At 38.5% G+C, this 60,948-nt stretch overlaps 1 non-coding gene across 1 annotated transcript; it reads right to left on the reverse strand.

The window, feature by feature from the left end:
- Positions 1-43,516: 43,516 nt before the first annotated feature.
- LOC123595567 lies at positions 43,517-43,619 on the reverse strand. Its single transcript, XR_006711255.1, has one exon. It is a non-coding gene; the product is annotated as a small nucleolar RNA U13 (small nucleolar RNA).
- Between the last annotated feature and the right edge of the window lie 17,329 nt (positions 43,620-60,948).

Raw genomic sequence — 60,948 nt, forward strand, 5'->3', positions numbered from 1 at the left:
GATGTTGCATTTTTCACAGTAGGAATGTAGCAAATATTATAAATACTTGCACATTGCTTTAGAGGACCCTGTTAAATGTATGTAAAATTGAATGTGAAATCCCCATTGTGTACTCAAATCTTGCTCATCCCAGTCATGAGCATAAATGAGAACCCAGATTAAGAAGGCAATGCTAGTGCCTGGGTTGCTATTCCGCTGGTGTGTCTTTGACATTGGGGAAATGTGGAGGGATGTGAACCACGTGGCTAACTCTGTCAAGTTTACTAGGATGCAGATAATGTAAGTATATAGCTGAAGGCTTAACCACAACTGTTTCCCATAACAGCTTCTGCAATTGAGGTTTATTCCCATGCACTGGGAAGGGGAAACAGTAATAGCAAGAGCACCTTATACCCATGAGGATGACTACTATTAATAATAATAATTATTACTATTATTATAACAAATGCTTGCAAAAATGTGGAGAAATTGGGACTCTTGTGCACCATTGGTGGGGATATAAATTGGCACAGCTGCTGTGAAGAACTCTATGGCGCTTCTTTGAAAAATTTAAACCATATGATCCACTAATCCCACTTCTGAGTATATACCCAAAAGAATTGAAAGACAGGTCTTGAAGAAATATTTGCACCTCCATGCTCATAGAGGGATTATTTATAATAGCCAAGAGGTGAAAACAACCCAAATGTTCAGCAACAGATAAATGGATAAATAAAATGCAGTATATACAAACAATGGAATATTGTTCAGCCTTAAAAAGGAAGAAAACTCTTTCACATGCTACAGCATGGATGAGCCTTGAGAATGTTATGCTAAGTTCAATAGTGCAGTCATGAAAAGACAAATATTGTTTGATTCCACTTATACGAGGTATAAAGAGTAGTCAAATCCATAGACACAGAAAGTAGAAGAATGATTACTAGTGCCTAGGGGGTGGGGGAAACAGAGAGTTGTTATTTAATGGGTATGGAGTTTCAGTTTGACAAGATGAAGAGAGTTCTGGAAATCTGTTGCACAACAATGGGAACATACTTAAACATACTGAGCTGTACACTTTAAAATGGCTAAGATAGTGAATTGTAGGTTATGTGTTTTTGCCACAATTTAGAATTTTAAAAATACATGGACATTTTCAAGATTTCATTTGCATCAGCTTATTGTTGAGGATCATATTCTTCTAGCTTAAGACACTTAACTTCAAATTCATTTTTTTCAAGATAATACAGAAGAATATATTTACAAATAGTATCACTATTTCTCGTGAGCTATTTACCTCAGTATAATTATTGTATTCTTACTATCACAATTAAGTGCATATACACGGGAGAGAAAGTAGTATGAAGCGTTGCCAGATATGGAGAGGTCTGGCAGTGATGAGGTTTACTTGGCAAAAATCTGACTGACAAATATCCAAGGACCAGAAAATTACTGAGACTAGTTTCCTACCCAGTGCATTCAAACCCGTCCTCCAAACATAGATGCAATCTTGCAAAAAAAAAAAAGGGGGGGGGGGAACAAAGTGACTAAAATTATATTTCTGCCCCTCTGCCAAAGTAGAAATAAGTTGAATTATTTATTTTAAAAAGTTATATTTCAGGAAGCCTGCGTGGTTCAGTCGGTTGAGCATCCGACCTTTGATCTCAGCTCAGGTTGTGATCCCAGGGATGGAGCCTCACATCAGGCTTGGAGCCTGCTTAAGATTCTCTCTCTCTTCCTCTGCCTCTCTTCCCTGCTCACTTTCGCTCTCTTTCTCTCTCTCTCTCTCTCAAATAGAATTAAATTCAAAAAAATAGTTATGGGGTGCCTTGGTAGCTCAGTCAGTTGAGTGTCTAACGTCAGCTCAGGTCACGATCTCATGGTTCATGGGTCCAAGGCCCACGTTGGGCTCTGTGCTGACAGCTCAGAGCCTGGAGCCTGCTTTGGATCCTCTGTCTCCTTCTCTCTCTGCCTCTCCTCTGCTCATGCTCTGTCTCTGTCTCTCTCTCTGTCTCTCTGTCTCTCTCTCAAAAATAAATAAACATTAAAAAATAGTTATATTTCTGACTTGGTATAGATTGAGATTCATACTGACATGGAAAATTGCCATACGGCACAATCATATCTTAGAAGTATGCTCATGGGAATCAATAGCACTGTTCATATCAGGTTCAGCCCTGATATGGGTCTTGAAGGTGGCAGGGAACAGATACTCCACAATAAATATTCCAGTTTATTTTCTCTGATTATTCAGATGGAATATAAATGTGTGAGAAATGAGTGAGCTCTACAAAAGGTGGTTATAGGAAGTTGGGGGCTATACATAAAGGTATGAGGAGTTGGAAGTGAAATGTGACAGGTTTTGTAACCTAACTTAGAATGAACCTAGGACTGGCCTTAGAATTTGCAACAGGGCCAGGTGCAGTGGATGTGACAGAAGAACCAGCTTGAATCTCTTACTTAATGGTTTCCACTGGTTAGCAGTGCTTGTAGATAGAAACCACAGAAAGAGCCTCAGTCCAACTCAAGGCCATCCTGTAGGTCATGTAGTCCCTCCTGATAAAGACCAGTGCTCGCTTATGGATACTGATGGACGCAAAATGCAAGCATGGGTCTCCTAATGACTTTCAAAGAGGATATCCTATGTGGACAAGTGCATAGAAATGTATATACTCTGCAAGTACTATATTTAATTTACATACTTTCTCTGGGCTTTGGTTTGACGGTTTGAGGCCATGAATATTTAGGTATAAATTTGTAGGACTTAATAGTCCTTCAAAGTCTTCAAACCAGGATAATTTCATGTGATTCAATCTAATGCAAACCCTGGTCCAGAAAGTAATGCCCATCTCATAGCAGGTCAGTGGGTCCACACACCCACACTGTTCCTCCTTCTCTGGTCTCTGAATGTATAATTGGAATGTACATTCTTAGATTCTGCAAGATCTCTCCCGTTGCTTCTCTGGCTTATGCATAAGGGACCATTTTAATAGGAAAGGCCACGTGAAAGTCCCTAAAACTTCCCCTTCCAGAAATTTAAATAAGAAGAAACATTACAGGGGCACCTGGGTGGCTCAGTCGGTTAAGCGTCCCACTCTTGGTTTCGGCTCAGGTCATGATCTCATAGATTTGAGTTTGAGCCCCGTGTAGGGCTTTGTGCTGACAACATGGAGCCTGCTTGGGATTCTCTCTCTACCTCTCCCTCTTCCTCTCTAGCCCTCCCCTCCTCAAATAATAAATAAATTAAAAAAGATGAAGAAACATTACATTGCCAAAGGTACTGCAGAAACCAGTATCACTATCAAAGATTTAAAAGATGGACTAGACAGATCCTATTACATTTCTCTCAGTTCTCCAGTTTGACCTTTGCAAAATCAAGTGGCTCATGCCTGGTGACAGTGGACTTAACAAAACAGGAGCCCTGATTGCAGTTGCTGGATGTGCTATCTTTATAAAAGCAGATCAACATCATCTCGGCACTTAGTACAAAGATATTGATTTGGCAGAATACTTTCTTCGTGACACACATCAGCAGGGAGGATTGAAAGCAATTTACTTTTGCATGTCAAAAATAGCCAAGTACATACATCCTCTTGCCTGAGTGCTATGTTAACTCTCTTGCTCTTTGACATAATATCGTCCACTGGGACCTTGAATATCTTGACACTCTTCAGATTATCATTCTGGTCCACTTCATTTTAATTGTACCTGTTGAGCTGGAAATGACAGCTACCCTCGATGGCTGGGTAAGACATTTATATACTAAGAGATGGGAAATAAGTTCTATAAGTTTTGTGAACCTATGATATTGTTGAAATGTTTACGGGTTCACTTGTATGCCAAAAGGTGGTAAATAAACCACATAGAGCTTCAGGGCCTGCCATATTGGTAAAGTTTTAGCAGAAGCAGGGCATGTCTTGGAAGACACTAGCCTTTTTCTAAAATAAAGAACAAGTTGTCACACCTTGTAACTCTTACCACCAAGAGAGGAACAGTATTTATTTGTCCCCAATAGGAGCATCATAAAATAGACACCTAGAACTGTAGAGAAATAACAAGCCCTCTGTGGCAGGGAAATACTCTCTGTTTGCAAAACATCTGCTGTGTTACTACACCCAGTCAACACTGGGTACCTGACCACAAGATACCAAAAGACTTTGCAAACAGAGATGCCCATAAAAACATCATGGTGTTAACAAGTCCACCATGTCATAAATTTGGTAGTTCTAACAGCTATCCACTTATCCCCCTGAATGCTGAAGCAATACATTTGGGACTATGTTCAAGCAGGTCCAGAAGGTACTAATGAACTACATGAATAGGTGGTCAAGATGCCCATGTCACCTAACTCTATTGCATTAACTCCTATTCTTCAATTCACACCAACGGCCTCATGAAATCTCTATAACCAACTGACAGAAGAGGAAATCACAAGGGCTTGATTTACAGATGGGTCAACATAGTATGCTGGCACTAGCCAGAAATGGACTGCTGCTGCCACATTACAACTCCATTCAAGTGGCCAAAACCAGAAGATTGAGTATAAGGAAAAGGTATATGGATGGATCTGTGAAAATGGACACAAACATACAGATATTTGTCTCAAGTTAATACCCACCAAATAGTATACATTGCAGAGAACTCTCTTAACAACCATGTGGACAAGAGACTCATTCAGTGGATCTCAGCCCATGTCCCTCCTCAGCTACCCCAATACTTGTACAATGTGCTCATGGAAAAAGGAATACCAGCTATGCATGAGTCCAACCACTGCAACTGCTGAATATCCCAAACCATCTATAGTAGAAATTGCCAATATTAGTTCTCAGTATGGCACCATTTCTCAGGTAGGTCAGCCAGACAGTTGACAGAAGATCAATTACATCAAACCCCTTCCAGTTTGGGGAAAAGCAGCAATTCATCTCTATCTGAATAGATACATACAGCAGATATGTATTTGCCTTCTCTATCTGTAGAACCTCCATCATCCCCACCATGCAAAGGCTGAGAAAAATCCGGATCCACTGACATTGAACTCTGCACAATAATACCCAATACCAAAGGGACCACTTCATGGCAAAGGAGGTGCAACAATGGGTCATGAACATGAGAATCCCTGGAGTTGTCACGTACCTCGTCACTCAGAATCAGCAAGCCTAAGACAATAGTAGATAGACCTGTTGAAGGACAAGCTAAGGCACCAGCTCACTCACAACATCTTGAGATGTAGTATAATCACTGAAACCATAGGCAATGTATTATTTTCTTGAATAGCTTAAAAACTTAGGTCCAGGAACTGAAAGGCAGTAGTAGGAGTGGCTCCACCGACTATCCCTCCAGTGACCCGCTTGTGGAACTTTTGCTTCCCCATTCCCACAAACCTAAGCTATGCTGGGCTTGATATACTGGCTCCAAGATTGGAAGCTACTTCTACCTGATGACACAGTAAATGTTCCAATGAACCAGAAACAGCAATTCCCATCTTGCAGTTTTGAGATTCTAATGCCAGTGGGACAACAAGCAAAGAAAGACATTTTTATACTTGCTGAGGTAATCACCCTAATTTCTACTAGGAGTTAGGGTGCACAGAAATAGCGAGGATTCTGTTTGAAACTCAACATCTCTTAATGCATCTATCCCCAGTGATAACTGTAAAAATCCAATTGTAGCAACCAGGACCGAAAGAAGGGAAAGGCAAATAAGTACTCAAACCCCTCCGGGATGAAGGTCTGGGTCACCCCACCAAGCAAGAAAACTAAATTGGCCAGTATACTAGTTAATTGTGAGGAACGTATAAACACATTGGTTGTACAAGGAGATGATTAGTATAAATTATGGTTCTTGGACCAAATACAGTAGCAGGAGCTGTGTCTTGATGTACTAACCTTCATTAGGAGAATAACCCTCCTTTTGAGGAGAATATAACTGGCCACCAATGTGAAAGACTGTTTCCTCATCCAGAAAAGAAATGAGAACGGGTTGTTCTCACCAAAATGGAGGCTCCAGATTATATTATCAAGGGGTAGATTGTAGCATCTTGTATTTATGCCTCCTTTCAGTTTACACAAGAGGAGTCCTTGGCCACTTGCTCAAAGGAGATCCCTGGCTGTCACCACTGTCACCCTGTCTGCTAATAGCACCAGCTCTCATGAAATCCCCTGGGCTGAGATCCAAGCTCCAGTAGATCCTCCTTTATAGCTGTTTCAATGAAAATGTCAATTACACAGCCATAAAAAAAAAAAAAAAAAAAAGAATGAAATCTTGCCATATGCAACAACATAGATGGACCTAGAGGGTATTATGCTGAGTGCAATACGTCAGATAGAAAGACAAATGCCTTACGATTTCACTCATATGTGGAACCTAAAATAAAACAAACAGGGGCGCCTGGTTGGCTAAGTCAGTTAACCGTCTGACTTCGGCTAGGTCATGATCTCATGGTTCATGAGTTCGAACCCCACGTGGGGCTCTGTGCTGACAGCTCAGAGCCTGGAGCCTGCTTCAGATTCTGTCTCCCTCTCTCTCTGCAACTCCCCTGCTCACACTCTGTCCCTCTCTCTCTTTCTAAAATAAATAAACATGAAAAAAATTAAAATAAATAAAATAAAATAAAATAAAAGAAACAAATGAATAAACAAACAAAACACAGAATCAGACCTATAAATACGGAGAACAAATTGATGGCTTCCAGAGGGGAAGGAGAGTGGGAGATACAGTCTTCCAGCTATGGGATGAATAAGACACAGAAATAAAAGGAACAGCATAAGAAATATAACCAATGATATTGTAACAGCATTATACGGTGACAGATGGTAGCTACACTTGAGCTGAGCACACCATAGCGTGTAAACATGGGGAATCACCATGTTGTACACCCGAAACGCGTGTAATATTGTGTAGCAACTACACTAAAATTTGAAAATTAAAAAAGAAAAACAAATGGCCACAGCTTCCTCAAAGGTCTGACCCCATCTCATGGAAACTCTGGCTTTCCTGCTTCTAGCCTCAAATGTAGTGCCATGACATGGGCTATGAGGTCCGACTTTCTGGTGATTACTTGAAGGGGTAACTGACACAACCTAGAAGTTCAAGGGCGTTGATCAGCTGAACCAAGGTGGTTTCACAGTGCTTACCCAGACACATCCAATGTGAACAAGCCACCAGCTCTGTTTCCTCGAGAAGCTGTAGAAATCTCTGTAATGTGCTACTTCATATTTGCTTTCTCTCCTTCCTCGCCTCATTTCCTTCCTCTGCTCATTCTAGCTGCTCTGTAATTGTAGCCTTCAAGAAACCCTTAGTACAACAGCTGTACTTCAGTCTCCGTTTTCTAGTGAACTCAGGCTAAGACACACCTCTTGTATCTCTTGGTCATCCGTACCAGAGCCCCAGTGTCAAAGGTCACAAACCTGAAGGTTCTTCCTAGACATTTTCCTCTTTTTCAGCCTCCATATCTCCTCCCCATCACCCACCTGGCAAAGTCTAAACACTAAAAAATGATGAACCAGGGCCTCCGTGGTGCAGCTCCAGCCATCTCTACAACTTCTCTTGTGGTTTTCCTTTTTGTGAGATCTCCTTGCAGGATGTATGCCTCCTGCTATACACCTTCTCATGAGTCTCCTAAGTTCATCATTCTCTGTTAGCAGCATCCCCATTATTCCCAATGTCCACCTGGTAAAAAAAAAAAAAAAAAAACAACTGCTCACCACTCAGGACGAAGTTCATGGGTCAGAGCCTCTACGAATCTCTCTACCTGACACTGCTGACAGAATAAGAACAAAACATAGCTAACATTTACATAGTCCTTACTCTATACCAGGTCCTGTCCTGGGTGTTTTGTATGTGATGCCCTCAGCTAGCTCTCACAACAACCCCATAAATTATCATGACTATCCCCTCTTTCACAGGTAAGGAAACTGAGGCACAGAGACCTGAGGTCACATAGGTAGTCCAGTATTTAAATGAGCATGCTTTTATCACATTCTTCTGCCTTGCCATGACACAAGTCTGCTCGGCCGGACATGCCATATACTATGCGTTCTGCCATCACAGCACTGACAATACATGACGGCCTTCTTGTTCGCAGGACTGTCTCCCGAATAGACCGTCAGTTGCTAGAATTTAAGATGCTGAAATCATTACTGTGTGCCCAGCACAGAGCACAGGATCTGGTGCAGCGTAGGTGTCCAATAAATATTTGCAGAATTTGTTGATTAATCTGGTATGATTCTTGAGAATGACAGATCTTAGAGCTAAGTTTGCCATTTTGCAAAGCATTTTTCCCAGGAACCACCTCATTTGGTATTTCCAATATTTCTGTAAAATATTTATCCTTAGCATGGTTACACATTTAGTAAATGGAATAGGCAAGGCTTGAACTCAAATGTTTTTCTACAAAACCCAATGCTTTACCACACTGTATATATTTATTGGCTCACCTGGTAATTTCTGGGTGACATATGTTGAAACATTAGGAACAATTTTGAGTTTTCTCATTCTTCTGTTCCAGGGGCTAGGTAAAACACCTACATCCATGAAACTCTGTAGGAAGGTGAGCAGCCATGAGCAGAATATTATAGACCCAAAGTTATACTTTACCAGAGTAGATGCATTCTAATAAAAAATAAGATTAAACAAGCCACCTGATTTAAAGAAAAGTTATGGGGTGTCTGGGTGGTTCAGTCAGTTCAGTGTACGACTCTAGATTTCGGCTCAGGTCATGATCTCACAGCTGTGGGATTGAGCCCCGCATCGAGATCTCTGTTGAGCATGGAGCCTCCTTAAATTTTTTTTTTAATATTTATTTGTTTTTGAGAGAGAGAGAGAGAGACAGAACGTGAGTTGGGGAGGAGCAGAGAGAGAGGGAGACACAGAATCCAGAGCAGGCTCCAGGCTCTGAGCTGTCAGCACAGAGCCCAACACGGGCTCAAACCCATGAACCGTGAGGTCATGACCTGAGCCAAAGTCAGACGCTTAACCGACTGAGCCACTCAGGCGCCCCGTGTGGAGCCTGCTTAAGATTCTCTCTCTCTTTCAACGATAGCCAAATTATGGAAAGAGACTAAATGGCCATCAACTGATGAATGGATAAAGAAATTGTGGTTTATATACACAATGGAATACTACGTGGCAATGAGAAAGAATGAAACATGGCCTTTTGTAGCAACGTGGATGGAACTGGAGAGTGTTATGCTAAGTGAAATAAGTCAGTCAGAGAAAGACAGATACCATATGTTTTTACTCTTATGTGGATCTGAGAAACTTAACAGAAGACCATGGGGGAGGGGAAGAAAAAAAAAAGAGGTTAGAGAGGGAGGGAGCCAAAACATAAGAGACTCTTAAAAAGTGAGAACAAACTGAGGGTTGACGGGGGTGGGATGGAGAGGAGGGTGGGTGATGGGTATTGAGGGCACCTGTTGGGATGAGCACTGGGTGTTGTATGGAAACCAATTTGACAATAAATTTCATATTAAAAAAAAAAGATTCTCTCTCTCTCTGCCCCTCCCCGCACTTGTGTGCACACTCTCTCTCTCAAAAAATATAAAAATAAAAACGGAAAAATAAAGAAAAGTTACAATCTGTACTGACCAACGTACTGGATTTCCAGTATGTTAAAGACGGTAGGATGAAGCATTGCAAAAGTCTTTACCTTTGATGTTAAGGATCCTTCACCTCTCTTAGTAACCCTATATTATAATCTTTTGAAATTGCCCATGGTAATCTTCTTAGTAGGATTCTCTAACATTTAAATTTATTAAATATATGTCCTTTAGTCGAATCTTTGAAGCTCACTGAAAGTGTTATTAATGTGTTTTGCTATTCAGACACTTGACTAGAATGGGCCACAATTAAAACCATTGCTTCATCTTAAATATAATTACAATCTTTCATATAAAGAACGCCTGTGGGGGCACCTGGGTGGCTCAATCGGTTAAGTGTTGGGTTTCAGCTCAGGTCACGGTATCACAGTTCATGAGTTCAAGCCCCGTATTTCACTCTCTGCTATTGGAGCAGAGCCTGCTTTGGATCCTCTGTCTCCCTCTCTCTCTGCCCCTCCCCACCTCACGTGCATATGTGCACACACGCATGCTGTCTCTCAAAAATAAACATTTTTTAAAAATTTAAAAAAAGAAATGATGCAAACAATCACTAAACTTCTAATATACACTAACCATTGTGCCTGGCACATATAGAAACCCAAAAAGCTCCAGGAATGGGAGTATGCTCTTTTAACTCACTATTGTACATGTATAATTTAACACAGTGCTTGGCAAGTAGCAGGTACCCAAAAATACTGACATAGTATATGAATAAAACATGACAAATTCATGGCTCCTGCCCTTGAAAATATTGCAATACACAATATTTGGACCTCATGAGAATTTATGTTGAGCCCATGGATAAACTCACATTCCACAACTATACATGAGCACTTCTGGGGCCAAAGAAATAACACAGAAGAGCTAATTAGGTATGATGTGATGCAGAGAGCATTGTGACATGTGGCTTTGTAGGGAAGAGACAAGGTTGTGGAAAATAAAAGTGACCTTGGTGTGTCCAGAGGTCTTATAATGCTCACTGTAGGAGATTCCATTTTTTTTTTTTTTTTTTTAGTTTATCCCTTTGGAGAAAAGAATGAGATTGTGGAATGTGGAAGCTGCTCATTTATAGAGTTCGGAGTTCACATACTGTAGCTTGAGTCATTCTGTGAACTCTGTGACCTAGCCTCACACAGAGCCATGACATAGTAGGTGCTTCCTATGTATTGTGGAATGAATGTAATTGAATCAAATGAAATGGCTGCTCTCAGCCCCAGGAGACAAAGGGGAAGACTTCCAGCCAAGCTCTCTATTGGCATCTTGTGGTCATAAGTACACATGACACCCAACCCCAGAAACAGGACTGAGGAAAAGCAAATTCACTTTTACAGGTTGTGAGAGGAGAAAAGAAGCTTGGTGATGAGTGGCAGGTCCAAAAAGGTACAGCAAGCATTCTCTAAGGGAAGGCCTGGCTTTCACCTGTGTGACTCTGTCTCGAGACTCTGTGGGTCCATCGACCCATAGACAGGGGGCTCAGCAGCCTATCCTCTGCTTACAAAGGTACATCTCTGGGCTGGAGCTGGGCCGAGAAAGTGACTTATTTTGAGTTTATGCCATCTCAGAGTTCAGAGAACAGGGTCCAGATAAGTCCCTACCGTATCTTTCCAATAGTAATGATTGGCAGTTGGAATGGAGGTGAGGATTTGAGCTGCCATATCACAACTGTGTGCAAACAAAAGGACTCTGATCTGAAAATGGCAAGAATGGGAGACCATGGGGTTCTGGTCTTGAAACAGAAGGCATACGTTGCATGGAAACATGTTCCATCAATCCTAGAAAGTTAGGTTTGTTCTACCTACTTATACACCTCAAAAAAATATGGAGGCTTTATATACAGTCGGCCGCCAGGCATATGTCTCCTGCACATGCCCTCAACTCGTCAACTCAGGTTTATTCTGCCATGGCTTATCTTCTCCTTTGAAGCCATTGCATATGGCATATTTTTTTTACAACCAATTTTGACCTGTATAAAAAATTAAAGCGGGGAGCACCCGTGTGGCTCAGTCAGTTAAGTGTCTGATTTCTGCTCAGGTCATGATCTAGTGGTTTGTGAGTTGAGCCCCACGTCGGGCTCTGTGCTGACGGCTCAGAGCCTGAAACCTGCTTCAGATTCTGTGTCTCCCTGTCTCTGATCCTCCCCCGCTTGCACTCTGTCTTTCTCTCTCTCTCAAGAATAAATATTAAAAAAAATTAAAGGGAAGACTCATATTAATTCCCACAGCACTATAGCAAGAGTTAGATTTTGTCACCCAGAATGGCCAGAATTAAGCAGGTCCAATCACAGAGCACCAAATAGGACTGCTTGAAAGCACCCCCCTCAAAAAAAAAGATAAGAAGGCCTTCCACATTTTGTTTATCCATACACAGCCATGAAAAAGGAATGAAGTAGTGATAGATGCTGCTATATGGATGAACTTTGAAAACATCACGCTAAGAAGTCAGACACAAAATGCCACATGTTATATAATTTTATTTATATGAAATGTCAAGAACAGGCAAATCCATAGAGACAGAGAGCAGATTGATGGCTGTCAAGAGTTGGAGGTAGGGGTGGGGAATTGGGAATGAGTGTTTTAATGGGTATGGGGTTTCTTTTTGGGTTGATGAAAAGTTCTAGAATTAGATAGTGGTGCTTGTTGCAAAGTTTTGTGAATATACTGAAAACCACTGAAATGTGCACTCTAAAAGGAAGAATTTTATAATATATGAATTATATATCAATTTAAAAAAAAGACACATGACAGGGGGGCGGTGCGCTTGGGTGGCTCAGTCAGCTGAGCATCCAGCTCTTGATTTCACGTCAGGTCATGATCTCACAGTTCATGGGTTTAAGCCCCACATCAGGCTCTTTGCTGACAGGAGCCTGTTCAGAATTCTCTCTCTCCCTCTCTCTCTCTCTGCCCCTTCCCTGCTCATGCTTTACCTCTCTGTCTCAAAATAAATTTAAAAACAAAGAAGAGAAAAAGGACATGTAAGAAAATGCAGGACAGATACAAGAAGGAAATTTTGGACCACCCTGAACTTTTGTGCAAAATTCTGTGTGGCAGATCCACTTTGGAGAACCCTGGGGCCCATGACTGGTCATGATCAAGCAGTACTGTGCACTTGAGTGGCTGGGGAAAGTTTGGCTGATATCCCCAGGGAAGCATTTGTGGCATGATCTCTGAACCTGTGCTCCAGGGTCAAATATTTGTATCAGAAGGGAAGTTTTTCTATCTGCAGGTAAAGGGATAAGCTTCTTGTTTCTCTCATGTGTTCCCAGAAAATACTGACTCCAGTAATATAATGTCAGACCTGTCACAACTCAGAGCATAGCAACACCACCATCAAAACCAAGGCTGTGTAGATAACCAGAATCAAAAAGTGTTGAAATGTTAGACACAGCTGAAGAAGCCAGGAGCTTGGGTAGTTTTATAGACTCAAAGTTGTACTTTACCAGAATAGATCCCTTCCAACAGGAAATAAAATTAAACAAGCCATGTAACTTAAGGAAAAGTTAAGAGCCGCAATCAAAAATTAGAAGCTATACATGGGGAATGCCAAGTAAAGTAAATAATTATGGAGGTCTTACTACAAGGACCCAAGAGGGCAAATTAGAAGAGCTGACATACACTGAGTATTTAATACGTGCCAGGTATTGTCATAAGTGTTTTAGAAATATCCAGTCCTTTCAGTCCCACAGTAGCCCCATGAGGTAGGTACCATTACAATTCTCATTGTATACATGAGGAAATGTAGACACAGAGAGGCTAAATAATGAGCTCAAAGTCACACAGCTGTTAAAATGTGGCCCCTGTCCTTAGCCCCGCCCACAGTACTCCTAGTAGTTGGGTTATGCTGAGGTCAAGAGAGAACCCTATCACCTGGAGAAGGGAGAAGCTCCCAGGGGCGAGCAGGGAGTGGGTTTCTGCCTTTGTGCCCTTAAAAATGCCTGTGAGCGGTGAGGGGGCGGATCTGGGGCCATTGGTTTGTCCTGAGGCTTAATTTCATCCCTTGGGCAAGGACAAACTGGACCCATGAAAAGGTTGCCCTGGGCCCTGGAAGAGAAGGCCAGGAGTCCTGCCAGGTCTCTGTCGGCATCTAGCGGTCATCGGGGCATAGGACACCTAACGCAGGCTGGGCGAGTGTGAAGCTGGCAAGTGGGGAGAACAGAACAGAGCAGGGGTTCTTCACTTCGGGGTGCAGGGGAAGGGCAGGAGTCTCTGTGAAAACTAACCGCCCTCCCCCCCCCCCCCGGAGTCATATGCGAAAGCAGTGCTGGTGCATTTCCCCGTAGCTGTCATCAGGTCCACCGTGGGTTTTGTGACACGCACAATTTAATAAACCACAGCTGGAGTGTCAGGAAGTGGCGTCCCAGAGAGAAGCTGGCTCTGGGCTGAGGGCCCTCCTACTGCGTCCTCACCCTGGTGGGCAGAGAGGCACGGTGCTGGGCGAAGGACTTTAGGAGGTTGTTGGAATGGACAAGGTATGTTCACAGCGCTCCTAGAACCGATGTAATCAAGCAGCTAAGCATGAACCATAATTAATGAACAAAGGCAAAGATCAGAACTTGAAAAGCCCTATGAAACATCAGGTCTGGCATTAGTTCGGTTGAATGAAGGGAGGCTGCTATAAACCAACAGAATGGAATGTTTAGGTCAGAAAGCAGAAAGATTCTGAAGTAAGCAGGGAACAAGGGACTGGTCAGAACAAAGGAGACTAAACCCTACAAAGGAGTCAGAAGGCTGTTTTCATGTGGTGACAATGACTCAGTGTGTAGAAAAATGTTAAAGGTAACTTCCCTAAAGATGGATTCAGAAATATATTTCATATGATTCAATTTGGCTAATGCTTTAAAAGCACTTCTATGGTGCTTTTAAAAATGCTGTAAGGTCTCTCTCACAGAGAACAAAATCACAAAACAAATTGGGGAAATTGTAAGTCATTCTTTTCCTCCAGAGAATTACTGCGCTTTCAGAAAAGGAAGACGTTATGTTTCTTACTTAGGAAAATGCATTATTTGATTAAAACTCAGCTACAATTTCTAGCTGCAATCGGGCCTCAAGTGCTATGGACTTGGTAGTTGTCAACCAGGGACTGCAGTGCAGGGCACAAATCAGAAACACTTGTGAAACTTAAAAAATATAAATGCCCTGCCCACTTGCACCCATCATCCCTGGAAGGAAGGGTGGGAAAAAGGAAAGAACAGAGGCAGTTACACTTTAAAAAATAACAAAAGGGGGCACCTGGGTGGCTCAGTCAGTTAAGCATCCAATTCTTGATTTCGGCTCAGGTCATGATCTCTCAGGTTAGTGAGATAGAGTCCCACATCCAGCTCTGTGCTGACAGTGCAGAGCCTGCTTGGGATTCTCTCTCCCTCTCTCTCTGCCCCTCCCATTCTTGTGCTCTCGCTCTCTCAAAATAAATAAACATTAAAAAAATGAAAATTAAAAACAAAAACAAAAACAAAAACAGAACCCTTCCCAGGCAATTTAACACACACCCACAAACATTTCTCCACTGGAGAAATGCTAACCTATGATGAGTAGCTAAAAGTAAAAATTTAGTAAATGATACTTCTGTCTTGCAAAACAAACAAAAAAAGGAACATAAAGGCAAGTATCTAACATGTAATTGTATTTATTTTAAAATGTAATTACAAAAATCAAATAAAGTAAAATAAAATGTAGTTACAAAAGAATATATGCTATAAAAGATACATGAAGAAAAAGTCATTTCTCCATTTCTTCAAAGTTAACATAATGCTATATAAACAGAACTAGGTGGTTACTACTTGTTTTCACAAAACTGCAATTATTTACTATGTGAATCGTTTTTCTTAGATGATTGACATGCATCCAAGTCAACTGATTATATATATATTATATATACATAATTATTTTTAACAGTTGCATAATAATTGATAGCAGATTAAACCATACTTTATTCAACCATTGCTTTCCCTTCTAGATAAACCTTCAATTTGGTTTCGGTTTTCTGACAGTACAAATAAAGCTGAAATAAACATTTTGTACAAATACCATTGTGCATTAAGTGTTTTTATTCCCAAAAGATTGATTCCCCACAGTGAGTGTACTGAGTGAAAGAACATGTGTATTTTTACTTTTACCAGACATTACCATAAGTATTTCATAAAAAGCTTTCAGTAATTTATCCCCCCACATACACACCCCCTAACAGCGTGTGTGTGCGAATGGCTCTCTCCCTCTCAGTTGCACCAACAGGGGATGTTTTGTTTCCTTTAGTTATAGCTTCATTTTGCATCTCCCTCACCAAAAACGAAGAATCTTTTCATGAGTTTATCAGACATCTGTATTTTCTCTTCTGAGAATATCTTGTTCATTAATTTTCCCATTGGTTCGTTTGCTTTACTCGGAGCAAGATACATTAGCATTCATGTAACATGTATGCCATATATTTCAGTTTATTGTTTCTCTTTTGGTTTTGTTGTTAGTGATTTTTGATGTATAAAATTTGTTAACTTTAATGGAATTGAACGTGCCAATGTTTTTATGACTTGTGACTTCTGGGTAACCCATCTTACGAAGGTCTTTCCAATACAAAGATCATGAAATAGCATCCCCAGTTTTCTTATAACATTGTATGGTTTTGTTTTAGGCATCAATCCATCTGTATGATATTTTTACACAAGGTATGAGAAAAAAGGCTAGCTTAGTTTTATTCTGTAAATATTAAATTAGGCTAGCATCATTTATAAAGAAACTACACTTTGCCCGCAGACACAAAACACCTATCTGGTCATATATTAATTCATATTTCATATATGCTGGGATCCATATCTGAAATTTCTTTTTGTTCCCACTAATCAACTTTTTTTTTTTTATTGCATTCAGTGGGTCAGCAAGAGCTGGAGCAGTGTATAAAGGGCCACACTCACTTTTAGGGAGTGGCTTATTCCCTGGAAGGATAGGACTCACTGTGGTTCCTTTTACTTCAGATCAGATGACTCAATAATTCTAATTATTGCTTAAATCTTAGGTGTGAGCAAGAGTTTGATTCAAATTTGAAGGGCGCCTGGGTGGCTCAGTTGGTTGAATGGCCGACTCTTGATTTTGGCTCAGGTCTTGACCTCACAGTTCAGAATTCCAAGCCCTGAGTCAGACTCTGCACTGGCAGCACGGAGCCTGCTTGGGTTTCTCTCTCTCTCCCTCTCTCTCTCTGCCCCTCATCTGCTCTCTCTCTCTCTCAAAATAAACATTAAACAATTAGAAAAAAAGAATTTGATTCAAATTCAATTCTACAAAATAATGCATAATACAAAAAACACAATATTTATACTTAGAGTGAGCAATAAAGAGTGGTCAGGCAATTTCACCTTGTTATGCTAGCAACGTATCATGTTATCTCCCAGAACACGATTTAAACTCACAAGTATTGATGTGCAAGAGTAAGTTTTTTTAAACATGGTAAAATATGCATAACATAAAGTTTACCAACTTAACCATGTCGAGTGTACCGTTCAATAGTAAGTATATACTCATTGATGTGCAACCAATCTCCAGAACTTTTTCATATCCATTAATCAAGAACTCCCAGTTGTCCCTCCCCCCAGCCCCTGGCAACTACTGTTTTACTTTCTGTTTCTAGGAGTTTGACGACTCTGGATAGATCATATAATTAGAATTATACACTATTGGTTTTTAGTGAGAGGCTTATTTCATTTAGCATAATGTCCACGTGTTTAGAAGAACATCTACAGTTTAAGAAGTTCCATATATATTCTAAATATTAACCACTTTTCAGATATATGATTTGCAAATGTTTTCTCCAGTTCCGTAGATTGCCTTTTCACTCTGTTGATTGTGTCCAATGCACAAAAGTTTTAAATTTTGATGTAGTCCAATTGCTTTTTTACTTTTTTTTCCTTTGCTTTTTTTTTTTTTTTTTCCTTTGCTTTTACTTTTGTTGCTTGTACCTTTGGTGTTATATCCAAGAAATCATTGCCAAATCCAATGTCATGAATATTTTTCCACTATATTTTCTTCTAAGACTTTTGTAATTTTAAGTCTTACATTTAAGTCTTTAATACATTTTGAATTAATTTTTGTACATGGTGTAAGGTAAGAGCCATTATTCTCGTGCATGTAGATATCCACTTTTCCCAGCACCATTTGTTGAAAACACTGTACATTCCTCATTGAATGGTCTTGGTACCTTTGTCAAAAATCATATGCTCTTATACACACAGGTTTCTTTCTGAGCTCTTTATTCTATTCCATTGGTCTATATGTCTGTATTTATGCCAGTACCCAACATTTTGATTATTGTAGCACTGTAATAAGTTTTCAAATCAGGAACTATTAAACCTCCAAATTTGTTCTTCTGGTCCCTTGAGATTCCATATGAGACTTGGGGATGGATATGTCTATTTTTACAAAAGTTGCTGGGATTTTGATAGGGATTGCACAGAATCTGTATATTGATTTAGGTAGTATTGACATCTTAACAATGTTAAGTCTTACATTCCATGAACATGAGAGGTCTTTCCATTAATGTATATCTTCTTTGATTTCTTTCAGTAATGCTTTGTAGTTTTCAGTGTACAAGTCTTTTGCCTCAGTTAAGTTTCCAACTTTATTTTTTTTGCCTGTGGATATCCAGTTGCCCTAGCATCATGTGTTAAAATACTATTTTTTCCACCTTAATTTGCTGTGGCATCCTTGTCATAAATTAATTGACCATAAATAAGAGTTTACTTCCACACTCTATATTCTTTTTCATTGATCTGTATGTCTGTACTTCTGCTAACCTTTTGCTCTCTTGAATACTGTAGCTTTTCAAATCGGACATGTGAATCCTCCAATTTTGTTCTTCTTTTTTAAAAAAAAATTGTTTTAACTATTTTGGGTACCTTCCATTTCCATATGAATTATAGGATTAGTTTGTCTGTCAATTTCCACACAAAAGCCAGTTGGGATTTTAATAGGGATCATGTAGCATCTGAAGATTAATTTGGGGAATACTGTCATCTTAACAATATTAAATCTTCTAACCCATGGACATGGGTTGACTTTCTGCAAATAGAGGTCTTTCATATATTTTCAATAACATTTTGTAATTTTCAGTGTATAAGTGTTGCATTTATTTTAATTAAATTTATAGCTATTTTAATTTTTTAGGTTATTGTGAATAGAATTGACTTACATTCATTTTGAGAATGTCATAGCTAGTGTGTAGAACTCAAAATGATTTTTGTATATTGCATTTATATCTTATGATCTTTTAGAATTGGTTTATTAGAGCAAGAGGTTTTTTAGTGGATTTACCCTGGGATTTTCTTTATTCATGATCACACCATCTGCAAATAGACACAGGTTTAGTTCTTGCTTTTTAATTTATATGACTTGTTTCTTTGCCTTGCCTAATAAATCTGGTTAAAATATACAGTCCAATGTTGAATAAAAGTGGTGAGAATAAACACCCTTGTTGTTTCCCTGATCTTAGTGGGGGGCATATTCAGTGTTTCACCATTATATATGTCACAGGTGGGTTTTTCTTTTCTTTTTTTTTTATCAGCATCAATCTTTTTTTTTTAATTTTATTTCTTATTTTTTAAAATTTACATCCAAATTAGTTAGCATATAGTGCAACAATGATTTCAGGAGTAGATTCCTTAATTCCCCTTACCCATTTAGCCCATCCCCCCTCCCACAACCCCTCCGGTAGCCCTCAGTTTGTTCTCCATATTTATGAGTCTCTTTGTTTTGTCCCCCTCCCTGTTTTTATATTATTTTTGTTTCCCTTCCCTTATGTTCATCTGTTTTGTCTCTTCAAGTCCTCATATGAGTGAAGTCATATGATGTTTGTCTTTCTCTGACTGACTAATTGCACTTAGCATAATACCCTCCAGTTCCATCCATGTAGTTGCAAATGGTAAGATTTCATTCTTTTTGATTGCCAAGTAATAATCCACTGTATATATATACCACATCTTCTTTACCCATTCATCCATCGATGGACATTTGGGCTTTTTCCATATTTTGGCTATTGTTGATAGTGCTGCTATAAACATGGGGGTGCATGTGTCCCTTCAAAACAGCACACCAGTATCCCATGGATAAATGCCTAGTAGTGCACTTGCTGGGTCGTAGGGTAGTTCTATTTTTAGTTTTTTGAGGAACCTCCATACTGTTTTCCAGAGTGGCTGCACCAGCTTGCATTCCCAGTCACAGGTGGGTTTTTCATAGATGCTCTTTATCAGGCTAAAAAATTTCCTCATATTCCTAGTTTGTTGAATGATTTTATCACGAAAGAATGTCGGATTTTGTCCCATGCTTTTCCCCTATATATTGAGATTATCATGTGTTTTTTGTAGCTTATTCTATAATTCTTTATCCTATATTTATATAATGCATTACATTGATTCATTTTCATATGTTAAGCCAAACTTGCATTCCTGGAATACATCACACATCTTGGTCATGGTGCATAACCCTTACTAATATGCTGCTGGATTTAGTTTACTAGTATTTTGTTTATTTTTGCATCTATATTCACCAGAGATATTGGACTTTAGCTTACTTTTTTTGTGATATTTTCTCTAACTTTAGTGTCTGGGTAATATTGTCCTCATAGAATGAGTTAGGAAGTGTCACTCTCCTAGTCTTTGGAAGAGTGTCTGAAATTTTGGTATTCTTCTTTGAACATTGAGTAGTATTCACAAGTGAAGGCCTCTTGGCCTGGGTTTGTCTTTGTAGAAAATTTTTTGATTACCAATTCAATCTCTTTACTTGTTACAGAGTTATTCAGATTTCCTGTTTCCTCTACAGTCAGTTCCAGTCTTTCATGTCTTTCTTACAGTTTTGCCATCTCATGTACATTACACAGTTTGTTGGCATTGTACATAGTATCCCCTTTAATCCTTTTTGTTTCAGCAATGTTAGTCCTGATGTCCTTCATTCACTCTTGATTTGAGTAATCTGAGTGGTCTACTTTTTTCTTGATCAATCTAGCTAAAGGTTTGACAATCTTATTGATCTTTTCAAAGGACCATTTTTAGTGTCATTGATTTTTATTGTTATTTATCTATTCTCTATTTTATTACTTTCTGCCCTAATTTTTATTTCCTTATACTTGACGTAGTTTAGTTTGCTCTTCTTTTTACAGTTTCTTAGGTTAAAGGTTAAGCTATTGATTTGAGAGTATATTGTTTTTTAATATGGCCATTTAGAGCCATAAATTTCCTTCTAAGCACTGCTTTTGGTGCATTTTATGCATTTAGGTGCATAAGATTTTGTATGTTGCATTTTTATTTTCTAATGGGAATTTGGCTGTTAATGTTATTGGGGTTTGCATAGTACATGCTGGAAGGCTGGTTTGTGCAAGCACATCCTGAATGTCCCTGTTAATCACTATCTTGAGAATGTAGAGATCCTGTCCTCCCTTTACATTCCTATTAGGCAGAATATGTAGAAGAACGTGCTGCTCTGTCTTCAAGGTCAGGGCCTCGGGGGTGGCCAATATTGAGCATCTCCCTTAGAGAGTGTCCAGAAGGCAGGCTTTGATTTCTTTGGAAGGCTGGCTATGCAAGGAGGGGAAGAGCTACAGACAGTTGCTGGGCTAAGTTGCTACATTATAAAAGCTTGCTGCGTGTAGATTCTGGCAGTGGATTTTTCCATCATTGTCTTTTCTTTGGCCCCACCAGCCCATCACCCACCCTTGGCTTAGAGTCTGCTAGGGTGCAGCTACACAGGTTCTCTTGCATATGATGGGTCATTTTTTTGCTTCTTTCAAGATTTTCTCTTTGTCTTTCAACATTTTGACAGTGATGTACTGACAAAGGAGATGTACAACTTTTTTAATGTTTGTGGGCCCTGCTCCTGGGCTCCCAGGGAGGCTATACTTTAACTTTTACTAAGGTCAGAATGACTTCAAACTTCAAAGCATGGGGTCTATTTCTGCCCTGAGCACACATTGTACATCTGCTTCCTTAGCAAATAACCTAAAAAAATTCAGACTAAAGATAAGAATAAGAATCTTTCTAAATTCCATTCCCATATCTCCAGCGCCTGCAACCGGACACATGTCAAAAGTATAAGATAAAGTTTGTAATTTTCTGGAATGCCCTTTGTCATGGTGATTTGTAACTCTTGAAATAACAAAAAACACATATAACACTGTATTAAACATTCCTTCTCTGGAGCACTCTGTTCTTTGTGAAGATTGTGTATCCTGGGCAGCTGTCTTCACTTGGGCTCAAATAAAACTCTTCCTTTTTTTTTTTTTTTTTTTAGAAATTCTAAAAGGTTTGTTCATTTTGTGTTGACAGTATCTATCTAGCTGTGGATCTCTTTGTGTTTTTCCTGCCAGGAGTTTGTTGACCTTTTAGGTTAATGCTTTTTATCAAGTTTAGAAAGTTTTCAATCATTATTTTACATTATTTTTTTCTGTACCTTTCCTCTCCTTCTGGTATTTCTGTTATGTGTATGCTGGTACATACATGGTGTCTCACATCTCTCTGAGGTTCCGTTCATTTCCTTCTAACTCTCTGCTCTCTTCAGATTGCATAATCTCTATTGATCTATCTTAAAGTTCCGCCATTCTTCCTTCTGCCAGCTCAAATCTATTGTTACTCTAGTGAATTTTTCATTTCAGTGAGTGTACTTTTCAACTCCAGTTTCCCTTCGGATCTTTTTTATAATTTCCCTTTATTGATATTCTCTATGATGAGACATTATCATCACACATTCTTTTAATTCTTTAAACATAGTTTTAGTTCTTTTAACATAATACCTACTTTGAAGATTTTGCCTAATACGTCCAACGTCTGGGCCCACGCGAAGGCAGTTTCTCATGCTTGCTTGAGAAACTTGTTTCTCGATACACAGATTACACTTTCCCATTTATGTGCATGTTTTCAATTTTTGTTGAAAACTGAACATGTTAATAGTATTTTGTATCAATTCTGGATACCAATCGCCCCCACACAGCCTCCGGCTACTTGTTTATTTTTCACTTTGTTTGGTAGCTAGACTAGTTCGGTGAAGAAGATTCCTCCAGCAATGCACAGCCTGTGACATCACTCCGCCAAAGGCTCAGCCTTTGACCACGTAGAGATGCATTCTCAGCATGCACAAAGTCACCCTAGGATGACAGCTGTCTTAGCTAGGCTGTCAGTCTCTTTCACTTCTTTGTTAAGCTGTCTGCCCTTGTTGGTATCACACCTAAGGGCAAGTCTCCACTAATTGCCAGTTGATCTAGTCTTTTCAGTGATCCCCTGGGGCACAAACTGCTACACAGTGGGATCCCTTTAATTTCAGGTCTCCTTGCAGGAGTAATGTTTGAGAAGACTTTGAGGTTTTTTCTTGTCCCGGGAGAGTGCTCTTCTTAGCTCCCTTTTCCTTAATTGCTTGTCACCAAAATCTCCATTGTTTGTGGCACTATTTTTAGGTGTGACATTCCCTACACTCTGTTCCAAATAAAGCCAGTCGCCTTGGGAAGAGCTTCAAAGCTCTTTATTCTTACAACGCCTCTCCCCTACTGGGCAAAATCTCTGAGCCAGCCGCTCCGGAGCTAAAGGGCCTACTTCTCTTGGAGTAACCCCATCCCTCCGCCCCTCCCACTTTATAGGCAAGGTACTGGGCTGGAGCAGGAGCCTGTGCTAATTTTGGCTTGCCTGCCCAATCAAGGAACCTCCACACTACTAGTGAGCTGGGACAAGGGTGATCTGGGCCTCAGTGTTTTGGGCCTGCCATGCCACTGCTAAGAGTGTGTGCCCCTGAATCAGGGCTTGGTGGAAGATAGCCCTAGACATCTCAGTTGCACTTGCCTGGAATTTAGCCTCTGTAAATTGAAGCTGGGGTAGATGAGAATGCCCACAGCCTCTGCTCCTAAGGAGATGCCACAGAACCGGATGGAGATCTGGAAGCATGACTGTGATTTTAAGTGGGATCGTTTTGAGTGTCTCTTTCCATGATCTCCCTGTTAAGCTTCTGGCTGGTCTGCCTCGCTTTGTCTCGCATCCAGCTGTTCGCCTCCACTAATGGTGAACTGATCGCCTTTCCTTTTTTGACAATTCGCTCCTGCATAAATTGCTCCACAGTGTGATCCAATTAGTCAGTCATTTTGCAGGGCCAGTCTTTGAGGCCAGTCTTTGAGGTCTGCTCCAACCCTAGGACATCTCTTTAAAAAGAGAGCTCTTTATAACCTATTAATTTGACTGCAATAATTTTATATGATTACATTCTGATATCTGCAGTGTCAAGTTCTTCTCTTGCTCTCCTTCGTTCACATTGTTTCCTTGCCTGTCTTTTTTAAAACTATCCCCTTAACAACTTTAAAACCAATTTAATAAACATTTTATTGGGCTTTTAACTAGAATTCCATTAAATTTGTATCTTAGTTTTGGAAGATGAACATTTTTATTAAATAACACGCCCACCCAGGAACATAATATATGAAATCCACCAATATTATCCTACACTTTTCTTCGTGTAGGTGTCAGAGGCTGAGATGAGCTGGAGCAAGTTGAACTGCCTGCCAGATGTTGGAGTAGGCAATTAAGACAAGACAGGGGGCACCTGGGTGGCTCAGTCAGTTAAGCATCCAACTCTTGATTTCAGATCAGGTCATGATCTCACGGTTCGTGGGTTCAAGCCCCTCATTGGGCTCTGTGCTGAAAGTGTGGAGCCTGCCTGAGATTCTCTCTCTCCCTCTTTATCTTTCTCCAACTCACGCATGCACTCTCTCTCTCAAAATAAATAGATAAAAAAAAAGACAACAAGGCAAAATGAAAGTAACCATTTACTTTATTCATGCATGACAATTGTATAAGCAAGAGGAGGGAGCTCTGACTCCTACAAATGTCCAATTTTTTCCCCACAGAATGGCACTGGGAGAGGGTCAGATAGATGTATCAGTGAAGAGGGAATGGTCTCATTGCCAAGGAAACATCAAACAAAAGGCCCTGCCATCTTACGGACCCAGGGGTCAGGGCAGCAATGTAAAAGTACTGAGTGCTAAGTCAGAGTGGAAAAAAATATCTTTGAAACCATCTGATTGGGCAATCTTGCAGGGGCTCCTCAGAGACGTCAGCCAAGGGCCCCAATAAAGAAACTTCTGAATGCAGTCACCTGGCCTAGGAATACAAATAAATGTACGAACACACCTGGCCAAGGGAGCTTGAGACCTTGAATGTGACTCCTTTTAGAGACTGCAGTGAACTTGTGTACTGAGTCTGGTGTGGAGAGGGCAGTTTACCCACAAGAGGCCTACCAAGTAAAGGCTTTGTAATTACTTGTGGTTGGGATTGAAAGATCACACATAGAATTTTGGCTCAGAACTAGACTCCCCGGTAGGCCTTTCCTGTTAACACCCTTCCTAAGTATGGTAGTTTTAGATATGATTACAAGTAGTCTATTTGGTTTTTCATTTTTACACTAAACAAAATTTCTGCTCTCATGGAACTTACATTCTCATGGAGAGAGAATAGATTTTCTCTAGAGTCTCTTGGATTTTTAAATTTACAATATCAACAATGTACTCTTACTTATTCTTTTCCAAACTCATTTCCATTATTTCATTGACTTATACTATTCATTTGACCCTCTGAGGCAGTGTTAATAGCAATGGTAAAAGCAGGTATATCTGTCTTGTTAAATTGTTTTAGTGTTTCATCATTTGCTTTAATATCATCTTTAGGCTTCAGTAACAATCTTTATTACCTTTATTTTTTTTTAAGTTTATTTATTTAAGTGATCTCTATACCCAATGTGGGGCTTGAACTCTCAACGCCAAGATCAGGAATTGCATGCTCCATTGACTAAGCCAGCCAGGTGTTGCTATTACTTTTATGTAGCTTTTTTTGTATGACTATTTTATTGAAAAGTTTTAAAATAAATGGCTGCTAAAATTTATCACATGCATCCATTGATATAATCATAGTGTTTACGTTTAACCTGTTGATGTAATAGAATGTGATGATACATTTCCTGATTTTTGTTATAAGTTTTGATCACTCCATCTAAAAATACTACCTTCACATCATTCTATCTTTAAAAGAATTTTTTTCAGGTTATTTATTTATTTTGAGAGAGACAGAGACATTGCAAGTTGGGAGGGGCAGAGAGAGAGGGAGAGAATCTCAAGCAGGCTCCACGCTGCCAGCACAGTGCCCAATGGGGGGCTCCAACCCACGAGACCATGAGATCATGACCTGAGCCAAAAGCAAGAGTTGGACACTTAACTGACTGAGCCACCCAGGTGCCCTGACCACATCATTCTATCTATATACCGTGTTGTATTTTTATTACACATCACCACATTGTATATAATAAACAAAGGTGATTTGTTTATTTTTTGTTTCCTCCCAATAAAACAGAAACTCCTTAAGGGAGAGAGTGTGTTCATTCTGTAAACAGCAGAAAACAGAATATCATGAGAATGGAATAGATGCTCAATAAAGATTTATTGAATGAATAAATGAATTCTGTAAGAAATCATCCATTTCCTCTCATTTTTCAAATACAATGACAAAAAAACTTCTCAAGTAAATCACTTACCACGTTAACCTTTCCTGTATGTGTAGTTATTCTATTTTCTCATTTTTAAAAATGTTAATAGTGGGGTGCGTGGGTGGCTCAGTCAGTTAAGCATCCAACTTCAGCTCAGGTCATGATCTCACAGTTTGTGAGCTCGAGCCCGCATTGGGCTCTCTGCTTCAGAACAGAGCCCGCTTCAGATCCTCTGTCTGCCCCCCCTCTGCCCCTCCCCTGCTCATGCCCCCCCTCTCAAAAATAAACATTAAAAAATGAAAAAAAATTGAACAGCTTACTCAGAGGGTAATTTACATACCATAAAATTCACTCCTTATAAGTGTAAAACTCAAATGACTTTTAGTAAATTCATAGTTCTATACCTACCATAATCTGGTTTTAGATCATTTCAATCTCCTGAAAAAGTTTCCTCATACTTGCAATTAGTTTTCAGTTTGTGAAATTAACTACTTTGCAATTTAATTTGAAACTAATTTGCAAAGTATGCAATTAATTTCTCATTGCCAACTTCATCCATTCACAAACATTTATCTGCTGTCTCTATAACTTTGCCTTGCTTCAACATTTCATAAAATGTAATCATTCAATATGCTTTCTTTTGAATCAGACTTTTTTTCACTTAGTGTGATGTTTTTGAGGTTCATTCATGTTGTAGTATTTATTAGTAGTTCATGCCTTTTAAATGTTGAATAACATTCCATTAGATGGATATAACACATTTTGGTTATCCATATACCTGCTGATAGACATTGCACTGTTTAGTTTGGGGCTACTCTAAATAATGCTGCTATTAAAATTCGTGTATATCTTTGTGTGAACATATATTTTCATCTCTCCTGGTTAGCTACCTTGAAGGGGAATAGCTGGGCCATATCCTATATTTATAGTTTTTATTATTTTTTTAAATTGAGATATAATTGACATATATAACGTCGTATAAGTTTAAGGTGTATGATGTATTGGTTTCATACATTTATATATTGCAATAGGATTACCACCACAGCGTTAGCTAACACCTCTGTCACATCACATAATCATCATCTTTTTTGTTTTTTTTTTTTCTCGTGGTGAGAACAATTAAGATCTAGTCTCTTAGCAACTTTGAAGCTTATAGTACAGTATTGCTGACTAGTAACTACGAATAATGTAAGCCCCCCCCCCAACAGGTTTTCTTGTTTGTTTTTTTGTAATGCATTCAGCTTTTGATTGTTGAGGCATCCACTCCAAAGACAGCTTTCTCAAAGACACTGCCCATTATAAGACTACTAGAGAAAGAGCCAGGATGCACTGCTCTTGAAGTTCTTTTGTTTTAGAAATCTTTGGTTGATTTGGATAATTGAGTTTGGCCACTTGTTTTTCCTTTCCGAAGCTTAAATTCCCTCTCTTGTTTAAAATTCACAAAGAGCGAACCTGAGAAACTCGAGGTCCCCACCTGGACCTCAATAAAAGCAGAACCCCAAGCCTGAATTCACTCACACCCTCTCTCCTCTGTCTCTCATCACGACCTCACTGTGTGGCCTTCAGGCCTGGTGGATACCCATCAGGAATTGTGAATAGTAGACTTCTTTTTTTCCACATTTTCCTGATGGTTATCGCTGCAGTGAATCTTGCAATCATGCTAAGAACCACAAGGGCCTGTCCAGCCACAACACTTGTTCTAAAAGGAGAGATGTTTGTGGGGTTTTGCTATGGACCCAGGTGCGTGCCCCAGGCATTTCTAAACAATAACACTATCAATAGGCTGGGACCAACACAAGAAACTATTCTGTGCATTCCATTTCCAGAACTTACCTATTTATCTATTAGTTGCAAGCTTATACCCTTTAACAACATCTCCCCAATTCCCCCACCAACCAGTCTGTGGTAACCACCATTTTGTTTTCATGAGTTTCGCCACATAAGTTATATCATACTGTATTTGTCTTTCTCTGACTAATCTCACTCGGCATAAGGCCTTCAAGGTTCATCCATGTTCTCAGAAAGAGCAGGATGTCCCTTCTCATAGTTTAATATTCCACGTCTTTGTCCATTTGTCTTTTCAGGGACCCTGAAATCATTTCCATTATCTTGTCTATTGTGAATAATGCTGCAATGAACATGGGTATGCAGATATCTCTTAGAAATACTGACTTCAATTTCTTCACATATATACCCAGGAAGGGGACTGCTGAATAATATAGTTGTTCAATTTTTAATTTTTTGAGAAACTGTCATACTATTTTCAATAATGGCTATACCATTGTACATTCCCACCAACAGTATAGAAGGATTCCCTTGTCTCCACATCCTTGCCAACATTTTTATCTCTTGTCTTTTTGAGAATAGCCATCCTAATAGGTATAAGGTGATATTGTGGTTTTGATTTGCATTTCCATAATGACTAGTTGTGCTGAGCATGTTTTCATACACCTATTAGCCATTTATGCATTTTTAGAAAAATATCTGTTCAGGTCCTTTGTCAATTTTCTAATTGGATTACTTTTTTTTTTTTTTTTTTGCTATTGAGTTGTATGAATTTTTTAAATATATTTTGGATATTAACCCCTTAGCAGATACATGGTTTGTGAATACTTGCTACCATTCTGTAGGTTGCCTTTTCAATGTGTTGTTTCCTTTGCCGTTCAGAAGCTCTTTAATTTAATGTAGTGGTTTCTGGCTTGTTTTCTCTCTAAAGAAATAGTCAAACCATTTTCCAAAGTGGCAATACAACTTTACACTCCCACTGGCATGTATGAGTTCCAGTTTCTCCACACCCTCAGCAACACTTGGAATTATCTGTTTTAAAATTATAGTTGTTCTAAGGGGGCCTGGATGGCTCAGTCAGTTAAGCATCCAACTCTTGATTTAGGCTCAGGTCATGATCTCACGGTTCATGGGATCGAGCTCAATGTCTGGCTCCACACTGACAGCACAGAGTCTGTTTGGGATTCTCTCTTTCCCTCTCTCTGCTCCTCCCTCCCTCACTCTCTCTCTCTCAAAATAAATAAATAAACTTAACAAAATTATAGCCATTCTAATGGGTCTGTTGTGGCATTGTATTGTGATTTCAATTTACATTTTCCTATAACTAGTAAAGTTTGAGCATATTTTCAAGTACTTATTAGCTATAAATATATCTTTAGTAGAATATGTAAGTTATTTGGCCCATTACTATGGACTGAATATTTTCATTCCCCCAGATTTATATGTTGAAGCCTAATCTCCACTTGATGGTATCTGGAGGGAAGGACTTTGGGAAGTAATTAGATCATGAGGGTAGAACCCTCATGAAAGGATTAATGCACTTATAAGACACACAAGAGATGATCTCTCTCTTAGCCATGCAAGTATATAGTGACAAGGTGGCCCTCTACAAGCCAAGTGGGCTCTCACCAGATATCAGATTTGCAGTGTCTTGATCTTGGACTTTGCAGCCTCCAAACTGTTAGAAATAAACATTTGTTATTTAAGCCATCCAGTCTATGGTATTTTTAATATAGCAGCCTGAACTAAGATGCCCATTTTAATTTTTTATTTTCTGAGATTTGAGAGTTATTTGTATTTTTTGCACACAAGTCCTCTATGAAATACATGTTTTGCAAGTATCTTCTCTCAGACTGGTTTGCCTTTTCATTCTATTAAGTGTCTTTTCAAAAGCAGTTCTTGGGGCACCTGGATGGCTCAGTCAGTTAAGCGTCCAACTCTTGATTTCAGCTCAGTTCATGATTTCATGGTTCATGAGTTCAAGCCCTGTGTCAGGCTCCATTCTGACAGAGTGGAGCCTCTTTGGGATTCTTTCTCCCTCTCTCTCTGCCCAACCCCACTCACATTCTCTCTCTCTCTCAAAATAAGTAAAATAGACTTTAAAAAAACAGTTCTTAATTTTGATGAAATCTGAATCCTATTTGTCAATCTTTGTTTAACCCAAAGACAAAGATTTCCTCCTGTTTCTGTCTAGAAGTTTGATATATTTTGCTTATATATTTAGGCTTATGATACAGTCTATTAACTTTTCTCTGTGGCTGTGTTGTGAGGTAAAGGTTTAAATTTGTCTTATGAATGTGTATAGACAAAGGTGCTAGCATGACTCATTGAAAAGACCAACTTCTCCTCCCATTGATTTGTGTTGGTATCTGCCAAAATCAGCTGAATGTAGATGTAAGGATTTTTTTCAGAATCTCAGTTCCATTCCATTGAACCATATACCTGTAATTTTGCCAATATGGCACTGTCTTGATTATTGTGGTCTTACAGTAAGTTTTGCAGTTAGTGTAAGTCTTCCAACTTTGTACTTTTTAGAATTTGCTTTGGCTATTCTAGATCATTTGCCATCTCCATGTAAATTTTAGGACCATCCTATCAACATCTATTGGAATTTAAATAGAGATTGACTTGAATTTACAGATCATTTGGGTATGATCACCACCTTGATGATAACTGTTTCAATCCATGAACATGGAATGTGTCTCCATATATTGAGATATTCTGATTTCTTTCAGGAATGTTTTGTAGTTTTCAGCGTAAAACTCTTATGTAAAGTTTAACCCTAAGTATTTGATTCTGTTTGATGCTACTGTGAACAGTTGTATTCTTAGTTTAATTTTCAGGTTGTTAATTGCTGGTATATAACAATATAATCAATTTTACATATTAATATCATATCATATGCATTTATTAAACTCAATTATTACATTTAGTAATTTTTGTTCCTTGATTTTTTTTCTAGAACAAAAGCAGTTTTAACTCTTTCTTTCCAATCTAGATATATTTCATGTCTTTTTTTTTCCTTCTTGCACTGGCTAGAACATCCAATGAAGTATTGAAATAGATGTGGAAAAAGTGAACATTTGTGTCTTGTTAGTAACCTTAGGGAAAAATAATACATTTCTTCAACATTAAGTATAATGTTACCTCCGGGTATCTCATATATGCCCTATATCATATGGAGAAAGTTTCCCTCAATTCCCAGTTTCTTGAAACTCTTTATTATAAATGTGTGTTGGACTTTATCAAATATTTTCTTCATCTACTCAGAAAATCATATAATTTTAATCCTTTATTACTATTGTACAGTACATTGACATTTGATTATTTAATAATCAACCTTACATTCATAGGATAGATCCCACTCGGTCATGCTATTTATCCTATTTATATGTTGTTGGGCTAAGTTTACCAATATTTGAAGTATCATTGTGTCATGTTTATGAGGGACATATTGGTCTGTAGTCTTTCCTTCTGATGTCTTTGGCTTTGGTTTTGGACAAATACTGATCTCACAGGATAAGTCGAGAAATGTTTCCCTACCCTCTATGTTCTGAAACAATTAGTGAAGTACTGGTATTATTTCTTTTAAATATTTAATAGAATTTAGCAGTTAAGCCACCTTAGTACGGACTTTTCTTAGTGGAAATATTTTGGATTACTAATTTAAACAATTTACTTGAGGGGTGTCTATTCATATTTTTTATTTCTTCTTAAGTGTGTTTTGATTTTTTTTCTAGGAGTTTTCAATTTCATGTAAATTGTATAATTTGCCGGCATACTATTATTCATAATATTCCTTTACAATCCTTTCAATTTATGTAGGATCAATAGTGATGTCCTAATTTCATTGTTAATTTTGATACTTATGCGCCTGTTCTTTTTTCTTGATCTGTCTAAAGATTTGTCAACTTTGTAGATTTTTTCCTCTTAGAACCAATTTTGAGTTTGTTGGTTTTCCCTCTTGCTTTAGTTTTATATTTGATTTTGACTGTAGTCTTTATTTAAAAAATTTTTTTTAACCCTTATCCATTTTTGAGAGACAGAGACAGAGACAGAATGCAAATGGGGGAGGAGCAGAGAGAGAGACACAGAATCTGAAGCAGACTCCAGGTTCTGAGCTGTCAGCACAGAACCCAATGCGGGGCTCAAACTCAGAAACAGTAAGATCATGACCTGAGCTGAAGTCATAAGCTCAACCGACTGAGCCACCCAGGCGCCCCCACTGTAGTCTTTATTATCTATCTATCTATCATCTATCTATCTATCTATCTATCATCTATTTATTTATTTAGTTTTGGACGTATTTTGTTCTCCTTTTTCTAGGTTCTTAAAGGACAAATAAGATTACTGATTCACAAATTTTCTTTTTTTTTCATTAAAGTGTATTTTTTATTATGTATATTTTAATTAGTTAATAAACAGTACAATATTGGATTCCGAAGGAGAATTCAGTGATTTACTACTTACATACAACACCACTGCTCATCACAAGTGCCTTTCTTAATACCCATCAACCCATCTAGCCCATTGCCCACCCACCTCCCTTCCATCAACCCTCAGAGTTTGTTCTCTGTCATTAAGAATCTGTTGTGGTTTGTTTCCCTTCTCTTTTTCTTCCCCTTCCCATATGTTCATTTGTTTTGTTTCTTAAATTCCACATATGAGTGAAATCATATATGTGTCTTTCTCTGATGGACTTATTTTGCTTAGCATAATACATTTTACTCCATCCACATCGTTGCAAATGGCAATATTTCATTTTTTTGCCTGAGTAGTATTTCATTGTGTATCTTTATACCACATCTTCTTTATCCATCTTTTCCGATTTGGTCTTTAAAGATAATAAATTTCTTTCTCAACTTTGCCTTAACATCAAAATATTTTCTAATTACCTTTATGATTTCTTCCTTGACCTACCTTCATTGCCTTCATTTATGTTCACTATTTTTTCACGTACCATTTTACTTTCTCTTTAAGATTTTTTTTTAAGTAATTTCTAAACCCAATGTGGGGCTCGAACTCACAACCCCAAGATCGGGTTGCACACTCTAGTGACTGAGCCAGCCAGGCACCCCTTAATTTCTCTTTTAATTTTTAACTATATTTTTTGGTTAGCTTCTTAGTCGTTATTCTAGGGGTTACAGTATGTATTTGAACCTATCAAAATATTGATCAGATTAATACTATCTTACTTCCAGTAAAATGTAGAAAGATTCTTGTATAGAGTTCCATAACTCTGAACTCTTGTACTCTTATATATATCAATATATGATATATAGCCAACAATATAGTGTAATAATTATTGCTTTAAGTTTTTTTTAACATTAACATTTAACTTTAACATTAAGTTGTTTATTTTTGAAAGACAGAGCGAGACAGAGCATGAGTGGGGGAGGGGCAGAGAGAGGGCAGGACACAGAATCCAAAGCAGGCTCCAGGCTCTGAGCTGTCAGCACAGAGCCTGACGTGGGGCTCGAACTGACGGACAGCAAGATCATGACCTGAGTGGAAGCTGGACACTTAACTGACTGAGCCACCCAGGCGCCCCAATTATTGCTTTATGTAGTCGTGTGTCTTTTAAATAATTGAAGAGAAAAAACAGAGTGTTATATTAACCCAGTTAATTACCATTTCCTGTGTTCTTCATTTCTCCTCTTGGATTCAAGTCATCATCTAGTCATTTCTTTTCAGCCTGAAGGACTTCCTTTTGTATTTCTTACAATACAGGTCTGCTAGCATGGAATTGCCCCAGTCATTCTTTAGGAAGGTCTTTATTTCACTTTGGTAGAACTTTCTTATTGATGGAGGTAGGCAGGAGGTGGATGGGAAAGGTCCAGGCCACAGTAACACAGATTCCAACATTTCTTACCCAAAGACTAACATTCTTGAATGCTTTTAGTTCATTTCCAGAGCACAGAAATGGCTGTTTTTGTTAATTTTATACAGCTTTGTATTTGCTCTTTGGAGAGAGAATTTTGTATCCTCACTTGGCCAGGGCTAGAAGTGCCTTTCTCAATATTAACATTGCATATTTAAGGAAGCCTAAACTTGAAAAATATTTTATGAATATTAATAATTTCATTCCTTAATCACACTTAAAATACGTTGTTATATTTTACTGCTGTCTTCAAAGAATCACTTTGGAATTCATTTATTATTTGTATTGCACTTTAGGCTTTCTATTTTTTTTACTTGATTTTTATAATGATTGACTCAATCCTTCCATTTTGGGGTGGGAGTCCTTTATTAACATTTAGTAAAATAAGTTCATTATTTTTTGTCTTATTTCTTTAATTAAAAAATGTATAATGGGGTATAGATGAAAGCCTTCCTTTCACTAAAGCATTTAAATAGTAAAATTGGATTTGATGTCTTTTTCTTTAATTCCTTCCTGGATGTGTTGGAGAAATGAATAAAAGTTTTACATCATAAGATGGTGGACGGGACTAAAAAAAAATAAAGCTCTGGTCTCTAGCTTAGAGACCCCTCTTCTGTGGTTCTTCTTGCCCTGTTTGCCGCGCACGCAAAAACCCCCACAGATATGGAAGCTGACAACTATAAATTACCCTTCCCACTTGCATTCGGCACTCAGATCTTTGGAGAAACGGTCTCCTCTGAGCCCGCCAGTGTTAAATAAATCTCTTATTCACCAAGATCTCCGAGTGCCGCTTGGTTTTTCCGCCAACGTTCCAGCCTGGTTCCGTAACAGATGTTACGTAAAGTTCCCTTTTTATTTCCTATTTGAGTCCAAGGAAATCTAAAACACGTTCCTTAATTTCATGTTAGGTAAGATTTAGTAACTTTTCATTAATTGTTTCTAAAGTTATTGGTCAATGGACAATGTGGACTGCAAAATACCTATTTTAATATATCAAATAATTTTTGTGCCAAACAAATGATTAAGTTATATAAATATTCTAAGATCTTATTAAAAATTCTCATTCTCTAATTGTGGGAATGTAAAATATTATATTGAATAGGTAACTTATGTTTATCGATCAGATCATTCTATTTTCCGTCTTCTACAGGAACCTAAAGATTGATGTATGTGTAAAGCAAAAGAATCAGAAGTGAATACTCATGAATCTAGTCAGTGCTTATTTTAACATGGTCTGTTTACATCAGTGATTTTCTTGTTTGCAGAACATTTCTTTATTTCCTCAATCCATTTACAAATAAAAGGTATTTTCTACTGAGAAAATGGTAACACCGACCAATAAATAATAATGAAAAAATCCTAAGATAATAGAAGGAAGAGAGGACTTTGTAACTGGAAGGTACTTCTGTTACAGTCTTAAATGAGACGAACAGCAAGCATACATACACTGCATAAAAAAACCATACCTATTATGAAAGTAGTGGACAGAGATGTGTCACTCCCTGTGAGACATTGTTTTGAATACAATGAAAACCACTACCTAGACCCCATTGTTGAACTTAGTAAAAGGTAACTTCCCATAAAAGAGAGGTATCAGTGCTTGATCACAAAATGGAATCAATCTATGAAAGCTTCAGAAGTAAAGGGAATGGCTAGAGAAACCCTTTTCTAAGCTAACTTCCAGCATTTTCTTTTCTTAAAAATGGATGTCTCAGACTTAGCCCTTAAGGCAGACAACATGCCAAGGGAAAATACTGGATATTAAAATGCTAAATGAGGGGCGCCTGGGTGGCTCAGTCAGTTAAGCATCCAACTTCGGGTCAGGTCATGATCTCATGGTTCATCGGTTCGAGCTCCATGTAGGACTCTGTGCTGACAGCTCAGAGCCTGGAACCTGCTTTGGATTCTGTGTGTCTCTCTCTGCCCCTCTCCAATTTGTGCTCTGTCTCTCAAAAACAAATAAAACGTTAAAAAATTTTAAAAAGTTAAAATGCTAAATGAAGAAAAGCAAAAATGCATAGGCAAGGTAGAGTAGAAATTTAATTTCCAAAGGACAAAAGATGCCTGATGAGGGTGGATGACTTAAGGTCTCAGTTTGATTTCAAATATTAAAAAGTTAAAGAAACAAGCCTAAAATGAAGTCATTTAATCCACCCCCAAGACAGAAAACCAAGATTTAATTGTAGTTTCAACTTGTCTCAGGAATGTGACCTTTAACGTTCAATTTGAAATTCTGGTTCAGCACTAGTAAGGCCATCTGCATGACAAAAACACTGCCACTCTCTTTTCCCCCAAAAGATGTCTTAGCCTCAAAAAAATTCATTCTTTTGTTTTGATAATAACTTCCTTGCCACACCCTCTGCCTATAAAAAACCTTCCATTTTGTGTAACTCCCCAGACCATCTCTCTACTTGCTGGATGGGATGATGCCTGATTCATGAGTCACTTAATAAAGCCAATTAAATTTTCACATTTACTCAGATGAATTTTGTTTTTCAGCAAAACCAAAAGCAAAAATGTAGCACTGTGAGCAAGTTTCCTCAAACTGGACAAAATGCTAAACAGCCATGTTTCCCGGCGCCTTTGTCTATTGGTGGTGTTTCTTCAGACTGTAAGGGCAAGAGAAGGTCTGGCCATAAAAGTTGTTTGCATATCTGGAGCACAACGGCCATTGTTAGGAAACAGTTTCAAAACATTCTAAGTTGTTACAGCTTCCTTCCTGTGAGGCCACCCAGTTAAGGAAAGTCTGACCTATAAGGAAGTAGAACAGGCTTGAGTTCCAAACTAGACCTCATTGCCTACTCCCCTAAGGCCTTACAAGACACTTGAACATCGGCAATATCTGGATGTAGAACCTGAGGAAACTGCAGCGAGCTAGCAGCTTCCAGGAGGTCCAAGCATAGGATGGCATGGGGCAGGGCTTCGTTTTCAAGGGCGAGGGTAGAAGAATCCAACCAAAGACAAATGTAGGCTCTTGTGGGCAACTGTCTCCTGTTCTTACCCCTTGCAGCAAGAGTTAGTGGGCTTTCATATGGTGTTCACATGCTATGGTTCCCTTGTGGCTGAAGTGCCAGACCACAATGGACAGGCCTGTTTAAAGGGAAGTTTAGCAGCATTTGGTATGATTGCTAAGGATCTCAATTACACAAAATTCTGGAGCCCCACTGACTGGAGTAAGGGGAGCCTGATTAGGAGTAAAGGCTAAGCCACTCAGTCTAATTTTGTCTAGCTGAAAAAGAAGAAGAAGAACAACAACAACAACAACAAAAACGACAACAACAACTACCCCAGACAGAATATATTACAAGAAGGGAGGGCATAAAACTATTTATTGGTTTTTCCACAGGAAATCGAGGTCCATTGTAGGGGCTCCATCAGCCCTCACCCCCACCCACAATGTTCCACTTTGGCATACTGATGATTTTGAATGAAAAGTGACTTAAGAAACAGGCAGTGTCAAAACAAACAAACAAACAATAAAACAAAAACAAAACAAACAAACAAAAAAACCACTCTGACTCTCCTTTTTCTCCAGAAAGTAGGAAATAAATCTGTGTGAAAGGTACCCTCCCTGTTTTAGGTCAAGAGACATCTCTATCACCAAAGATAAAAAATTTAGAGACACAAAAGCTGTATAAGCAAACTTTGTTACTTTTAAATAATTTACTATTCCAGTCCAAATTCTGTTTAGAATTCCTTACTAATTGAAGCTCCTGAACATAGGTTTTCTTTGTCTTGTCAATTCCTCACAAATTTATTGTCTTTGTCTAAAAAGTATAAAAAACTGCCTGCCTGGTCATTTCTTTAGCTCTCAATTTCATTATTGGGCCTCTGTGAGTATACAACTAAACGTTTTTTTCCTCCTATTTATCTTTCTCATGTCAATTTAATTCTTATACCAGCTAGAAGAATCTTGAAGGGCATAGTAAAAATTTTCCTCCCCAACACCTTAAAGTCTGGGACCACTAATCTCATTATGCCAATCAATGTTCTCTGTTCTCTGGTTTATAGATGGTTGGAAACAAAGATGTCTCATAGGCCTCTCTTGTGATACCTGAGACAAGATGAACACTCCATCAAATTTTTTATCTAGGCCTGAGAAATCAGCTACAAATATAGTGTAGCTGCTTCCTTCTTCTAGACTTAAAGAATTCTTCCTGGGGTGCCAGGGTGGCTCAGTTAAGTGCCCGACTTCGGCTCAGGTCATGATCTCATAGGTCATGGGTTTGAGGACCACGTTGGGCTCTGAGCTGACAGTGCAGAACCTGGAGCCTGCTTCAGATTTTGTGTCTCCCTTTCTCTCTGCCCCTCCCCTGCTCACGCTGTCTCTCTGTCTTTCAAAAATGAACAAATGTTAAAAATATATATTATCAGGATTCTTCCTGGTCTTCTTCTCCATTTGACAATCACATTTAGGTGTGTGCATCTATTCTGCTAGCCAAAGTTACACTGGGGTATAGTATTTTGTGTGGTCTGTGACTCATAAACATACCAGATGCTCCTCAACTTCCCTTGGAACAAGCTTGTCTATATGACTCTGACACTTCAGCTACAAAGGACCTAGCCCCATAGCTTTGGGACACCATGGGAAAGCCCATTAACTCTTGCTGCAAGGGGCAAGAACAGGAGATAAATGCCCACAAGAGGCTACATTTGTCTTTGGGTGGATTCTTCTACTCTTGCCCTTGAACATTAACTCCTGCCCCATGACTTCCTATGACTGGACCTCCTGGAAGCTGCAGGCTCACTACGGTCCCCTCATTTTCCAGGTCTCCAGGTCCCACATCCTGATACTGCCAATGCCCAAGTGCCCTCTAAGGCCTTAGGGGAGTAGGCCACTAGGTCCAGCCTGGAACTGAAGCATGTTCTACTTCCTGATAGGTTAGACCTTTGTTAACTGGTTGGCTTCAAGGGAAGGAAGCTATAACAATTTAGGGTTTTGAAACTATTTCCTCACGATGGCAGTAGTGTTCCAGATATGCCCACAGGCCCTGTCCTTGAAGAACTCTTACCCCACCCTTCCAGCCTGAAAAAACGCCACAAAGAGACAAAAGAACCAAGAAAGATGGCTACTAGCAAGTCGTCCAGTGTGAGGAAATTTGTTCACACTTCCACACTTTTGCTTCTATTTTCTATCTGAAATGAAACTGAGACCAAAAACCACCTACCATTATCAGACATCTTGTCCTGTCAGAAATTAAATTTCCACCCGACCTTGTCTATGGGAGTCTGCTTTATTTCACTCAGTTTCACATGTCCAGTATTTTCCCATGCATCAAATTCCTCCATCAAGGGATAAACTGGGTACATTCAGACAGAAAAAGGAGACGAAATTGCCCGAAAGCGGGAGATCTCAAGCCAACAATTCACAAGTCCCAGTGATCTTTGACCAGGCTCATCTCCAAGACAACACAGGAGTACTTCATTTTGTCACTTTTTATGTTGAATTGTAGGCAACAATTTGGCATAAGCCATAAAAGGAGGGACCAGCTGTCTTTACTGCATGTCATACACAGCATGATACATACACTTACATATGTATAAATCCCAAACAGAGGTAACTCAGACTTTTATCCCATGATTTCATCACTTAACATTAGAACAGTCTTTTCCCATGCCAATAAACATTATTACATTACTTCCTGTTATTTTATTGTGTTTTTGTGTACATTTGTATGTGTTACTCTTTATCTCTTAGATGGAGGGTTACAATAGTTTCTCCTTAGTAAATTAAGCAATAGTGCATCCAAGGATTCAGAAAATAACGATGTGAAGATGAAAAACTAAAAAAAAATAATGGGGTGACTGGGTGGCTAAATCAGTTAAGCTTCCAACTTCAGCTCAGGTCATGATCTCACAGGCTGTGAGTTCAAGACCCGTGTTGGGCTCTGTGCTGACAGCTCAGAGCCTGGAGCCTGCTTTGGATTCTGTGTCCTGCCCTCTCTCTCTGCCCCTCCCCTGATCACGCTCTGTCTCTCTCTGTCTCTCAAAAATGAATAAACATTAAAAAAAAATTTTTTTTAACTAAAAAAATAAGACAACAAACTACCTTAAAACCTGTGAAGACGGGGCGCCTGGGTGGCTCAGTTGGTTGAGCGGCCGACTTCAGCTCAGGTCACGATCTCGCGGCCCGTGAGTTCGAGTCCCGCGTCGGGCTCTGTGCTGACAGCTCAGACCCTGGAGCCTGTTTCAGATTCTGTGTCTCCCTCTCTCTGACCCTCCCCCATTCATGCTCTGTCTCTCTCTGTCTCAAAAATAAATAAAAAAAAAAACATTAAAAAAAAAATTAAAAAAAAAAAAAACCTGTGAAGACAACTGATAACATTTTGGATTATGTATATCATAAATCAACATATATATATATATATAAGTCAATATATATATATATATATATATATATATATAATACTAGATCTGGTTTCACACACACAAAAATATCTGTATTAAAATTGGATTTATATATTACAGTGTGATTTGGATCAGAACAAGTGTTTACTTTATAAAGCATGAGGGGGGTTGTGAGGGCACAGGTGCCTGAATGGCTCAGTTGGTTGAGCATCTGATTCTTGATTTAGCTTCCCTCATGATCCCAGGGTCCTGGGATCAAGCCCTGCATCCAGTTCCATGCTGAGCATGGAGCCTGCTTAAGATTCTCTCTCTCCCCCTGCCCCTGTCTCCTGCTTGCCCCTGCTCTCTCTCTCTAAAAACAAACAAACGAACAAACAAATAAGGAAGCACTGAGGGGAAGGAATTCACAGGTTACCAATTAAAAGCCTTGTTTTTCAGGACACCTGGGTGGCTCAGTTGGTTAAGCATCCAACTCTGGATTTTGGCTCAGGTCATGATCACAGGGATGTGGGATCCAGCCACTGAGTGTGGAGCCTGCTTAAGATTCTCTTTCCAGGGGCGCCTGGGTGGCTCAGTCAGTTAAGCGTCCGACTTCAGCTCAGGTCACCATCTCATGGTCCGTGAGTTCGAGCCCTACGTCGGGCTCTGGGCTGATGGCTCAGAGCCTGGAACCTACTTCCGATTCTGTGTCTCCCTCTCTCTCTGCCCCCCTCTCTCTCTGCCCCTCCCCCGTTCATGCTGTGTCTCTCTCTGTCTCAAAAATAAATAAACGTTAAAAAAAAAAATTAAAAAAAAAAAAGATTCTCTTTCCGTCTGCCCCTCTCTCCTGCTCATGCTCTTTCTCTCACTCTAAAATAAAAAAATAAATAAAATAAAATAAAAGCCTTGTTTTTCAATATTTCAAGCCTGCATTATATTTGTGTTATATATACGACGTAAATTATATTATTATATATGTGTAATGCAAAAATTTGAAGTACATCCTTAAAAAACTGATTTGCAGAGTTAGATGTTGGATGTAACAATATTAGATGTTTTGTCTGAATTTAAAAAAAACTTTTTTAAGTTTATTTATTTATTTTCAGGGAGGGGAGGAGCAGGGAGAGAGGGAGAGAGAATCCCAAGCAGGCTCTGCACTGTCAGCACGGAACCCAGTGCAGGGTTCGACCTCACCAACACAAGGTCATGACCTAAGACAAAATTAAGAGTTGGACGCTTAACCCAACTGAGCCACTCAGGCACCCTGAATTTTTATATGTACAATCCAAAGTGCACACTGTCTAGAGCACATGTTTGTGTGGTTCAATCTTATCACACATGTTAGATGTAGAGTAAAACACACTTTACTTTGCCATTTTTCCTATCTGCTATCTGCAGACTTTTATGGTTTGATCCTCAAAGTCCAACAGTTTGCTTTTCTCCCTAAATCACAGGCAGAGAATGTCTCTGCATTATCAGGACAAAGACAATGTAATTCAGATTTTGTGAGGGCTGAAGGGAATACCTGGTGTAGCTCAATTGAACTGATCCATAAATAACTAGAATGATGAACCCATCCACAATGACGCCCCCCGCCACACACACACACTATCCATGCTTACAAAGGAAATATCAATAAAATTTGGCTCTGCAACTCAGACCTGCATAAGTGGGACTGCCTTAGGCCTCCAGGCACTTCCAGGTACATGGCCACTAAAAATGACAGTTTATAAAGGATGAACACAAGTCTTGAACTTAAGAATTCCAGGTCTAAGAGCAACTACATTTGTAGCTTCTGAATGGGACTCTATCTCCATACATACGACTGTACTCTTCCAAGAAGAGTCATGTCAAATTACTCCTCCATTGGAGGCAGCCCAGCTCATCTGATAGAGGCTCTATGGGTGAAATAGGAGGGGAAGGGTAGAGGTCATTTGTTTCATTCACAAAAAAAATGAGACAAGTTTCCCAAAGAATCTCCAAGGAACTTCTAGCAGCCAATGGCACCAGTGGCTACACACCATCAGTGAACTCAACCATGACCACCCTACAAGAGAGCTAGGCACAGGTGAGGATATCACAAAAACTAGTTGAGGTAGTTGAGGTAAAGAATGGTTTAGCCAGCCTGTCTAAACCCCCAAAGTGCAAATTCTCAAGACATGCCCCCAAGGCCTGCACGTGGCTGAAGTCCCAGCCCACACAGTTAGGCAACCGAGTCAAGCCCCGCCTCCATACTTCCTGTGCTTGGACTTCCTGGTGGCCGCTGGCAGGGTGCTGGCCTCTAAACCTAGCCGATGCTACACCAAGACCCTGACTGGGTCCCCCTCTCCTGCCAGGCCACAGAGAAAAAAGGTAGGGAGGCCAGGCTTGGGTCCAGAACCCGTCCAGCCTCCCACTGGCCTGAAATCCCTCAGTGGCGAGGCCATGCAGGGACGAACCGTTCAGGGCTTGGGATTGATCAAACTATTTCCGCAGGATGGCAGTATTGTCTCAGAAAAGCCAAATAACCCCGCTTGGAGACGTTGTCCTCCCGCCCTTTCGAGTTTGAAAAAACACCGTGGAGCCGCAAAGACACCAGAAAATATGGCTGCCTTGTATTTTGCTCAGTTTGAGGAAACCTGCTCAGAAACAGCATCTTAGCGTTTTGCTTTCAGTTTCCATTAGATATCAAACTGACTTCTGAGACACCTACTCTTGTCTGGCATTTCTCTTTTCCAGAGTTTGGTTTCTATTTGATAACGTTTCCTACATCTGCTCTTTACTCAGTATTGTATCTCTAGCATTTTCTCAAGCTATCAATTTTGGGGGGATGGTATCAGGGGGCAAAAGAAAATGATTATACTTAAGGGCTTGAAGAAGAGCAAACCTAGGCAATAGGCCCAGTTATTATCTCACTTCCCGAGTTTCCCAGGGTCTGCAAGTATTAGGCCTGTGTGTTGAGTTGGAGGTAGCCATTTGGTGGAGCTCTACGGGTAAAGTCCAGATAGTTCTCAAGCCTGAATACCAGACAATACCTACTAGGAGTGACACATACTTAAATTACTATAAATTCCAAATGGGACACATGATTTTGTCTAATGGTGTCATCGTGTATCATTGGGAAACAAGCATTTTCTATGCCATTAAATGGCCTTAAGACAATTTCCTATGACTTTATTGTGTATGTTTGTCACTATTTTTTGCTTAAGGATTATTAGTCTTATGGTATTTCCTCATTAGTAACTGAGACACAGAACTTATTTGTACTTTTGCACAAAGTCTTTAGTACCACCTTATATCATTTCATCAATATATCAATGTATATTTTTGAGTGCTTGAATTTTCTTGAATTTTATTCTAGAACAGATTTAAAAAATTATAATAAAAAATATATGGTATATGGACCATCAGTGAGAAGAAATAATTACTTTCAAAATGTCTTTGCCATTTATTATCATCCTTTCCTTATGCACATATAATATGTACTTTTTTTGTTTTAACATCAGACGGGTAATGTGCTGATGTCAGAGCAAGGTTTAAGGTGGCACATGTCACACAACGGCATGAACACCCAATCATCATGCTTATGAACTACAAAAGGATCTGTACTTTTATAAAATACTGTTTAAATTCCCCAGTACAATAATTGCTAAAACAAGTGTTCTTTATTATGCCTGAATGTTTTTCAAATATCATTAATAATTCTTTGGAATACTGACATGTTTAAAAATATTGCCATTTTTTAAAATGGAGGTAAAATTCATGCATTATACCATTTTAGTGGGTATAATTCAATGCATTTATTACATTCACAATGCTGAGCAAGTATTATCTCTATCTCCTTCCAAATCATTTTCATTACCCTGAAAGGAACCCAAGACCCATTAAATAGTCTTTTTCCATTCCCTTTTCTGCTCAGCCCCTGGCAAACACTAATCTGCTTATTGCCTCTCCAAAATTACCTACTCTGGTTATTTCATATAAATGGAATTGTACCATATGTGCCTTTTTGTGGCTTTCCTTTTTTCCTTAGCATAATGTTTTCAAGATCCATGTAGTAACATCTTCAATACTTCATTTCTTTTTATGGCAGAATAATATCTATTACATGTGTGTGTCACATTGCTTGAGTCCACATTTTGGCTGTCGTGAATAGGCTGCTATGAACATGTGTATACATGTACTTGTTTTCAATTATTTTGGGTATATACCTAGGAGTGGAATTGCTGGGTCATATGGTAATTCTTTTTTTTTTTTTTTTTTTTTATTTAGCCTTTCTGCTTTACTTGTCTGTCACACATTTAGCAATATCCCTGGGTGAGTGACCTATGACTAAGGATCATCTTAAAATTAGGCTTTTTTTTTTTTTTTTTATTTGGCTTGCATTGTTTGGAACTAGACTCAGATTTAATTAAATATTTACTTTAATTTGGTTTATTGCAGTTTGTAAACTCTAAAAGAACTCCAAATAGTCTTTTATTTTCATAGTTAACCTGAAATTCTTATTATCTTCAAATGAAAGGATCTTGCCTTCGGACACAAAGTTGTGATAGTAAAATTTTTGAAAGAATTTTGTGGCCTATGGTAATTCTGTTTAAATTTAAGCACTGCCAAACTTTTTCCATAGCTGCTGCACATTTTGCATTCCCTTGACCACTGTATGAGGGTTCCAATTTCTCCACATCCTCACCAATACTTGTAAGTTTTTTTATTGTTATTATTGTAGCCATTCTACTAGCCATGAAGTGGTATCACTTGGTGGTTTTAATTTAATTACATTTCTATCTTGAGTATGTTCATGCATCTTTTCATGTGCTTGTTGGCCATTCATCTATCTTCTTTGGAAAAATGTATACTCAAGTCCTTTACCTGTTCTTTTTAATTGAGTTATTTGTCTTTTTGTTAAGCTGTAAAAGTTCCTTTTAGAACTTTGTCAAATAAATGATTTACTAATATTTTTCCCATACTGCACATAGTCTTTTTACTGTCTTCGTGGTGTCTTTTGATGCACAAGTTTTTTTAATTTTGATGAAGTTCATTTATTTTTTATTTTGTTGCCTGTGTTTCTGGTGGCATATCTATGAAACCATTATCAATTCATGGTCATAAAGATTTGTTGTTATATTTTCCTCTAAAGTTTTATACTTTCACTTTTTACTTTTAGAACTTTCACCCATGTAGAGTTAATGTCTGCATATGGTGTGAAGGAGGGGTCTAAATAATTCTTCTCTATATGGACATCCAGTTGTCTCAGCACCATTTGTTAGAGACTGTTCTTTGCCCATTGAATGACCTTGACACCTTTGTTGAAAATCAATGACCATAGTGTATGGGGTTGTTCTGTGCTCTAAATCTTTTTATTGATCCATGTGTCTATTTTTCATGTTTTATTTAAGTAATCTCTACACCCCACGTGGGGCTTGAACTCACAACCCTGAGATCAACAGTCAAATGCTCTTCTGACTGAGCCAGCCAGGTACTCTCATGTGTCCATTCTTATTTGAGTACCACACTGCTTTCATTACAGTAGCTTTGTAATAATTTTTGAAATATGGAAGGGCCACCTCCAGCTTGGTTTTTCCATAATCAAGATTGTTTTGGCTACAGAAGTTTTATGCAATTCCATACACATTTTCTGCAAAACCAGCTGCTGGGATAATGATAGACATTATATTGAACCTATAGATCTCTTTGGGTGGTACTGCCGCCTTAACAACATTTAATCTTCCAACCTATAAACAAAGGATATGTATTTAGGCCATCTTTAATTCCTTTGGCAATTTTTAATGTACAAGTTTTTCATCTCTTTAGTCAAATATTGTCCTAAGTATATTATTCATTCTGATGTTACTGTGAACAGAATTTTCTTAATTTCATTTTCAGATTGTTCCTTGCTAGTATATACAAAAACATTGATTTCTGCGAGTTGCTTTTCTGTCCTGTAGTACTTGCTGAATTCATTAATTAGTACCTATATTACTTTTGTGGATTTCTTAGGATTTTCTTTACATATAGTTAGTTATTGTGAACAGAGATAATTTTACTTCTTCCTTTCTAATTTGTATTTCTTGTGGATATTCTGCCTAATTTTCTTGGACACACCTTCTAGTACAATGTTCAACAGAATTGGCAACAGTGGGCATTCTTAACTTGTTCCTGATCTTAGAAGTAAAGTCTTTCACTATTTTCGTCTTCTATCTCTGAGGATACTATCAGCTGTGGGTTTTTCACAAATGTCCCTTATCATGTAGAGGAAATTCCCTTCTACTTCTAGCTTGTTGAGTGTTTTCAGTTGCTTTTGTGGAAGGATACAGAACTCAAGTTTCCAATTCCACCATTTTCATTGATGTCACATTTGCCACCTGGTTTTATACTTCTAGAAACAATAACACTTCTTTATAATACACCTGCTATAAGAGCCATTTGTCAAGTGAATGAAACAAGAGCACAGGTAATGCCACCTCCAACAGACAAGGACTTTTAAAATGTAGATTAATCTTCGATTCTTTTCACTGCTTTGGTGCTCATCTGTTTATGCCCATCTGCTCCAGTAGAAAAACAACTAAACCTTCTTTGTCATGACTGGTTGGTTCAACTCCTAGATCTTCCTAGTTCCAAGCAGTGGGTCTCCAACGAATTGGGTGCACCTGAAAGCTTCAGTGTCAACAGTGGCTCCAGCCAACTAGTAGGCCTCACAAAGAAAGCTGTAACAACTTAGGGTGTTTTGAAACTATTTCCTCACGATGGCAGTAGTGCTCCAGATATGCCCACAAGCCTTGTCCTGGTGCCCTCTTCTCCCGCCCATTGAGTCTTAAAAAACGCCAAAGAGAAAGAGACAAAGACACCAAAAAGCATGGCAGCCTTGCGTTTTGCCCCATCAAGGGACTGCTCACACCACTGCACTTGCTTTTCATTTCTATCTAAAATAAAACTACTCACCTTCATCAGGCATCTTGTTTTTCAGGTATTAAATTTCCACTGAAACTAGTCTATTGTGCATCAGCTTTTCTTCATTCAATGTTACTTGTCTTTTCACATGGCATCAGATCATCTTCCTCAAGTGATAAATGGATCCAGGCAGAAAAGGAGGAAGAAACTACCTGAAGACTGTAGACCAACCCCAGCTGCCAATTCACAAACCCAAGCAGTCTCTGACTGGCTTTGTACCCAGGCAACCACGGAGCCCTCCATTTTCTAGTCTCATGTTGAATATAGTGACAAGTGTTTGGAAGAGTTATCGAGGAAAGCCCAGATAGTTCACATCACTGTACACGATACACTGCTCCACATGGCATGATACCTGTACTTACATGTGCATAAATTTCAGTCATAAGTTATGCAGGGTTTTGTCTCACAGCTTCATCATTTAACATTAGAACACAGCACTTTCTTGTGTCATCAAGCATTCTTCAAATTCTTCATGCGACAGCTTCCTGAAAACTCTCTTAGAATTCATAAATATTTGAAGGATAAATAGAAATCCTTTATCACACATCTCACTTTCCTGGGGCAACCAACATTAGCAACTTGATAGATACATACATACAAATATCATATATGATTGCTCACAAAAGTTGACACCATTTAACTAACTAGTTAAAGGCTCATCAATACACTCCCCTATTTGCTCAAAGGAGTGTTCAAACACACAAACACACACATACATGGACAATCACATCAGATCTTTCTTCAATTCCATCTGGTCACACTACAGGTAAAATTCAGTGCATGGATATTTCACACAATATTAGGTAATGGGAAATTTCCAATGGCATAAACTATTCATGAGATAACTGATAGTGCTTTCTTATTAAATCTCAAAACATTTCTTTACTGTTGCTGAAATCCTAAATATAAACTCTAGCAAAGAAATGCAAAATTGAACAATTATAAAAAGGTAAGCGAGGAATATTCCCTATCACAGAGGCTCAATAACTATTTTTATTTAATTTTTTAATTTAAATTCAAGTTAGTTAATATACAGTGTAGTATTGGTTTCAGGAGTAGAATTTAGTGATTCACCACTTACATATAACACCCAGTGCTCATCCCAACAAGTGCCCTCCTTAATGCCCATCACCCGTTTAGTCCATCCCCACACCCCCTTCCCCTCCAGCAACCTTCAGTTTGCTCTCTGTATTTAAGAGTCTCTTATGGTTTGCCTCCCTGTTTTTATTTTATTTTTCCTTAACTATTTGTATTTACTGAATTCTGATTGTCTACTTGTATTTATGTAGGGGTTGCAGCAGGTGTGTATGTGCGTGAAAATTTTATTTCTTACAGATTTCAGAAAACATCATTTATGTGAAATTTCCTTGTGGTTTAAGATTCTTCCTTCTCTCATTTCTCTTAGATCTTACATAGAGAAGCTACTTAAATGTCATTAAATATACTTTAGAGGATTGGATTTTATGTTAAGTAATGCATTTAGTCTCCTTGACTATAAAAAACAAAATATTTAAACATTCCATCATGTAGATAGTGCAGTGTGTCTTTATACAAAATATAAGATTACAATGAATATTATCAAAAACTAAGCCTTGTTTGTCAACATTTTAAGCCTTCACTATATACATGTAAAACTTGTACACCCCCAAAAAATTACTTTAAAAAAGAAGACGCTTTTAGTTGTTTTGTTCAAATTTTTAAGCATATATCCAAATGGGAATATTGGCTTTCTAGAATACATAAATCTGTGCATGTTTGGCTTAAATTTTTCACATATGTTAGCAGTAGGATAAAACACAATTTGTTTTACCATTTCTCTTACCTGGTGTGAGAAAACTTATGTTTTGATCCTTAAAGTCCAACATCTTGCTTTTCTCCCTAATAACAGGAAATGTCTCTATCAGGACAAAGACAATGGAATTCAGTCTTCATGAAGGCTGAAGAGAATACCTGATAGAGCTCAGACGAATTGATCCATAAACAACCAGAATGATGGGCTCATTGAGCCTTCCCTGCCCCCCCCCCCCAACACACACACACACTATCCTTGCTTACAAAGGACATGTCAACAAAATTCCTTGGCTCTACCACTTGGACTTGGATAAGTGTGATTGCCTTAGGCTTGCAACCACTGCCAGGCACATGGTTTTATTAAAGACAGTCAGCAAGATATGAACACAAGAGTATTGAACCTAAAGAATTCCACAAGGAAAAGAAACTACATTTTTAGCTTTAGATATAGGATGTTATCTCCATACATAAAGCTGTACTTTTATGTATTTAATAAAGTAGTTATGTCAACTACTCCATAGGACACAGCACAACTCATCTGGTCTATACTTTATGGGTGAAATAGAAGGGTAGAGGTCATTTCTCTCACTCACAAAAATGAGGCAAGTTTCCCCAAAGAATCTCCAAGGAACTTATCGCAGCCAATGGCAAAAATGTCTACACACCATCAGTGAACTCAACCACAACCATGCTACAAGACAGCTAGGCACAGGTGAGGATATAACAAAAACTAGTTTGTTTGTTTATTTTGAGAGAGAGAGAGAGAGTATGAGTGGGAGAGCAGAGAGAGAGAGAGAGAGAGGGAGAGAGAATCTCAAGCAGGTTCCATGCTGTCAGCACAGAGCACTTGAGGCAGGGCTTGAACTCAAGAATAGTGAGATCATGACCTGAGATGAAATCAAGAGGCCGACACTTAACCAACTGAGTCACCCAGGCACTCCACAAACACTAGTTTTCTTCAGTACTGATAGAAGCCTGTCTTTCAAAGTGGAATGTGTGCCTGGACCATCAGAGTCCAGGAAAGTCCATACCTAAAACATATCTTGAACCACTGGAATGTCACAGCAGAGCACCAGACCAACGTTATTTCCTTTCTTTAAGAATTCAGATACTGACATAATAGAGAGTAAGAATACAAGGAGAGAGGCACATATGAAATTTTAGCCACCCTTCTCAATTTTACAATTATGAGGATGAGGTATCTGGAGGTCTCCATACCAAAAGGGTGGATAACTTATAAGGTCACTGAGGAATTCATCAGGAACTATGTACGAAGCTGGCACAGAGAAGAACACTAATATGAGGTGAAGAATGGTTTCCTCAGGCCTAAATAATGCCATCCTCCTCAGGGGAATACCAAACAAAAATCACCACCTCTCTGCTCTCCTTGCAAGAGCTGACATGCCATCAGAGTCCTGTCGGGAGAAAGGAATTAACCCTGGACCTCACTCACAATTAGCCTGCAGAGCCACGGGAACTGCTAGCTGGTGGGCTCTGAGAATCCCTCAAGGCCTCCCATTACACTTCTGGTTTTCATCCACTCGAGCAACTCCAGTCTCCTAGAAGATGCTCTGCCCCACACTGGCATGTCAGTGTCCCCCCACTGCTTCTATACAGGCCCATCTTGCTCCAGACAAGTCTTACACTACACCTCTGGTGTGCCTCAGCTCCATCAATGACATTGACTACATATGGTACCTGGCAGTGGCCTGTGCACTGTGCTCTGTCACTGCTGTCATAATGAGCCCGGGCCTACAACACCAGGCTAGCCAGTCTAAACCCCCAAAGTGCATATTCTCAAGACATGCCCCCAAGGCCTGCACGCGGCTGAAGTCCCAGCCCACACAGTTAGGCAACCGAGTCAAGCCCCGCCTCCATACTTCCTGTGCTTGGACTTCCTGGTGGCCGCTGGCAGGGTGCTGGCCTCTAAACCTAGCCGATGCTACACCAAGACCCTGACTTGGTCCCCCTCTCCTGCCAGGCCACAGAGAAAAAAGGTAGGGAGGCCAGGCTTGGGTCCAGAACCCGTCCAGCCTTCCACTGGCCTGAAATCCCTCAGTGGCGAGGTCATGCAGGGAGGAACCGTTCAGGGCTTGGGATTGATCAAACTATTTCCGCAGGATGGCAGTATTGTCTCAGAAAAGCCAAATAACCCCGCTTGGAGACGTTGTCCTCCCGCCCTTTCGAGTTTGAAAAAACACCGTGGAGCCGCAAAGACACCAGAAAATATGGCTGCCTTGTATTTTGCTCAGTTTGAGGAAACCTGCTCAGAAACAGCATCTTAGCGTTTTGCTTTCAGTTTCCATTAGATATCAAACTGACTTCTGAGACACCTACCATCATTGGGTATCTTCTCTTTTCCAGATTTCAATTTCAAATTGAAAGAATTTGTGGAATAATATATGTAATTTATGAGGCATTATACATATATTTTAATAAATACATTGATTATATCATATATTTCCATATTGTATACTGTACATCATATATACTATATACTATGCTATATGTTACTTATAATATGTAGTGTATACTATATACTGTATATGTGTAATATATATGTACTATAATATATGCCATTATGTTATGTTTTATATATACTATATACTATGCTATGTATTATATATAATATGTAATATATGATAGTATAACATATATACCGTTATGCTATATATAATACATACTATTATATACTATATATTATATACACTATAGTATGTAATAACTATGTTACATATATAATACATAATATCTAATATGTAAATGTAACTATATATGTAAAATATAGTACATTATATATATGTGTGTATATGTTTTTCTCTGGAAAACACTTATACAGTGACTTTTCCAGTATTTCTTATGTTATTGACTTATGGTTTCATTCTACTGTAGTCAGAGAAGACACTTTATACGATTTTAATCTTTTTAAATTTTTTGAGATTTGTATTCTGGTCTAACATTCCATCTATCCTGGAGAATACTCCATGTGTACTTAGAAATATTCACATTCTCTAGTTCCATAATTATCTTCAGCCTAGTTGTTTTATCCCTTATTTAAAGTGTGTATTAAAGTCCATCTAGTCTGTAGAACTCTTATTTTTCCTCTTGGTTTGGTTCAGTTCTCGGTTCATATATTTTGGGACACTTGTGAAGTGCAGATGTTTATAATTGTTCCATCTTGATATACTGAAACTTTACCAATACATAATGTCCTTCTTTGCCTCTTGAAGGAATTGTTGTTTAAATGTGTATAATATCAGGCATTATCTCTATTTTCATAGAATATGTTTATTCATCATTTTATTCTTAACCTACGTGCAAACTAGATGTAAAGGGAGTCTCTTTTAGACACCAAATAATTGGATCATATTTTCTTAAATCCATTCTCCCAATCTCTGTCTTTGAATTGCAGATTTTAATCTATTTACATTTAAAGTTAATACTGGTGAGAAAAGACTACTGCCATTTTGCTATTTTTTCTCTATAGGTCTTATAAATATTTGTTCTCAATTCCTCAGTTAGTACCTTCTTTTGTGATTGATTTTTTCCAGTGTGGCATTTCTGTTCCTTTCTCATTTCCTTTGCTGTATATTTTAAATGTTTTCCTTAATGGTTATCCTGGGGAATACAATTAATATCTTAACAGTATAACCATCATTTTGATTAAATAACAGTTTTTATACTACACAAAACTGCTCATTTACAGTTTCAACAACTTTTATCTTATTTTCACAAATTACATCAAGCATTATGTGCCAAATGAATTACCGTTTCTGTACTTGCCTTTTAAATCATATAGAAAACAAATGGAGTTACAAAACAAAATACAATACTTCTGGCATTTATATGTATCTATGTAGCTACCTTTATCCTTGCTCTTTATTTTTTCATATGGCTTTGAGTTACTGTCTAGAGTCTTCATTTCAACTTGGAGGATTCCCTTCTGCATTTCTGGCATGGGAAGTGTTCTAGTAACAAACTCCATTTGTTTTTCTTTTTTAGGAATGTGTTAGTTTCACCGTGGTTTTTGAAAGTTTGTCTTGCTGGATATGAAATCCTTGGTTGACAGGTTTTTTTCTTTTAGAATTTAAATATGTTCTCTCAATGTCTTGGCTTCCATGATTTCTGAAGAAACCAACTATTAATCTTACTGAGGATGCCTTGTATATGTTGAGACTGTCTTGATGCTTTCAAGATTCTCAATTCATCTGTGACTTTTGCCAGGTTGATTATACTGTGGATCATCTTTGCTATCTCACAGAGTTTGTTGAGCTTCTTGGATGTGTACATTGGCCATTATTTCTTCAACTATTCTTTCTTCTTTGTTATCTCTCTGCCTTAAATTTTGCCCAGTTTTAAGAAGCTCACACTATTGTTCTTCTGCTTTTGGTTCCCAACTGAAATCAGAACTGAGGCTTAAACTACCCATCCTCATCAGGCATCTTCTTTTGCAAGAACTCAATTTTGAATTGTCCTAGTTCTGTTCTTCTTCATATCAGCCTTACATTTCATGCACTTCCCTATGTTATCAAGTAGTAGAGGGCAAGTCTCAAGGAGTTAGGCTTAAAAGGAATAAAAAAAATTCTGAAAACTCAAGGGAAGGATTAGGGCATTTCTGGGCAACAACAACAATTGCTAACAATTATTGAGAACTTACAATGTGCCAGTGAATATTCTAAGGATCTTGATAAAGATTCTTATATTGATTCTTTGCAGCAACCTTCTAGGTAAGTAATATGATTCTTACCAGTTAATAAATAAGGAAAGGTAGCAGGAAAAGTATAAATACCTTATTCAAGGTCACAAACCCAATAACAGTTAGAGACAAATTTTAAAATCAGATGAGCCAGACGCCAGAGTTTACATTATTAAGCACTGGAGAGGCAAGCTGTAACCCCACTTCTGAGGCACTGAGGCAGTCGCCCAACTTTTCCTGATTTTCTTGCATTCTCTAAGCCTCACATGCAGGGAAACTCAGGTAACAAATTCAGTTCTATCTCAAATTCTTGGTATACAAAAACAATAGGGAGAAATAAATCAGACTTGGTTGACTTTCCAATCATTAGTCCACCATTCTACCATCTGTTGCTTTTCACTGGAAGCCTTAAAACTTTGTAAAGTCCCCCTAAATTGATTTTATTTTAGGGAAGCAACCCAAGGGAGAAATTCCCAGAAAATTCACACCTATACTCAGCCACCTATAGATCCAAAAACTCCTTTGGCTCAGAAGATGATAAATTGGAATTGGGAGTGGAGAGGAATGCGGCCACATTCACATACCAATGTTTTAAGAGTCAGAAAAATACTGACATTGTTTATTTGAACATATGGATGTGTGTGTGTTGATATTATTTCTATATTTTTCAGTATGCTATTGAAGAGCATAATTTGACACCACAAAATATGCCTCATTGGCATAAGGATTATTTTTTTATTTTTTTAAAGGGCAGACAAGAGAGAAACTCTAAAAACCAAGTTGAAGTTACACTTTTGTAAGAGACATTTAATTTATAAGGAAAAATCACCATTTGTAAGGGTGTCTTTGTTGCTGTACCAGTAAAAGGGGTATAATTCAATCTCTAAAAACTCTTACTAATGGACAAGACAAAGCCTTAAATCTGCATTAACAACCATACCCTTGTTTACTGTGCTTTTCCTGTACACCTTAACTGACTCCCTACTCCCAACACCTTTTGTCTTTAGCTGAAAGTGGTATTTAAGGTGATGACTTTGGCCATTTCAGGGAGTTACTCAATATTCCAGGGTCTCTGCTACATATACAGGTGGTATATATGTTATTAAACTTTTTTCTCCTGTTACTCTTTCTTTTTTATGGCAGGGGTGTCTCAGCTACAAACCTAGAAGGGATGAGGGAAAAATTTTTTTCCTCCCTTATACTATTATGATATTGGCTATTTACCAATCATTTCCATTACTCCTCCTGGATTCTGTTAAGATCAGTGATATTTGATCAAGACATGAAGCCAAACCCACATATCTGATTAAATAAATACCTCAACCTATCTTTGAAATCCTACCAGAACCCTGTATGACACTATAATAATACAACCAGATTATGCAGTCAGTATAGGTCAGCCGTTTGACACATAGGTAAGTGCAGAAAAATGATGAGTGAATAAAGAAAAGGAAACTAAGTGAACAAGAAAAAATTCCAACATATATTTTTATCCAACTTATATTTAAAGAAAAAATACACACAGATTACAGTGATTTTTTAGGTCACTTTGTGTGCACTTATCAGAATTCCATATTAACTAAATATTATGTACAAAAAAGGTATTTCGTAAATAGAAAAACAGCTTTTGTTCATATTTTTAAATCATGCTTTTTGATAACAAAAGTATACTGTAAAAATACTCATAAAATACAAAAAAGAAAAAAGAATGAAATGAAAAATATATGCAAGAAAATAAACAATTATTATAAACATGTATGTACATATGTATGTAATGTAAATTTAAATGCATCAAGATATTTTGACAAATATAACACATGGTTAGGAACATGTAAAGATGTGGTCAGTGTTTGCCTCAAGACTGTGGAATTATAAAAAGGGTGAACAGGAGCACCTGGGTAGCTTAACTGGTTAAGCGTCCAACTAACTCTTGGTTGCAACTCAGGTCATGATCTCACAGGTAGTGTGTTTGAGCCCTGTGACTGTTTGGAGCCTGCTTTGGATTCTGTCTCCCTCTCTTTGCCCCTCCCTCACACGCACGTGCACTCGTGCTCTCTCACAAATAAATAAAACATTAAGATAAATAAATAAATAGGGCTAACATTCCTCTTACTTCTCACATAAAGTCAGTTCACAGCAAGCAATTAAGTTTACAGCAAGTCCAACTTGGAGAATAAACTATGTAATCACTTAAGTAGAGTATATAATTTACACTCTACTTAATTATCCAATTCCTTATTAAAAATGCACCATTTCTATTTTTTACAGTTTTTTTTTTATTTTGAGAGAGAGAGAGAGAGAGAGAGAGAGAGAGAGAGAGAGAGGGCACAAGTGGGGGAGGGGCAGAGAGAGAATCCCATGCAGGCTTCACATTGTGAGCACAGAGCCCAATGCAAGGCTCCATCCTGGAACCTTGAGATCATGACCTGAGCAAAAATCAAGACTTGGATGCTCCACCAACTGAGCCACCCAGGCACCTTATTTTTTAAGGCACCATTTCTAATTGAAGTATAGTTGACATATAATATTGTATTAGCTTCATGTGTACATAGTGATTTGAAAAATTATATATGTAACAAAATGCTCACTGTGATATGCATAGTTAGCATATGTTACATACAAAATAATTACATTATTGACTATATTCCCTTTGCTGTACTTTTCATTCTTGAGGTGTTTTTTTTAATAACTGGAAGTATGTACCTCTTAATCCTCTTCACCTATTTCACCTAACCCCCCAACCTTCTCCCAAATGGCATATACCAGTGTGTTCTATGTATTTATAAGTATATTTCAGTTTTCACTTGTTTGTTCATTTGTTGTTTTGTTCTTAATGTGTTTTGGATATCAGCCCCTCATCAGATATATCATTTGCAAATATATTCCCCCATTTAGTTGGTTGCCTTTTTATTTTGTTGATGGTTTCCTTCACTGCACCAGAGCTTTTTAGTTTGGTGTAGTCCCAATTGTTTATTTTTGCTTGAGGAAACAGATCCAAGAAAATATTGCTAAGGTGGATGTCCAAGAGATTACTGCTTATGTTTTCTTTTAGTAATTTTATGGTTTCAGGTCTTCCACATAGGTCTTTAGTCCTTTTTGAGTTTATTTTTGTGTCTGGTGTAAGAAAGTGGCCCAGTTTCATTCTTTTGCGTGTACCTGTCCAGTTTTCCCAACACCATTTATTGAAGTGACTGTATTTTACCCTTTGTATATTCTTGCCTCCTTTGTCATAGATTAATTGACCATATGATCATGGGATTATTTCTACGTTCTCTATTCTGTTCCATTCATCTATATGTTTATTACTCTGACAGTAGCATAGTATTTTAATTACTATAGCTTTGTAATATAATTTGAAATCTGGGATTGTGATACCTCCAGCTTTGTTCTTCTTTCAAAATAGCTTTGGCTTTTCAGGGTTTTTGAGGCTCCATACAAATGTTAGGATTATTTGTTCTAGTTCTGTGCTAAATACCATTGGTATTTTAATAGAGATCACATTGTATATGTAGATTACTGAGTACTCTGGACATTTTAACAATATTAATTCTTCAATCTATGAACATGGTATATCTTTCCATTTATTTGTGTCATTTTCAATTTCTTTCATCAATGTCTTATATTTTTCAGACTACAGGTCTTTTACTTCTTTGTTTAAATTCATTTTAAGGTATTTTAATCTTTTTGATGCAATTGTAAATGGATTTTCTTAATTTCTCTTTCTGTTACCTTGCTATTCATGTATAGAAACCCAACAATTTCCATATATTAATTTTTTATCCTGAAAATTTACTGAATTCATTTATTAGTTGAAATATTTTTTGGCAGAGTCTTTAGGGTTTTCTATGCATAGCATCATGTCATCTACAAATCGTAACAGTTTTATTTTACTTCTTCCTTATCAATCTGGGTGCCTTTTATTTCTTTTTCTTGTCTCATTGCTGCAGCTTGAACTTCCAGTACTATGCTGAATAAAAGTGGTAAGAGTGGACATTCTTGTCTTGTTCCTGATCTTAGAGGAAATTCATCTTTTCACCACTGAGTATGATGTTAGCTGTGAGGTTGCTGTATATCTCCTTTATTATGTTGAAGTACGTTCCTTCTAAATCCACTTTGTTTTTTTTTTATCATGAATAGATGTTTAATTTTGTTAAATGCTTTTTCTGCATTTGAAATGATCATATAACTTATATCCTTCGTTTTGTTAATGTGGTATATCACATTTTTTGATTTGCAGATATTGAACCATCACTGCATTCCTGGAATGAATCCCACTTGATCATGGTGAATGATCCTTTTAATTATTGTTGAATTCAGGTGGCAAATATTTTGTTAAAATTGTTTACATCTGGGTCACCTGGGTGGCTAAAGTCAGTTAAGCATTGGACTTCAGTTCAGGTCATGATCTCGTGGTTCACGAGTTCGAGCCCTGCATTGGGCTCTGTGCTGACAACTCAGAGCCTGGAGCCTGCTTCAGATTCTGTGTCTCTTTCTCTGCCCCTCCTCTGCTTGTATTGTCTCTCTCTCAAAAATAAATAAAACATTAAAAAAAAATTTACATCTATGTTCATCAGGGATGTTGGCCTGTGACGTTCTTTTTTTGTAATGTCTCTGGTTTCCTTATCAGGGTAATGCTGCCTCATAGAATGAATTTGGGGGGCACCTGGGTGGCTCAATCAGTTAAGCATCTGACTCTTGATTTCGGCGGTCATGATCTTGCAGTTTGTGAGTTAAAGACCCTGCATTAGGCTCTGTGCTGACAGTGCATTCAAGCCTAAAAAGTTTCTGCTGAAAAATCATCTGATAGTCTTATGGCAGGGTGGGGGTGGGGGTCCCTTGTATATAACTAACTGCTTTTCTCTTGCTGTTTTTCAGATTGTCTGTATTCAATTTTTGACATTTTACTTCTTGTCTTGGTGTAGACCTCCTTGGTTCATCTTTTTGGGGCTCTTTGAGCTTTCCAGACCTGGATGTCTGTTTCTTTCCCCTAATTATGCAAATTTTCAGCTATTATTTATTCAAATAAGTCTTCCACCTCTTCCTCGCTTTTCTCCTTCTGGGACCTCTTATAATGCTAATGTTAGTACACCTGATGTTGTCCCAGAGGTCCCTTAACATAGCCTATCCTCCTTTCTTGTACTCTTTTTCTTTTTCTTTTTTCTTTTTTACTGTTCTGTTTGGGTGTTTTCCACACTGTTGTTCTTGTGCATCCTCTAATCCGCTGTTGATTTCTTCTAATGTATTTTGTATTTCAGTTATTTTATTCTTCAACTCTGATTCTTTTTTGTATCTCTTTGTATCTTTGTATAATTTCTCACTGAGTTCATTCTTGTCATTTCTAGTGAGCATCTTTATGACCATTACTTTGAACTCTTTGTCAGGTAGATTGCTTATCTCTGTTTCATTTAGCTTTTTTTCTCAAGTTTTGTCTTGTTCTTTTGTTTGGAGCATATTCCTGTCTTCTCATTTTGTTTGACCTGTGTTTACGAACCAACTACTTCTCCAGTCTTGAAGGAGTTGCCTTGTAGTAATGACCATGTATACGGCATGTGCCTGGCAATTAAGCGGTCTGGCTGGAGCTGTGGCACGTGTGGGGTTGGGGGTCCTGGGGCACTTGGCACAGGCTAGGAACCCCCAGGATGCTATGTGCCAGGGCCACCCTGGCAGGACAGCTGGAGCTAAAGCAGGTCCAGGCCAGGGTGCTCCATGTGAGGAGTGCCCTGGCAGGATGGCTTGAGCTGGGTGCGTTTCAATTTCAAACAGAAACCAAAAGCAAAAGTGCAGCACTGTGAGCAGTTTCCCCAAATTGGATTTGATACAAGGCAGCCATGTTTGAGGTGCCTTTGTCTGTAGGCGGCATTTTTTTTCAGACTTGATGGGCGGGAGAAGAGAACCTGGGGGCAGGGCTGGTTGGCTCTTCTGGAGCCATACTGCCATCACGAGGAAGTAGTTTTATGAAAGCCAAAGCTGTTATTGTGAATTTCTGTTGAGATCTAGCAGTTGAGAAATGCCTGGCTAATTCAAAGGCTGGATCAATTGTGACCAACCTGGACATCCTTTACTTGAACTCTTAGGCTTTCCAGAAGCTCTGGACAAAGGAAGAATGTTGGTGGAAAAGCTGCTGAGGGGCAAGGACTGTGGCAGGGCCTTAATTTCCTCCCACTATGGGCAGAACTAAAGGAAACCACTAAGAGCATTTGTCTCTGGGCATTTGTCTCCGTCCCTGCCACTTAGAAAATGAGGCAGCTGGGCTGGCACAAGGTGCCCCTGTACTCTGGAGCCTGGGCCCTCTGTAGAGGATCAGAGTTGGGATTGGGGATAAGAATCTCATTCCATGTGACATCTAATAGCAGCCAGTCTGCAACCTGGAATTCTCAGGGACACACAGTGCCCTGCTCCCACTGCCTGAAGCAAGGACGGCCATTCCAAGCCAATAAACTCCAGAGTATCAGTAGGAGTGAACTGATTACCTCCAGTTCATATTAGTGTCAGTACACAACCAGATGCAAACCAAGAATGGAGAAGAAGGTCTAGAGGCATTTTCTGAACCCAGGAAGTAATGGCTTTGCAGCTTTTTTCTAGGACTCAGCATAATGGTCTACCCACTTAGAGAGACCTCATCTCAGTTCTCACAGAGGGCAGAAATGGTTCCTTTCACAGTTGTTTTTCCCCTAAGGAAGATGAGACCCTTGAAGATTGTGACCTAACCATTTATTCTGGTCAACAAATATTATTCTGTGTCTGCTTCTTAGCCTTTTACTGATGAAGATTCCTTATAAACTTGACTAGATATCCTCCTCTGGGAGTGGCCACATCAGGACCCCTGAACCCTTGCTTCTTTTAGTGCCACTCATTCTTCTGTATCCGAGATGATCTCAGCATTCAGCCCTTAGAGAAAGCTTGAGCAATCCAAAGAAACAAGCAAAGGTATCTTGATTTTCTTTCTTCTGCTGTTTTCCGAATCTATTTCATTTGAATGTTTACATGTCTCCTATGGATATGTGTCATTTTTGAAAGGAGGAGTCTTTGGACAAAGGGCACATTCATGTAAAAGGTTAACTGGGGCACATAAATTACCCTCCAACAAATTAAACTGAGTGACAATGCTTTTCACACATAGGAGTTCGCCTGTTTCTACAAATGATCACATAAACTGGGCAATATTGATGGCTTCATTTTCAGCAGTTTGATCAGGATATACTGGTGGGAAGGGGGCTGAGGAAGGAGATACTTGAGAACTTCCTAAATTGTAACGTACTTGGGTATTGGTGAATTTCGAGAACCTACACCAACAGACTTCTGTTCCATGGCATATTTTTTTCCCCTGGGAAGTTCATGCCCCATTCTTTTCCCCTTTCCTGCTAGATTATTTTCCTTTGGCTTTTAATTTTAAAACAATTGATCCGTGAGATTATTTCCCCCCTGAACTCTGATACTGCTACTGCTGCCAAATGGGGCCAAGGCCCCAGACTGTGCTTTGTCCCAGACTGTCTACCT

Source organism: Leopardus geoffroyi, chromosome X (assembly GCF_018350155.1).
Source record: "Leopardus geoffroyi isolate Oge1 chromosome X, O.geoffroyi_Oge1_pat1.0, whole genome shotgun sequence".
NCBI lineage: Eukaryota > Metazoa > Chordata > Mammalia > Carnivora > Felidae > Leopardus > Leopardus geoffroyi.